This window comes from Rhinolophus sinicus, chromosome 3 (assembly GCF_057876585.1).
Source record: "Rhinolophus sinicus isolate RSI-liver-muscle chromosome 3, RSI-T2T, whole genome shotgun sequence".
Taxonomy (NCBI): domain Eukaryota; kingdom Metazoa; phylum Chordata; class Mammalia; order Chiroptera; family Rhinolophidae; genus Rhinolophus; species Rhinolophus sinicus.
The window spans coordinates 115900823-115972911 of record NC_142503.1 but is presented as its reverse complement, the minus strand read 5'-3'; positions in this window follow the sequence as shown (position 1 = coordinate 115972911).

Below are 72089 nucleotides of genomic sequence, written 5' to 3'. Positions count from 1 at the left end.
TCCTTGGGTGTTCCTTTTTGGCCTCACCATATCTTGTGTTCTTATGTGGGGAGCGGAAGCAGAGACCCTGCAGGCCGCCCCGCCCGACAACTGCATATATAATTTTGTGAACTGCTCTGTTTGTTTTTACCTCAGCAGGAAACTAATTTGATTAAGAGATAAAAGCTGAAGAAAAGTCAGGAGTGCTTTTCACACTCGAGCATTTTGATGCTATATTCACAGACCCTAAATGGGCAATTTTTCATGTTTTAAATTACTTATCTGCTCAAGGGGTGATGGAGGTGACGTGTTGCTCCCCAGGATATCTGGAAGGCCGTCATCATTCTGCTTGCTAATTGAAGAATAAATGTCCAGTTTTGCTCTGTGCTTTTTCCAGGCCTGTGCTAATCAGGATGCTAGATCTTCAGGCACTGAGATAATTAGTGATGGACATTTTGCTCTGGTTGTACAATAACCTTCTCTTTCCTTTTCAATGCCTTCTCATTATCAAAAGTGAAATTGCGTCAGAGAAGCTTGATACACAGGTACGTGGCCCAAAAGCCATGACTGGTTTGTAAATCACTCAAGAACATGAGAGTATTTAACTTGGAAACCAGGTGTGCTTTTAAAGATGAGAGAGGGATTGCCTTTAACAAGGGACAACCTCAACTGCAAGGGGTTGATTGTGAAAATGTCACACGCTGCTTTCTGCCCAGCTGTCTGTGTTTCTCAGAGTGATTGAATAGGAAGGACTCAGCTAAGGTCAGGTAGTGTGAGGGGTTGATAAACTGCTGCGTTTAGTGCTCACCTCATCAAGGGAAGACCTGTCTTGTCAAAATTACTCCTACTATTTGCAGGAGAGAGAGGAATAGAGATCTAAGGCAGTCATTGAATTCTCAGAGCAAAAATACTGTGGACTATAACTAGCCTGTGGCAGGAAGGAGGGGATTAGAATCATAGAGAAGTAGGAGGCCATGAGTTTTCTGCTTATCCTGGCTGTGCTAAGAGCTATAGTCCTGGGTGGAGTGCGTTTTTAAAATTATCATCATCACCATCATGTATGTATGAGTGGGGAAAGAGGGCTCTTTGACTTGTTTTTTCTGTCAAGCTGGTAGGTGGAACACGTTGTGAGTTGAATTGTGCCCCCAAAAAGACATGCTCAAATCCACACCCCAGTATCTGCAAATAGGACTTTATTTGGAAGTCGGGTCGTTGTAGTTGTAATCAAGTTTAGATGAGGTCATACTGGATTGGGAAGGTGGGGGCTGTAAATCCAAGGGCTGGTGTCCTTACAAGAATGCCTTGTGAAGGTACAAAGACACATGAGGAAGAACACTATGTGAAGACCGAGGCAGAGATTGGAGTGATGTAGACGTAGGCCAAGGAATGCCAAGGATTGCCAAGAGCCACCAGACGCCAGCAAGAGACAAGAAAAGATTTTTCCTAGACCCTTTGCAGGAAGCAGGTCCCTGCTAACACCTGAATTTTGGACCTCTAGGCTTCAGAACTGTGAGAAAATAAATTTTTGTTGTTTTAAGCCACCAAGTTTGTTGTTATTTATGGCAACCCTAGAAAACTAATAGGTTGTGTGTATGAGGTTGCTCTTCCTCTATACAACTGGTCTTGTTTAGGAGGACTAGAGTTTTTTTCTCAGACTGAGTTATATATTGCTTTATTCTGTATGGCCTGCTACAGTAGAAAATGGAGAAATAGGGTGTTTTTACCACTCACAGGGACTTGTGGGCACACAGACCGTCTTAGGTTGGGTTTCCTCAGAAGCAGACAAAGGTTTGTGTGCAAGCAGTTTTTTTGGAAGTGATCCAAGAAATACTGGTCAGGGAGTGGAGACATGAGATAGGGAAGGGAAAGAAGCAAATACGCTAGTGTGGGTATAGAGTCCCAGAGAGCAGTTTCCAGGCTCTTGGCCTCACGTGGAAAGGTGCTGGCTGGGTTTCAGATGGCCATCAGCTGTAATCAGACAGCCATATGCTGTAGCTGGGTGGCCATCAGCTGTTACTGGTTAGCCATTAGCCACTAATATAAATGCTGTGGCTATGCTAGGGGGTTGGTTGGTGGGTTGGTTGGCAGAGAAGCAGACGGTGGATTGCTCATTGTGTGGAGCATGCCTCCTGTATCTCCAACCCAGCCCTCAGCGACACTATAGTGGTATGAACCCCCTATCCATGTTCCCGTTGGTGTTCCTTTTTGGCCTCACCATATCCTGCGTTCTTGTGCGGGGAGCGGGACCAGAGACCTCGCAAGACAGCTAGTTTTGATTAGTTTACCATTGTGGACAACTGGGGCACAATCTCACTGGGGAGTTCTGAGGGGCAATGTGGAACATGCCTCAGATTTTCTCCTCTGGAGGAGAGGAGTTGGAGGATAAATACCTATCTTTTCACCACAGATGCTTTTATTTCCTCCAGGAATTCTGTCCTTACAGTGCATGGCTTGCATTTTCAGTTTACTTTTTACCTCTGTGAGACCCACCTCTTAATCTTGATTTTTAACAGCCCAAAATCATAACAAAAAGGACTTTATAGATAAAAACAAATCAAATTGTATGTATTCTCTTACTTCTTTCTGTGATAATGCTGGAAGCTTCTAGCCTATCAGTTTTTATGCATCATTCTGAAGGACACCCTCCTTCTAGATTTGTCTTTTCCACACATCCCTGCATGAGAACCCTTGTCCACACCATGAGTTACTCCCAGTATCTGGGGAGGTTGAGAGAATAGGTCCTCAAAAAGTAGCTTTGAGGTTAAATTTCCATGTACTCTGAGTCTGCTTAAAGCAAGGCAGGATAACCTCTTCGAGGATTTGAATTTGCAAACAGCTTTCTGAGAGGGAAAGCCTGTTTAGTTGATCTTTTTAAATATAAAATTTTCAGTCTTATTCTTAGTTGCTGAGTCAGAATGGCTGTTTTAGAAATGCAATTTTAAACCTTACATTTGAATGTGTCCTGGGATTACTTTTTTTTTGTATTCACACAGAAAGACTCTCCCAACAAGAATATGCCGCCCCCACTCAGAGAGCCTTTTGCTTATTGCAAATTTTGCAAAAAAAAAAAAAAAAAAAAAATTCAAGGTATGCATGAGAGAAAAGTTTGATATTACCTCAAACAATACCGAGTAGCAATGGAACACCGACCAGTGCACCTGGCTCTCATTCCAGCAGCAGCGGCAGCATCATGGAAACTTTCAAGATGTGATGAATTACTATCTACCATCTGTTTTACAAAATGGTAATTCTTCTTGAACCAAAATTACAGCCCAGCAAACGAGCTCTTAGCAAAGTAAGTCATCATTCATATGAGGCTATAGAAAGAAGTTGAGCCGGAAATTATTAGCACAAATGATTTGCCAGAAACAGAGTGGAATCTTATTAAAGACCAGAGAAAATGCTCAATTAGATAATGACACACAAAATAAGCAGTTGTGGGAAGAGGGAAAAATAGTACCTCTAGAGGCTAAACGAGAAGATGTTTCTTATTGTGTTCTGTCCTTTAGGAAGCAATTACTAACCATTGCTATACGATTTTTCATGTGGCCCTTGTCCAGAGTTGCTGTGTGAGCGGTGGTGCCTCAGAGTGGTGAAATGGCATTGCCCTGCGTTTTTCTATGTCCTAACTATAGTAAGGTTATTGTGTAAAGCGAATGTATCTAAAATCCATTTATTTATTTGTAGGCGATATGCAATTAAATTTGAGATGAATGACATATTTTGGGGTTTCTACCATTGTATTTAAGTAAATATTTATGTGTGATATAATTCATAAATATATATTATCGTTTAGAAATTGTACAAAACTTGATTGTTGATTTTGACTGCGACTACTTTTCCTTGTGAGTTATGGAATTAATCTGTAATTCTAGCTTATATAAATGTTTTTGTATTTATATACGCAGCAGCAATGCATTTTACATGAAACTATAAGATAATAGGTGATTTTTAATATAATGTGTGGTCCACAAAATTTATTTGCAAATACAATTTTTGTTATGAAATCTCATTTGCTGGCATATTTTAAAACTGTAGATTTTTCAAGGCTTTATTAGGCATTGCTAGCAAAACAAAACTAAACTAAACTAAACTAAACTAAACTAAACTAAACTAAACTAAACTAAACTAAAAAAGGACCAGTTTTGGGGTATGGAGTCTAAACCACCAGCAAGATGGCTAGGTAGAAAAGACAACATGTATGTTTGCCACCCCAGAGTTTTGCAAGTGTTTTTATACATCAAGTTGGGGAAGAAATATGCAAGCCATTTTGAAAGGACTTACATTAGGTATAGAAAAAGGGTAAAGGCTGATTCTGGGATGGGGCAGCTGAGTCCACAAGGCAGAAGTATCCATTCCTGAGGATTAGGTGTGGGCAGCGATTGGAAAGTTCATGTGTAAATAAGAAGTGGAGGCTCCTGGGGTTCTATGGCTCCTGGCTGTTCTCTCTTTTGGATAATTTCAGAAATAGCCACCTGGAAATGAATCCTAAATTCCAATAGATATACAGAAATGTGAGCAGTCTTTTGTCAGAGCTGGTTCACAGCTATTAACAGGCTAACTGTTCTGTCTCTTTCTCTCACTCCCAGAAAACATCTGAGAATATCTTAGGAAATTTTTCTTGTCACAGAATATACTCAAATATCTGCTGTAATATTCATATGGTATTGTGATCATAGAATGTAAGTTCCCTGGAGGCATGGTTTTTGTCAGCTTTGTTCATTATTGTATTCTTTAATGCTATATATAATATTATAAAAATTATTTTTCACTTAACATTATATCATGATAATTTCCCCATGTGATTAAATATTTTTCCATGACATGATTTTAGTGGCTTTACAGCACGGTATTATTTAAATATACAATAATTTAACCAATACTGAATGCTGGACATTAATTTTGTTTGAATCTGAAGTCTTCCTAAGAGCAAAGTAGTCATCCTAAGAATTGTTACATAACCTCCCCTGCTCCTTCTAGTTTCCAGCCTCCATGGAGTTGAAAGACAGGTGAGGCAAAGAAAATGCATTAACGTTTAGTTTATTGTCAAGAAAAGCTCCCTGTGTATCTCTTCTACTCATACTCTGACATCAGATGTAGGGTTTTTTTTGTCCCCACACTGACCAATTCTCTGACACCAGCTGGGTGTCCCATAATTCAATTCAATTACGGTACTAACTAGAGTTGGTGCAGACCCTACAAGACCCTACAAGTCCCATAAGACTGCCCCACTATAGACACCAATAAGGAGTAGTAAGTCCCCAGGTTACCCATAATTTATGTCTGACTTGGATACAAATTGAAGGTTCCCACAACTCTCTCTTTGGATTTGATCATTTGCTAGAACAGCTCTCAGAATGTACTTACATTTACTTGTTTATTATGTAACAATGTACTTATATTTACTGGTTTATTATATAATAAATTTATAATATACAATAAATTATATATGTAATGTTATTTCACATCCATTCACACTGATTTTGACCTATTCAGAAAAGAAACAACAGGTCTGCACTACTTATGACATTCCGAATGTGCCTTGCCCAATCCTATTTATTTGCACACATAGACTATCCCCCCCAATGATCCTATACTTTGTGTTCAGATGAGGCTTCATAAATCAGGCCCTGGTCTTTTGCTAAAGTGGAATTTGAGGCTCTGCCCTGACATCTAATTACTCATTTGAATCTATGTCTTCTCATTTTAATAAGTTAGCATGAGAAGGGGTGCCATAGTCCAGTTTCAATTTCACTGGAATCCTCTCTCCATTTGATCAGCCTCCTTTAAGCCCAAGAGCCCAAGACCACTAACCTTTGTGGTATATCCTCTTTTTATTACATTGTTTCTCCCTAAAGTCTTGCCAACTGTGTAAAACTACTGTATTTTTACTGACTAACCCTGGTATCCATCCTTTAACATTATAGATTTCTCTTCTGATCAGTGCTACCCTGCAAAAGAAAACACGAATGATCATTGACTGATTCACTTTGAAAGTCTCTTTGCAACTCATAAAATCGTATCAAACCACCAAAACCTCATCCAAAGGCCCTGTGTTAGTTTCTGCAGTTTATGCACTAGATCCTTCTATGTCTCCATTCCTGAGATGTAGAATGAGTATAGTAATAATACCCATCTCATAGGGCTGTTAGCAGCTTAAGTGGGTTTACAATATTGCCTGGCACATAGGACTAAGTTCTCAATAAATATCAGTTAAATAACCATTACTATTATTACTACTGTACTCTGTAAGAGTGGGTTTTATATTTTAGTATGAAGACACTGGGCTTAATAAATGGGAGGGGGCTCTGACTCTGAAAATGGAATCTATAGGATATCAAAGATGAATTACTGCCTTTTGTAATAACAATTAACCAACATGGAACATTTGATTTACTTCAGTATATTCTGCACAATGCTAGTTCTTGTTTTCATGATGTTGAGCGCTTCTGTATCCTGACTGCTCTATATGTGTGTACCTTTATGGGGGCCAGCTTTCTCTCAGTCACAGTTGGTGTTCAGTTTTTCTGGTGGTGAGAGGGACATTTTAAAATCTTCTCTGAGAGTCCTTGTTGGCAATGGATTCCCCATTGCGTGGCATCATGAGGTTTCCTGTTGTTAAAAGATAAATTGAGTCATATTAAAAATTTTAAGAGTATATTTGAGCAAAAATTGATTCGAATAGGGTAGCATCAAATCTAGCATAATAGAATGGAGCTCTGAGCTGTACAAAATGAAAGACTTTTGTAGGCAGAAGGCAGCAAGAACAAGGAAATTATTCTAGGCATAAAAGCAGGTTGGTTATTGCAAAGTCGCTTTCCTTGAGGAGAGCGCCGTGGCTATAAGGCAGATTACCTAGCTAGCGCTCATCAGACGATTCCTGATTGGTTTACGATTCCATTCCTGGAAGAGCCAAAACTGTAATTAAGTTAAGTCTTGGTTTGGTGACGTGGGGCTGTTACTGGGAATGACGTTGTACCTCAGCTCTTTGAAGGAAAGAATTCAGTCAAGAGACAGAGTTTGTGCAACATAGAACAGCAAGACGTTTATTAGCAAAAGCAAGTACATTCCAACACATGGAGCAGGCTGACCCAGGAGAGGGAAGCAGCCTCTCCTTACATTGCATGAGGGTTTTTTTTTTTTTTTTTATCTCTATGGGTAGTATTGTCTCCCTCTTCCCTTCTTGTTAGCTCTCTTCCTCTCCCGCTGAGTGCTTAGTTCTCCCTTTTGGTTCTCAAGGCAGTTTCTGTCAATTTTATTTTTAGGATTTGTTTGAAAGGCTCACTAAAATGGTCCTGATAAGCAGGATATATACTCTGATTAGCTGGATGTCTATTTTCCTTCTCTGGCTTCTAACAATACATTCCTTTGATTTAAGGGCATGTGTAAACACATCCCTATGGTGTAGGGGTAGGTGTAAGCCTGGAATCCTGCTGGGGTACTGTAAGGGGTCTTGCCGCAAGTAGGAGCTGCAGCAAGGGGCTTTCTAACCAGGGCTAAGTCTCTCCTTCTGCTCATTTCTATCTTTCTACCTATCCTGTCTGGCTTAGCATAAATGACTTCGTTTTGGGCTTGTTTTCTTGCCTTTTTTTTTTTTTTAAACACACCATTAAATCTGAGAGTCAGATCTGATGAGCCCTACCATCTTTCTGTTCACTTTACGTTCCATATCCTTTGGCCTTCTGAAGCACTGCCTCATCACCATCACCATCACCATCACCATCACCATCATCATCATCATCATCATCACGAACATCATCATCATTATCATTATCTTAATCATCGTCATCATCATTATCATCATATATTTTCATCAGATTAGGAGGCTGTCACTGACTGTGCAGTTGGCAGGAGGCAGAAGATCAAACCCGGAAGTCAATGATTCAGAGTTGCAGCCTATATCATGAGGAAGTCACAAAACAAAACAAAGCAATGGTCACTCGAGTGATGGATCCCATTTGCATACAATTGTAGAAAAAACACAGAGACAATTCCATGTGTCCTCAGTGAAGGAATACTGCAGGTCCTCTTCTTCTCTCAAAGGTGAGCTCCTCAAAGACAGGAGATCTGTCTTTAAGCATCTTGGTACCTGTCTCACCATAATCAAATGTGTCCCTTTTGACCTGGATCTGTGGCAGAGGACTTACCTGATCTCACTGAATTCCCATCACAGCCTGAGGGTAGGCAGCAGTGGATTCATTGAAGAGCCAGAGGGAGAGAAGCTCTGCGTGGTGAAATAGAGAGTGGCAGAACGAGAAAGCAAGGTCCAGTCTCTCTGACCACAGTGCCTTGACAGGTATGTGGTGGGGGGGTCAGGAGTGTAGGCTCTGGAGCTGGGCTGCCTGAGATCAAATTCTGGCTCTGTCACTCACTAGCTGTGTGACCTTAGACCAGTCACTTAATCTCTCAGATTCCCAAGATGTACAATGGGGACATAACAATACTTACCTCATAGGGATGTTAGCGGCGTAAATAAGTTGACAGTATTTCTTAGCATGTACTAAGTGTTCAAGAAATAGAGCCATAATAACTATTACTATTTATTATTATTGTTATTCTTTTGCCACACTGCCTTTTCCTAAGAGTAGGTCTTATATTTTAGTTTGAGGGGACTGGACTCAATAAATAAGAGGGAGCTAACTAGATCTCTGAAAACAGATTCTTCGGGGTATCGAATATAAAATTACTGCTTGACTTCCCTTAGTATCTCTTAGTTTCGTTTCTTTCCATTATATTTGGATCTCACTTGATCTCAGTTTGAGTAATTCCCTAGAAAGAGATATAATGTACTAAAATTCTATCTGGGCATTGTTTCAACACTAAATAGTGAGTCTGTCCATAGGAAATCATATAAATTTATGGACAATTTCATCTTAAGGGTATAACTGATCCAGGAAAGAAAAAGCACAGCAGTGGTACATATGCTACCTTTTGGGGGAGTTCTGTTTCCCAAGATAAAGACATAGTTCTGAAGATTTTAATCCATGAAGATTTTTATTTTATAAAATGTGGAATAAATTATGTATTTTACATACAGAGAAGCTCATGGATTCCAATACATCTAGTTTAGTTTTTTCCCTTAAATGCTGGTTGCATAATTATTAAAATGAAAATGTTCTTTTCTTTTAAGCAAGGGAGGAATTTATACTTATTGCACTTCTCACTTGACCAAATTAATTTTGACCTTCTAGTTCACTACTCAGTGGTAAATTTAGCGACACATGGTGCCAATCATGTCTTTTAGTGTTTGCAACTGTTCTGTGGGTGTGGTTGGGTATTAAGAGAATATGGGGGCAGTGAAAGAGGATGCTATGCTTTGCATATTTTATTTCTTTCACTAGAAAAACATTTTTAGAAGTGCACAGATATTTGTACTTTTCAAAGACATGAAAGATAATCTTTATATCCAGAAAAATTTTGTTGGGAAAAAAATCATAGCAAGCTGTTGATTTTAAAAATAAATTTTATTGCCAGAGGGTAAGGGGGGTGGGGGGTGGGGGGTGGGAGATGAGGGTAAGGGGGATCGAATATATGGTGATGGAAGGAGAACTGACTCTGGGTGATGAACACACAATGGGATTTATAGATGATGTAATACAGAATTGTACACCTGAAATCTATGTAATTTTACTAACAATTGTCACCCCAATAAATTTAATAAAATAAAATTAAATATTTAAAAAAATAATTGAGGTAACTGTCATAAGAAAAATAAATAAATAAATAAATAAATAAATAAATAAATAAATAAATTTTAGAAATTTCCTTGTGGATACAGATTTCTCCATTATCAAGTTACTCTCCCCCAACCCTTTCCATATACTGTGGAAAAGAGGGAAGAAAGGCTATCCCTATGTGCAGTCCACACTTGATTGGCAGGTGTTAGGCTCCACCTCCTTGACTGCGGGGTATATCTGCACAAATTATTCGAAATTCTTCAGCTAGGGAAAATTGTCTATCCTCCCCAACTTATTTATTTATTCAATCACTTATTGACATCTGTATGGATTAATGAGTACTCGTTGGTATTTATTTTATACTCCAAGCTATATAAACCAGTAGTACTTTATTAATTTTGTTCCTGTAGTCGTTCCAGTTTTGTTGCTCAGAGTTCCACTGGAAGCTCTTACAGTTGGCTCCCAGATGCCTTTGACATACCTCCATGATTTTTGTTTTTTTTAAAGCACCTCCTTACTTTCTGATACAACAAGATGCTCCAGGATCATCTTGTGTATTTCCTGCCCTAGTCCTAGAATCAGCCATTTCTCTCAAGAGCCCTGGTTCCTTTTATCAACGATGGTATTTAAAACCCAGATCTGGGCACTGGTGTCCTCCTTGGTACTGGCCTCTCTCAGCTGAAAGAACGGGAGGTACATCTAACTTATGTATGTACACTTATCTAACAATGATTGTATATTGAACCAACTGTATGTACAAGGATACAGTTGATCTAATGAGTTCACACTGAGGTTTCCAACGCTATTCCATTACTACGCAGATCATTCTAGTTTTCTCTTGTTGCTTATCTGTAATGTCGCACTCCCACCATCTGCCATCCATTTACTTAATTGTTCAATTCTGGTATGCTTTCAGAATTATTAACCCATACTTCAATGGGAAAAAAAAAACTTACCAACTAAAGTATGGTGCTTATGTACAGTTCCTATTGCCTTTAGTCTTAAAGACTCCATTCACTTCCGAAGGTGCTTAGGTCAGCAACTTATTCCTCTTGTGTCGGGGGGAACAAATTTTCTTCTTCCCTTTAGGTTCTTTTGGCTGGTCTAATAATCAAATCAACAAGACAGATTAACAAAAGAAAATAACCAAGTTTAATTATATATATATATATGGTTATTTCATATATATATATGAACTTGGTTATTTCATATATATATGAACCCCATATACTTGAGAGAGTCAGAAACCCCACATACGTGAGAGGTTCAGAGACAGAACATTAAAATGAAGTATACATGGTATCCTGAGCTAAGAATGAGGTGAAACGCCTTGGGGCTTCAGAGGGGAGGAAGGTCATTCGTAGGCTGATAAGCAGAGCAGGTGTTCAGTAATCAGATGCCCTGCCCTATAGATGGGTCATGAAAAATTGTCTCTGGCAGTTACTTATGGGCAAGGCCTCAAATTTAAATTCTTTAAGGGGAGGTAAAAGTTTCTTATGCGTCTGTAGGGTCTCAGTTGCCGTCAGCTCAAAATAATTCACATGCCAAAGTGGCACATCTTTGGGAGGCCTATTCTGAACCCCTTTATCCTACCCACTTCAGTGAGGTTGTTTCATACATTGGTAGCACATTTAGACTCTTTTGTCACACCCTGCATTCTCTACTGGGATCCTACAACCTCCTAAATAGATTTTTAAAAAATTTACATACATTGAAGTTTGCCCTTTGTGTTGTAAAGTTCTGTGGGTTTTTTCCAAATGCTTAATGTCTTGTGTTCACCATTATAGTATTATACAGAATATTCTACAAAACTGAAAAAATAATCTCTGTGCTTCACCTATTCAAACCCCCCACCCCCACCCCTACCCCAAGTCTTTGGCAAGTACTGATCTGCTTACCATTTCTATAATTGGCTTTCTCCAGGCTGTGTTATAATTGGAATTGCACAGTATGTAGCTTTTTTCAGACTGGCTTTTTTCACTTATCAATACACATTTAAGATTCACCCATGTCTTTTTTTTGTGATTTGATAGTTCTTTTCTTTTTATTGCTGAATAACACTCCATTTTATGCATATTGCACAGTTTGCTTATTCAAATGGAAGGCATCTTGGTTACTTTCAGCTTTTGTTGATTATGAACAAAGCTGCTGTTAACATTCATATGCAGTTTTCACATGGACAGAAGCTCTCAAATCAGTTGGGGAACTATCTAGAAGTGCAATTGCTGAACTGTATGGTAAGACTACATTTACTTTTGTAAGAAACTGCCAACTGCCTTCCAAAATGTCTCTGTACCATCTTGCATTCCCATCAACAGTGAAGGTGAGATCCTGTTGCTCCACATCCTCACCTGTCCTTGGTATTGTCAGTTTTTGTTTTAGTCATTTCATGTGCTTATTTGCCATCTGTATATTTTCTTTGGGGAGATGTCTATTCAGATCTTTTGCCCACTTTTTCATTGAGGCATTTGTTTTTTAGTATTGTTGACATTTAAGAGTTCTTTGTATATTTTGGGTACCAGTCTTTAATCAAATATGTGTTTTGCAAATATTTTTTTCCTGGCTGAGGTTTATCTTTTCATTCTCCTAAGAATATCTTTCCCAGAATTCCTCCCCCCCCCCCCACCACAGACACAAGAGGATCTTTCTAATTCTTCAAATTTGCCATTTAAGTGTTCTTACACAGTTTATAGCTCCAGTGGCTTCTGCTACACACAGGCAGATTTTGGCTGTGACTCTGGATTTGCCTGTTTCTTTGGGTTGGGGGTGGTGGTTTGCTCTGCAAACTCAGTTCTTTCATGTGTCCAAGAAAAGTCCCTGGTTTTCAATTTGTTCAGCTCTTTCATAGTATAAGGGTGGAGTGAAGAATCCCAAACTCTACATGTTATAGCTGAAGCTGTAAGTCCATTTTTAATGACCTATCTGTTTTATTCTATTAATCTTTAAACTGTTGCTTCTTACTGGGGCATGACACATTTCTGCCATGTTTTACTCATTCTTTCTCCCCTCACTGCCATCTCCCCACCATCATATGTATACATACTGTATTTGTCACCTGTGGACCTCTATGAGAATTTCTTTTCTATCTTTGTTTTTACTATCTAATAGCTTGATAGTTTTTTAAAATTAAATCTTTGATACATTTTGAACATTTTTTGGTGAAGGAGTGGGATAGCCATCAATTTTTATTTTTGCCCAGCTTCCAGGGCATATTTCAGATAAATCTATCTTTTCCCCACTGATATAAAATACTTTCCTTTTTTATATATTGAATTTTAAAATATATTTGATCTATTTTTAAACTCTCAAATGTATTCCAAATTTTTTTGTTACTTTACTTCTGTGCCAGTACCAATATTTTAATATAAGTTTCATAGCTTGGCAAGTTACTAAGAAATGTGGTATTTTAAAAACAGTAATGCATTAATTATATAGATTATTTTAAGAATAATTGATGTCTTTATCATTACATTGCCTCTTTAAGAACAAGTATTTTTTTATTTATTCATCTTGCATTGTATCTCTTGGTGGATTTTTTTCCCCACATAGATCCAACACACTTCTTATATTTAAACTATTTTATCTTTTCATTATATTTTCTTAGCAGTTATTATTTGTATATAGGAAAGCAATTGATTTGGGGAAATTAATTTTGTAACCAGAGATTTTACCGAGTTATCTCATTGTGTCTAATTGTTTTTTAGTTGTCTCTCTTGGGTTTGTAGTTATATAACCATCATTGTTATATAATGATAATTTTGCCTTTTCCTTTCTAATTTTTGCCTCCTTTATTTCTCTTGCCTAATGACAATGGCTAATCCTTTTTAGAACAATATTAACAATGTTAACTAAAACAACATACTTTATTGTAATAGACTATTTTTTTTACCACAATTATCTCATTGTCTTGTTCAACTGTAATGTCCGTGGGGGTAGGGGCTTTTATTCCTAGTACCTAACATAATATAGTCATAAAAGACAGAGGGTGCCAAAAAATGTATACACATTTTAAGATAACAACTCTTTTTTGGCATCCCCAGTAGTTGTTTGATAGAGAGCTGTTGAATTTAGGCAGGGTAAGGTAAATCAAGTTGAGCTGAGGTCAGTAGATAGACACCCAACCCAGATACATTAGCCTATGTAAAGTTATTATTCTTGAATGTCACAGGGATAGCAAAAGTGCCTCTTCATCAGACCCATGAAAGTCTGATGTGAGTCCCATAGTTAGAAAGTATGTTTCTTGACCACAATTGGGCCCTCAAAGAGCTGTATCCTTCGGGCCTGTCTCAGGTCAGTTGGAGTGAGGGAACACTCCAGCCCAAGGCCCATATTTTAGGCACAACTGCCCTGGAGGACAGAGCTTTACATTTTTAGAGATGGCGTATACATAGCAAAAGAGAAGTTGAAGAGCTTTGTAGATTCTACATAGCCATCCTGCAGCATAAGTCTCATGGCATCCTCATAGCAAGAGGATGAACCTTCCCTGGTTCCTACGTGGGACTCCAACAGTGGTCTTGTATTGGGGTTAGGAAGATTGAGGCAGCAGCTTGGCTTTCCTGTGCATAATAAGCATCAAGACTCTGAGGAATGTGGAGAGGCAGACATATATCCACAGCATGTCTTAGAGCTCTCTCAGTGTGGTCTGCCTGCAACATGGTCAGGGTAACAGAGCATCAGTCATGGAAGCATGAAAAAGACAGCTCCTGGTTGGAATAGAACCAGAGTGAGAATAATAGCAAGTGCAATAAATAAACCAAAGACACTTGTATTCTTGGGTTATGAGCAGAAGCCAAAGTAGTCACAGTTTAGTGGGCTCTCAAATAAGTGAGAGCTTGAAACTCAAAGGCTTTGGCTTGTGGCCTGATGGACAAGTGTCTCTGGCTGGGTACTGGCTCCTAGAACTAATATGGTGGCCCAAGAATAGTACTCTCCTTTTCAACTCTATTCCAGTAAGTCCTTTATCATGCATCGCTATTTCAGAGAAGATTGCCTCTAACTTTTCCATTAGAAAAATGAATATTATGATGGATTTCATTTATCCATTGAAGTTAATTGGCCATGGGCAATAATACTAAGCACTGTTTCTAGTAGAAAGAAAAGCAGGGGGATGTTGTTCACAAATTGCTGTGGGGAAGTGGAGAGCACGGCTCATTTGAGGAACTGAGGCTTCTGATTAGCTGTGCTAATTGAGGCAGGCAGGATGCTTCTCAGCACCCAGCAACTTATTCCCAAATGGGGTTTGTACATTTGTTCTTTCATTCATTAATACATTTATTTATTCATGGAACCCTTTTTGAGTGTATATCATATGGCAGTGCACAGAACTGTAGAATCAAAGAGGAATAGAACACCTTTTAGGCTGGTGTGTATAGCATGTCTTTATACAGCATGTCAAAATAATTTTGGTCATGAGCCTCCAGGAAAAACTTAAGGAGACAATGATCGCTCTCCCCAGGAAAAGGCACATAAACCCGTAACTTTCCATACAGTATCAGGTGATGCACAGCTACCGGATGCATGCCCATGGAACCCCTCAGGGTGAGATCACCCACCAGGAATGCAATCGACCTCAGGATCAATGGCCGAAGACTGTGCACCTCATGCTTCAGTGTAGCAAATGCCATGTTCTCTGACCAAGTCTTCTTTGTATAGCATGCCAAAATAATTTTTTGTCCTTTTATAGCCCATCTGTCCTCCTTTCTCTTGTTATTTGAACTCCTAGCTATTTCCCCCCTAAACTATTTTATTTGAACTCCTAACTACTAGAGGAAATAGTAGTCTATGGTAGTCTAATATTACTGAACACTGGTGAGGGCTTAGTTGAGGATGGAGCCTCAGCATTTTGTAATATTGCCAGTTGGTAGATTGTGTATTCTGCCTCCAGAGAGCTGGTAGAGATTTGGGTTGTACTGATTCACGGTCTTGCCTAGGATCTATGGCTTGTAGTCAGAACACAGAATTTCTGATTCCCAGGTCTGTTCCTCTATCACTGGCTTAGCTCTCATTTCAGACCCTGACTCCATCTCTCGTCCTATCTACTGGCCTGAAAATTTTATGTAACATGTAACAGGCATTTTCTTCTCACTGGGATTAAGAATCTGTTTGCCAGAGTCGTTAGAGACAACTATGGAGTTAGTGAGATGTTTTACTGATTAAAATGAATATGTTAATACAGTATCCCCACTATTGCACACACAATTTTAAAGGCAAAAAAAAAAAAAAAAAAAGTATTTCAAAGGAAGTATTTTATCTTACTTAGATAAAACAAAACTTTTTTGTAATCCGCAGATGACTACAATCATTTTTTTTTTTTTTTTCCCAGAGCTTTCCTTTTGATGAAGTAGGACACCAGTGTTGCCCAAATAGAACAAAAAATGCAGAAGTTAGGAAATGAGATGCTGACAGACTCACAAGCTCAGGGGCCAAATTGCACCACAACGATTTCTCACATTTTTCAACTTTCAAAAGACCCTAGAGACGTCTTTTATTGCATATTTTATGGAGCCATCCGTCTTTTTATCAGACCTAATTTATGTTCAAAACTTTAAATAAAAATTCTCCCCGTGTCAGAGGAACAAAATTTTACCCAGTATGCTGGCTCGTAGAAAATTCACAGGGTTCACCATGGAAGAAAGAACCTTGGCACAGCCCCGAAGCCTGGCATACCTGCCACTATGGAAACTATACTAGGTACACATTTCTTGTTTTACGTGTTTTCCTACCTCAGCCAAGAATAATCAAAGCCATAAATCATCTTAGGTAACACATCCTTTTAGGAACCTTCCTTTGGATTTGCTGACATGGTATCATTTAAAATTCATTATATTTCAACTGAAACTCCATAAAGAGGAAGGCTTCCTTCAAATCCACATTTTGCTGCCTGGGAGTAAGAGTGAGAGGCAAGATATGAAGGAACAGTGCTTTACCTGGGGTAAGGCATAGTTACTATGGTAACTATGTGAAGGAAGTGGTTTAAACTCAAAAAAATTTAAATATAACCACTAACCTAGACATACACAATGCAAGTCCAAGGATATTTGTATATAAAGTACGCAGGGCATGATATAGGGAAAGCAATACATATATAATCAATTGTTATCTACTAATGCTCTTATTGCTACTGCTGCTTTTCAAATCAGATTTATAAAAAGTACTGTCATAATTCATATTCATCATAATGGAAATTCTCCTGAGCTATTTTCACATTTATTGTGAAAGAGGCCTCAATTTCCAGAAGGATATAGGTCATGCTAGTAAGAAAGCAAACATAGAGGAAACCCTAATTTTAAGTAAAGCTGCCAGCAACATTTTTCCAAGTTTTTTGGAGCATGTTGACAGCATCTCTTGGGGTGATTGTTAATATTCAGTGTTTGGAATAAGTATACTTTTTTCCCAGTAGTTGATTGAGAGAATTAGGTTTGCAATAGAGAAGAATTTAGGTGCTGTTGGTGTTCTTAGACGAGTGTAATATTGGTAGAGGGGAGGTAAGAAGAGTGCCTGAAAATTATCAGTATTTCACAAATTTGTGTGTATAAGAATCACTTAGTGTGCCTGTTAAAAATGTAGATTTCCAGAAGCTATAGCCCCCAGTGATTTTTTAAAAATTAGTTTCAGGTGTACAAAACAATGCAATAGTTAGACATTTCACCCCTAGTTAGACATGTCACCCTTCACAAAGTGATAACCCCCTTCCCCCAATCTATTGCCCCTCTGACATCGTGTATATCTATTACAATTCCATTGACTCTATTCTCTATGCTGTACTCTATATCCCGTGATTATAGATATTAAATTATAGTTGACATATGATATTAGTCAACTTCAGCTTCAGGTGTAGAGTGCAGTGGTCAAGCATCTACCCTGTCCATAAAATGGTCTCCCTAATAAGACATGTTCCCATCTGACACCCTACAAATCTTTATTGATTATATTCCCCAAACTATCTTTCATATCCCTGTGGCAGTATTGTAGTTACCAATTTATGCTGTCTAATCTCTTACCCTTCTTCCTCATCCTCACTCTCCTCCCTTCCAGCAACCATCAGTTTTTGCTCTGTATCTCTGAGACTATTTCTGTTTACTTTGCTCATTTTTTCAGATCTTTATATTCCACACATAAGTGAGATCATATGGTATGTGTCTTTCTCCAACTGACTTATTTCACTTGGCATAATATTCTCTAGGTCCATCCGTATCATTGCAAATGGAAAGATTTCATTTCATTGTATAAAAAATATTTTATACAATGGAGTATTACTCAGCTATAAAGAAGAATGAAGAAACCATAGTTTCTTAATTGAGTCGTCTACCAATGGGCATTTTGTTTTCTAAGTTTTGGCTATTGTAAATAGCACTGCAATAAACATAGGGGTGCATATATTTTTTCAATTAGCATCTTGGATTTCTCTGAATAGACACCTAAGAGTGGAATTCGTGGGTCATAACATATTTCCATTTCCAGTTTTTTGAGATACCTCCATACTGATTTCCATAGTGGCTGCACCAGTCTGCAAGTCCACCAAGAGTGCACCAGGATTTCCTTTTCTCCACAACCTTGCCAGCACTTGCTGTTTGTTGATTTATTGATGATAGCCATTCTGATTGCAGTGAGGTGGTATCTCATTGTGGTTTGTATTTGCATTTCTCTAATGACTGGTGAGGTTGAGCATTTTTTCATGTCTGTTGGCCATCTGAATGTCCTTTTTAGAAAAATGTCTCTTCATGTCTTCTGCCCGTTTTTAAATTGGGTTGCTTGTTTTTTTTTGGTGTTGAGCTGTATGAACGTTTTATAAATTTTGGATATTAACCCCCTATCAGATGTATCATTGACAATTATCTTCTCCCATTCAGTAGGCTGCATTTTTGTTTTATTTGTGGTTTCCTTTGCTGTGAAAAAAAACTTTTAAGTTTGCTGTAATCCCATATGTTTATTTTTTCTTTTACTTCCCTTGCCTAGGGGATATATCAGTAAAAATATTACTCAGAGTAATGTCTACAAATTTGCTCCTTATATTTTCTTCTAGGAGTTTTATGGTTTTGGGTCTTACATTTAAGTCTTTAATCCATTTTGAATTTGTTCTCGAATATGGCATATGGAGATGGTCCAGTTTCATTTTTTTTTTTTGCATGTGTCGTCCAGTTTTCCCAGCACCATTTATTAAAGAGACTGTCTTTACCCCAATGTAAATTCTTGCTTCTCTTGTCATAGATTAAATGATCATATATGAATGGATTTATTTCTGGGCTCTGTATTCTGTTCCATTGATCTATGTGTCTGTTTTTATGCCAGTACCATACTGTTTTGATTACTATAGCCTTGTAGTATGATTTGATGGCAGGTAGCATGATATCTCCCATTTGTTCTTATTTCTCAAGATTGCTGTGGCTATTTGGGGTCTTTTATGGTTCCATACGAATTTTAGAATTATATGTACTATTTCTGAGAAAAATGTCATTGGTAGTTTGATAGAATTGCACTGAATCTATATATTACCTTAGGTAGTATTGACATTTTAACTATATTAATTCTTTCTCTCCATGAACATGATATGTGTTTCCATTTATTTGTATCTCCTTTTATTTCTCTTTTCAGTGTCTTATAATTTCCTGAGTACAAGCTTAAATTTATAATTTTCTTATAATTTTTTGAGTACAGGTTACTTCTTTGGTTAAATTTATTCCTAAGTATTTTATTGTTTTTGAAGCAATTGTAAATGGGATTGGTTTCTCAATTTCTCCTTCTGATAGTTTATTATTGGTGTATATAAGTGCAACTGATTTCTGAATATTAGCCACCAGTGAGTTTGATTGAGAAGGTAGAGAGTAGGGATCAGGAAGCTGCATTGTCAAGAAGTTCCCCCATCTGATTCATCTCATCCATGTTTCACACTATGAATTGCTGGGGACCCTGTCTTGACTTTGACTTGTACAAGGTTTCACAATTAAGTCACTAACTTGCCACTATGTGCTTACATTGGCAGCACTGTACAAACAGCTCAGTAAGGTTTCATAACCTTGGTATATCAGTGTCTCACAGCTGTGTTTGTGTTGACGTGTCTGCTGAGTGGTGTTCATTATTGTTGTTGCATGTTTTTTGTGCCATCAAGAGAATGTCTAAGCTTGAATTAGAGCAATGAACAAACATTAAATTTCTTGTTAAACTTGGCAAGATTGGAAGTGAAATCAGGGATATGTTAGTCCAAGTTTATGATGATAATGCCATGAAGAAAATGGCAGTGTGCAAATGAATTAAACATTTTTCTGAGGGGAGAGAATGTGTCACTGATGAAGAGAGGTCAGAGCAGCCAGTAATGAGCAGAATTGACGAAAACAATGCAAAAATTTGTTAAATTGTGTGTCAAAATCGTCGGCTGACTGTGGAAAGCCTAGCAGACCAAGTAAACATCGATAGAGAAACAGTTAGGAGGATCTTAACTGAAAATCTTGGCATGAGAAAGGTGTGTGCAAAAATGGTCCTGAAGGAGCTCACTGATGAACAAAAGCAAAGGAGAGTCGAAGTTTGCCAAGAACTTTGGGAGAGGCAAGACCATGTTTTGGGCTGTGTTATCACTGGTGATGAAACATGGGTGTACCAATATGACCCTGAAACAAAGCATCAAAGTGTACAATGGAAGTCAGCCAATTCTCCACAGACCAAAAAGTTCTGTCATTCCAAATCAAGAGTTAAAATGATATTGCTAAAGTTTTTTGATATCAGAGGGACTATTTGTTATGAAATAGTACCAACTGGACGAACAGTTAACCAAGTTTACTATTTGGAAGTGCTGAAAAGGCTGCATGAAAAAGTTAGATGAAAATAGCCTGAATTTTTCACCAACAATTCATGGCTCTTGCATCACGACAATGCACCAGCTCACACAGCACTGTCTGTGAGGGAGTTTTTAGCCAGTAAACAAATAACTGTACTGGAACACCCTCCCTACTCACCTGATCTGGCCCCCAGTGACTTCTTTCTTTACCCAAAGATAAAGGAAATATTGAAAGGAAGACATTTTTATGACATTCAGGACATCAATGGCATACGACAACAGCTATAATGGTCATTCCAGAAAGAGTTCCAAAATTGCTTTGAAGGGTGGACTAGGTGCTGGCATCAGTGCATAGCTTCCCAAGGGGAGTACTTTTAAGGTGACCATAGTGATATTCAGCAAGGAGGTATGTAGTACTTTTTCTAGGATGAGCTTGTGAACTTAACTGTCAGAACTCGTATGATAATACTTCTAGATTCCATCCTAATTGATAATAATAACTTATAAAATACACTCGTTCTGTATCCCTGGGTAGTGGTAGTATTGCGCATTTGGTTTAAAAGTAAGCAAAATAAGAACATGAATTATATTTAAAAACTCAGATGATACAATGGCAGCATGACAATTTACATTACAATAAATATTTTAGTGTGGTGTGCAAACAAAACATTTTTACTAAAATTTAATAGTATATGAACTAGACCCCCCACCCCATAAAAATAATGAATTTGCCAAACATAGCTTATTAGTATCCAAATGCTCATGATTCTCAGGTTATTTATGGGCTACAACCAATCGCTTACTTTATATCATCAACTCCTTAACTACATTAATCTGTATTGCAAACCAACCTCAAATCAACATACTTTCAATAAAACATGAGAGCGTAATGCTTTTGATCAATAATAGACTGACAGAACTTAAATACACTTTTCACACAAAAGTCACATAATGCATTGACTAAAAAACTACTAGATTAATGGTATGTTGCTTACCGTATTATCCCAGAGATGACAAATAACTTTCCTTCCACATTTAGGCAGATGTCATTCATTGATCATACCATTCTTCCTAACTAAATCAGAAGCTGCTTCAGAATTCTTTTAAGCAGAGGTAGTCACAATCAATCTCTCAGAGTTGGCTTGAGAATGAAATTGCCCCACACCAACCAAAAAGCACTTCTCCATGTCATATACATACAGTACTCTCCCTCCTGGGCCAACCTTTCAGAAAGTAGTTATCCATGTAACTCATAATGAAGTAAAGTCTTGGTGGAAGATACTTTTTTGCCATATAATAAATCAAGAGCAAGATTTCCTTGTTCTTCAAAACAAGCATGAGACTCCATGTCTGTTTTTGTTTGTTTTCTAGAGATTCTCCCTGTAGTGGCACATTTGTTCATAAATGTGCAACAGATAGTTTATATAGAAGGCAGTGGTTCTAATCCACATATTCAAAGTCATCAAAGTACTGAGGAATCAAGAAGACTATCTTTCTCTTTGAAGTTCCAATTTAAAATAAACCAATCAATAAAAATTCTTACGTTGTTTTAGGAAAGTATCATGTGTCTTAATTTAACCATTTTTAATACTTTGTCAATGTCTTAGTCTGTTAGGGTTGCTATAACAAAAATACCACAGTCTGGGTGGCTTAAGCAACAGATACTTATTTCTCACAGTTCTGGAAATTGGGAAGTCCAAGATCAAGGCCCTGGCCAATTAATTGTCTAGAGAGGGACTGGTTCCTGTTTCTTAGACTGTTGTCTTCTTCCTGTGACCTCACATGGCAGAAGCCCTGAGAGAGCTCTCTGGGGTCTCTTTTATACAGGTACTGACCTCATTCATGAGGATTCTGCCCTCGTAACCTAATCTCCCCCAAAAACTCCACCTCCAAATACCACACATTGGATATAAGTTTCAACATATGAATTGGGGGCAGGGCATAAACATTCAATCTATAGCAGCCAAATTGTATTTTGTCTACTTTTCTATAAAATCTATATTTTGTTAATTTGTGAGGCTTATATCTTGTTTTAAATTTAAAAATAAAGTGATCATTTTAGATAACTTACAATTCAGAAACGTATATAAAAGAAAACTAAAATGATCTATAAAATCATTACCCAAAGATAACCACTTTTAACACTGGTATATTTCCATCCCTTCTGTTATTTATGAATCTTCATATGAATATGTCTTTTTCTTTTATTTTCCCAAAATATCTAGCTAATTTGGGTACAGTGTTTGCATCTTGCTTTTAAATAATGTAATATTTCATGAGCATTTAATTTTAAATTAGAGTATGAAATTAAATTATATTATATTTTCAAAACATGTTTTTATGTATCTTACTCTGGGTTGTCCAAGGAGCAGATGCCAAGATGTGATTAAACCTGCAAGGATTTTATTAGAAGTGCCTGTGTGAGAGAAAATAAGAAGAGAGTCAGAGAAGCCTGAACTAGCTGTCATACTGCCATGTAAGTCTGACCAGGAATGGGTCTGCCCTGAGACCTTGTCTCCTTGGTCATTAGCTGGGAGCATCCCTGGTGCAAGTTCAACAATGGATTTCAAAAATGCAACATCCAGGTGGGCCCTTGGTCAATTATATTCCCTTTAGTTGGAGGTCTGTGAGGCACATTTTTATGGTCCCCGCATTAAGATTGCATGATAGTCCATCATAAGGATGGATTTTGTTCCCCTAGTCTTTTCTGACAGTTGTACATTAGTGATTATTTTCTTAGTTGCATTCCTAGTAATGAAGTTGCTGGATCACGATATGAAATTTATTTATAGATATTTTATACAATATTTACTATTTCCAAATAGTTTATCCAAATAAATTTATGTATAAACTATGATTTATTTACTTTAATCTCTAGTTATTTGGAAGGTATATATCATTCTATCAGTAGCTATCTTTAGATTTTGCAAGATAATTTTTCAGTTTGCACTTGACACCAGCCTATAAAATAGTTAATTAAAACATCCTTGTAATCCTATCCTCTTTAATTTTTCTTAGTTTAACTTCTCCGTCTTTGTGGATATCATATGGAGTTTGAAGCTAAGATTATTGTCATTAAGTTATGTTATTAAATTAAAAATAAACTTCTTTCAAGTGTATGTATTTTTCACTTTAGCAGTTAGTATAAAATTAGAACTAATAGAGTATTACTATCATAAATAAGCCAAAATAAACAAATAAAATCCTTTTTCTAAGAACCATACTTTACAAGAGAATCACCTGTTATGTTAACCAAGTGTGTGTTTTGATATTGGATTTTATGTTAACAGCAACATCCCAGGGGAATAAAGCTATCCTCACTGAAATAGAATTTTCCCTAAGATTGATTTTGAACAAATGGAAACTTGAAGCTGATTTAATTAGACTGCAGGATACTACTGTGATTTGGCCACCAAGAACTCCTTCCTTCCATTCATCAGTGCAGTTGTCTGCTGGCTAGGAAGGCTGTCTTCCATCTCTAGCCATAGGCTGGCGTCATCCTTTTAATGGGGATCAATTTCCATTTTTCCCACCTCTGTGCTGCATAATATTTTACAGCAGAAATATGTGCCCTCTATTGTAACATAATTCTTCTGGCCACATGATGATAAAATGCTGACTTCATGCTGAATATGTAATTCGATATGCATCTCTCTCCTGAGGGGAGAAAGTTTTAATCACTTCACATGGAAAGTATTAACAGCGTAAATCGATGACAAACCTACAACAATCTGCATATGTTTTCAACACAGGGAAGTGAATTCTTCATGAACCGTAATTTTCTTATTTACCTACTGGCATTTTTTTCATTTTTTCCTTATTGTCAGGGAAATAGGCCTTACTATGTCTATATCCAAAGTGCTAATCTGTAAAATCATAAAGAGGGGTGGAGCAGAGGAACTGGCAGGGGTGTGGTGGGAGATTAGCATCCTATTAAAAGAATAACAGAATTGTCCTGTGCAATATTAACCACCCATAACACCATTTCGTCTGATAACAGCCAGCTCTGTGAATATTTAACTTTCACAATGTTTGCTTTACTGATAGTGGGTCAGTTTCATATATGAAATATAAGCCTATTGTTGATTATCAATTAGGCCTGAGTTAACCTCAGAATTTAATATTCTTTCAATAGTGACATGTGTAATTTATGACATGGTGGTAGGTATTCACAATATGAGAACTTTAGGATTTAACATATCATAGGTTTGGAAAGAATCTTGATAGTCTATCTTATTAATTCAAATATCTATTGTAAATCATGTATATGCTAGATACTGAAGGACATTTAGTGAGAGATTAGAAGCCTTCTACCTTCCTCCATACTCAGGCTCTACTTTTAGGGGAAAATGAAATGACCTCATACGAACACAAAGCAGTGCTTGTTGACAGACATTGGGTCTCTTTCGAGTTCAGAGCACAGGAGAGTGACGTGGGCAGCAGACAAAGACCCAGCAGAGGAAGAAACAGTTGGAATGCCGTGGAAAGAAGGGTAGGGTTTGGGCCAGGTGACAGGAGCAGCAGGAAGTTAGACAACACCTGCTGTAAATTGTAAGCACTCATTCAATGGGTTTGTAGGTCAGCCAAACTCCCAGCTGGCTCAGGCCAATCCTAACTGTGTGAGGTTGAAAGTCCTGACTGCTTTTATAGAAATGTTGATGAGTGGGGCAGGTGAACGCCTCTTGGAGGGATATCTCACTTCTTTGATCTAGTGATTTATAGAAGGCCTCTTTGATATGAACACAGGCTTATCTTCTATGACACTTCAAAGCACCCCATGTTTCAGTCAAACACATTGCTTCCTGTTCTTGAAGCTTAAATGTATGAACTAACATTATGTGAGTGCGCGTAGAGAAAGATAAGCTAAAAGGGAACCTGAGGCCAGTATGTGATGCGGTGACATGTCATGCTTGAAAATGAAGCTTTAATTATTAAAGTGTTAGGAAACCATTGATGGGGTTGGACTTTTAATTGGGGAATGACATAATTGGATTTGCACTTTAAAGAGATGACTTTGAGTACAGTGTTGATATTGTAAAGTTGTCAAGCATCAAAGTTCTGGAGTCAGACTGCATGGGGTTTGGATTTCCTCTCCCACCTTATTTACTCTGACTTTATTGACTTCTCTAAGCCTCTGTGATGTGATCTTATCTGTAGAATGGGGATAAAAACCATTACCTGTCTTGTAAGTTTATTGTGAGAATTAAGTGAGATGATGCATGTAAAATACTTAGTTTAGTATCTGACACAGAGAGCATTTAGTACCTGCTGGCTGTTATTATTCTTATTATCCCTCCAGGGGTAGTATAAAAGATGAAGGACTCTGCTGGCAGCTTGAAGGAAGGGCCTGGGGGACAAAAGGCCAGCTAGGAATCCATTCATGGCAATATTTTAGAAGTGACCTTGACACACTGATTTAAGGCAACAGCCTAAGGACTGACAAGGGCAAACAAAGTTAATACTAAAATCAACAGGACTCGGTGTCTGAGTAAATGTGGGGAGTAAAGAAGAAGGAGAAAATCATGGTAATCATAAGGTTTCTAGCTGGGCTCACCAGTGGTGTGGTGCATTTACCAAAATGCAGAACAAAGAATCACCAGACCTTGCTAGTGCCCCACTCATAACCCCAGCACACAGCCTTACAGCTTGAGTGCACATCCAATGCCTGAGGGCTTTTTCTGGTGGCAGGGCAAAGCAGATAGGAAGTGCTGGGGAATTCATGTCTTGGCCCAGCCCTCAACCATTGTTTGACAGGAGTTGCGGGTAAATACCTCAGATGAGATTATGTTGAGATTTGTATTCTACTCCCAGAGTTCCAGGTGAGATTAGGCTTTAGGTTCCAATAGTGGTAACGTGTGTGACAGCTAAGCCTTCTTGGCTGCTTCCCTTTCTGGTCTCATTGCCCCAATCCCCAAATAATCACTCCTGGATCACCTTCCAAATAAACTATTTGCACTAGAATTCTTGTTTTGGGATTTGCCTCTGGAAGAAATGAAACTAAGACAGTAGGGAAGGAAAAAGAACCATGGAAAACAGGAAAATAAATTGTCTTAGACATTTTGAGGGAGAGATGCCTTTGGGATGTTCAAGTAGAGATGGCCCAGAATGCAATGGAAATAAGGAAATAAAATTTAATAAATAGTTGGGCTCTGGTATTCTAGATTGGAGAGTAAACTATATAAAAAAGTGCTAGTTGAAATCTTGGAAGAAGGCATTCCCTCAAGGATAGCTTGTATGTAAGAAGTTTGAAAAAGCTAATGAAAAATGGACACAAAAATGATGTTCTGAGAAAGGTGAGAGCAGAACAAGAAGGTGATGTTATGGAAGCCAAAAGACAAAATTTTTCAGGAAAGAGAGTCTGAATTTTAAAAAACTAAAGTACAAATTCTTTTAGAGGAGTCCATATTTCATCTTTGTGATGGCCAAGGTTGTCTCATATGTAACAATAACAACATTAATAATAATAAATATTTGTTGATTAAGTTTCACTTCTCTCTATCCCACTGTAAAAATTCAGAAGTTGAGGTGGTAAGATTAAGGGGTGAAGAGTAACATCGATTATTCCATTTTACACCATCTTCTCTGTTCTTTGGTTAGTTGGTTCTATCCCTCTGTTTGCTACAAAATGGATTCTCATTGTGAAGCCCTACCACGTTCCCTTCACTAGCAGTCTATTCTGTATGAGTCTATTCTCAAATCACCTGCTAGCAGTTCATTTTGGCATGGAGTAAAAGAACAAGGGGGAGTAGACTTGGAGGGGGAGTGAAAAAGGACAGGGAACCCCACACTACATAGCTCCAATCCAATCCATGCTCTACCTCTTCTGCCACTATTGTTTCTCCAAATTCTCCTTCACTACTTTATTACTGCTTTTTAGGTCAGAACACGATGTGATGTCATCATAATATCATTACTTTCTGGCTCTAAGTTTTGATGTCACATCATTTCTTTTCCTTCTCTGTAGTTTAAGATGGTACAGAGCATTCAAAGCTTTCAGTTCCTCATACATAGCAAGCTTTTGTACCTTGTGAAATATTTGCGGTCTGTAGTCAATGACCTACATTTTGGAGATAGACTTAGAAGTAGTAAAATTCCTGAAATTCTTAAAAATATTACATCATCTTGTGGAGTTGTAGTGGGATTTAGTTTGTAGCAAAGGGGCAATTATGTTGTTTCTGAAGACAGTGAAAACATTTGTCTTAGGTGTAAGGCCTTTCCTGATTTCCTGCTCTCCTGAAACACGTTGCATCTGGTTCTATAAGACTGTCCAGAGAAACTTCTTTCAAACTTTTCCAGAAGGAAGAAAAAGTGGGTTAGAGATAAAAGAGAAGAACTGAGTTGTTTGCTATCAGGTCCCCCAATTTTATAAATTGTTGTTTAAAATACATATATTATTTAAAGAATAATTTCTATTCAACTCTATACATTTTTCAGTGTTCAACATCCCTCAGTTTTCAGCACCCCGGAGATCGTACTCAATGGCCTGTTGCCTCCAGGACTATCTTTTCTACATCGTCTACTGTTGTACTAAGTCAATTACTAAGTTGTCTTTTCTCATTTATACAAAACTATTAAACCAATGTCCTGTCCTGTGCAGATACAATAAGCAATCACTGACAGTTTTCCACTTAATTACATGCTTCACTGGGTGCTTCCTGATTGAAAATTCTCCCATGATTTCCTTTGTTTTATGGTCATGATCTTACCCCTGTAACATAAAGGATGATAAAGAACAATCTGATTCAACAAGATGGCTTTTCTGAGAGGTAGCTCTACCTGTCACTCCAGTGAAATAGGTAATATCCTTGCCCTTTACCTTCAGGCTGGAATGTTGGATCTCAGTTTTCCCCTTGGGGTCACTGAGTCTTTCATTTTCTAGGAGGTATTACTCAGCTGGGATATGACTTCTCTGGGAGCTATTCTTCAGAGCCCAAACACCTGCTTCCACTGGACTTTTCTGGTGTTTGGGTAATTGCAAAGTATCTGTGACATTTCTGTTCAGGATTTCTTTTTTCCAATGCCCTGACATCCTGGTCATTGTACCAATAGTTAGTGAACTCCTATAACCTTCTTGACATGGCAGACAATTCTCAAACAGATTTTAAAAAGAATCACAGAAATGTCTTGGCTCAACCAATAGAATTATTTATTGGACCCAGGAATAATTTTGAACTATAGTTGGACCAACGGATGCTTTGAAATGAAGGTTTTGTTTGAATTCTTGTTTTTATATTACTGAGCTATTAACCCTTGATTTATTTTATTTTAATTTTTAATTTTTTAATTTTTTTACCTGATAGTCATGTTATTATCATGGAATGATAATCATGGGTATCCAGGTTGACCTCATGGGGAAGAAGCTATCTGTTGGGTTCAGCATTCACTTACTTTTCCTTCCCCAAATTCTTTCTCGAGAAGAGGTGAAGAAAATATAGATTCATTTATTTAGCTTAGAGTATTAGGACTACTAAAATAAAATGACTCCAAGAAGAAATAACATCTTAGAACTTATTTATTAATCATTGGTTAACTAATCACTATGTCTATAGTTCAATACATTTAAAAATGTTGGAACTAGGAGGAAACTTAGAGAATCATCTTGTTTAATTTCCTTATTTCACAAAGAAAATGAGGCACAGAGATGAAGTGACTTCTCTTGATGCTGATTCTTTCTGTTAGAACTGGCACCAGAACACATTCTACTCTGCTCATGAGGTCTTTTCATGAGAGCACGTTTTGGTAGGAAAGGTAAAATCTTAAAGTACTAAGACAGAAAAGCCCACCTGAGAGGTCAAAGGCTGAGATACTTACTATGATAATTTTTTTGGAGGCTGGCTTGATTGGTCATTGCATCTTGATTCCATTTGTAACCCGGGAGGTACTGGATATTGTCTCAAATACCTCAAGAGCATAGGGAATAGAGTCAATGGCATTGTAACAGCTATATACAATGTCAGAGGGTTAGTAGATTGGGGTGGGGGGGGTCATCACTTTGTGAGAGGTGTAAATGTCTAACTATTACATTGTTTTGTACACCTGAAACTAAAAAAAAGAAACGCTCCAAAAAAAAAGTTTGTCTTTTTACGACTGAGCCATTTATTCTTGTTTTTACTTAATTTGGAAATCCAAAATTTATGAAAAGAATTTATACAACAAAAAAGATAAAAGGGTGTTAATTGATTTTTGCATCTCTTTAACAGAGAAGACAGAACTGTTGCTAACCAGACCCCTTGGCCTTGAGTGACCTGGGGAATCTATAGTAACTCTGGGTGAAGTCAGAGAAGGAACAATTAAGTTGAGTGACAGTAGTCAGGACAAGAAGTGGGATCTGAACTTGTCCTTAAAGAGCTGGCAGGGTTAAGGGTGCTCATTAAAGACACAGATTTGGAAATGAGCCATGTCTCTCACTCCTGAGTAGAGTTTTGGAGGTTAGTGAGAGATGAGTTTGGCAAGCTAGAGTGGGTCTTGATTGGGGACCCCTTGAAGACTCCCTGTTTTGGATAAGATCAAGTCAGCAGTAGGTTCCTGAGTCATGGAATAGCTCTGAGAATGTAGCACTGTAGGAAATTCTGTCTGAGACCCTGGATGGATTGGAAGAATTGGAAGCAATGAAAAGAGGACGTTAGAGTACCCAAGACAGGAAGTGATTGGCAGATCTGTGAAGAGGAAGAATGAACCTATAAAACAAAACCAAAGGAGCATGGATTGCAGTTGGGACTGATTGGATGCAGAAAACATGAGAAATACAACTTCTAGATTGCAAGTTGGAAAGAAAACTGGTGTCAGTGATGACTCTTATAAACATTGGATTAAAATATGGTGGCACTTGGTGAAAAGTTGAATATCAGGGATGAAAAGAATAGAAAAGTAAATTATGATCATAGTGTGACCTTTTCCAAACTTTTGGCACCTGCCCTCTGCTTTATTCGTCATTCTTCCTGGACTAGCAACGTGTTGGGCATAAGGATTATACTCCATTTCTCTGTTCCCAGGACATAGCATAGAAGCACATGTTAGGTGCTTCATAGGGTAACTTGAACATGTGTATCTGGGAGAATGGTAATATTACAAACAAAAAGTAGAGGCTTTAGATGGGGAAGGAATAAAATTTAGAAATTCTCTGCTTTTGGAAACGGCAGGAACTCCACAGAGAGATGTCTTAATTATGGTTGAAAACAATGGATCTTGGGTGAAATGTCAGGCCAGATGATACAGAGTCGTGACTTGGCAGGATGGAATTTAAAGTTGAAGTTTTAAGATTGGATGAAGTCTCTGAGAATGGGGAATTATGGAGGGAAGAGTAGAAGGTTTGAATATAAACCATCAGTTCCCACAAGATTGTCTACTGTCTGAAAAACAGAAACTATATGCAAATCCACTGTTTATTATTGAGTTTAAGAGATTTTGTTTGCCCAGCAATTTTAAGCAAATCCCTGATTTATTATATATATCTTACCATTTCTGTTCTCAAAGAGCAAAGTGTAGCATCTCAACCAGGTCAAGAGGAAGTCAAGAAATGCCAAAATGCTCACTTCCTTTGCTGTCCTCATTAACCTTGAAGCATCAGCACGAAGGGGAGGACATGGAGATTAATGGAAAGATGAACAAATACAAACTCTAAGAAAATATGACAAAGTTGCAAAAGAAACCTGAGCAAGAGTAATGCAGAGTTGAGCATGAGGTGTGGAATTTTTATTATTATTGCTTATTACTAATATATAGACAGAGAGTAAGGCCAATAGAGAGCATGGGAGTGAGTGTGATTATGGAAAAATGTGACTGGAGTGTCTGGAAGATCAAATTACCTTTTCATTACTGCATTTTAAAAATATGAACATTTCAGAGCCTGAAGTATGTTCTATTTTTCTGGGGAATTATATCGTTAAGAGCCCATTATAGCTTCTTCCTTGATATTAATGTACTTGTAAGGCCTAGTGAATCATGGATGAAGATTTTGCAGTGCAAATCAAAAAGCATTTAATGAAGATTATAGCTGAGTGATGCAAGAGGGCAGAAGAGCAATGGCCTTGAGCTGTATGAACATCTCTCAAAATCATGATTCACCTGGAGTTCAAACTAGCATCAGGATTTGTGGTATGACTGGGTCATAATGAAAAGTGAGTGGATGGAGTGGTGAGAAATGCGGCTGGGGAAATCATCAGTGACCAGATTATGTTTGTGAGCCTGTTTAAGGAGTTTGGATTTTTTTTGAGAAAGTAATGTGATCTATTCTGTGTTTTGTTGAAGTACGGTAATTGGATTGTTACCAACATTGGTGAAAGGGAGACAACTAACGTAGGTAAAAGAATAGGATTAAAGTAGTGGGGATGGAGAAAAGCAGGTAGGTTTAGGAGCTATCTAGAATCATGTGATGGGATGATGGATTGGGTGTGAAGTGGAAGAGTCAAGAATGATTCCTATACCCCTCCTTGACTTGAGCTACTGGGTAGGTCCATTTGTTCACTGACAGAGGGAACCCTGAAGGACATACCAGGTCTGAGATATTAAAAAATTTAAAAAGATTTTAAAAAATTGTAAAATACATAGAACATAAGTTTACCATCTTAATCTAAGTATAGATTTCAGTAGTATTAAGTACATTCTTGTTGTATAACCAATCTGCAGAACTGCTTTCATCTTGCAAAACTAAAACTCTATACCAATTAAATAACAGCCCATTCCTCCCTCCCTCAGCCGTTGGCAACAACCATTCTACTTTCTGTCTCTATGAGTTTGAGTACTCTAGGTAGGTACCTCATATAACTGGAATCACACAGTGTTTGTCTTTTTGTGACTAATTTATTTCACTTAATATAATATCCTCAAGGTTCATCTATGTTGTAGCATGTCAGAACTTCCTTTCTTTATATGGCTGAATACTATTCCACTGTATGCATATACCACATTTTGTTTATCCATTCAGCCATCAATGGACACTTGGCTTGCTCCCATCTTTTAGCTATTGTGAATAATGCTGCTATGAACATGGGTTTACAAATACCTCTTTGAGATGCTTTCATTTTCCAGAAGAGTAATTTCTGGGTCATATGGCAATTCTCTTTTCAATTTTTTGAGGAACGACCATACAATTTTTCCATAGCTGCTGTACCATTATATCCCCACCAATAGTGCATAAGCGTTCTAATTTCTCCACATTTTTGCCAGCACTTGTTATTTTTTGTTATTTTTTGTTTTGTTTTTAATAAAATAAGTCTTAAAATGATATTATGTTTATGGGAAAATTGTCCTAGAATAGCTAACACTGAGACATATTCTCATAAAACTATTGGATTAATAAGAAAAAGAACAAAATTCCGAGTTTCCAGGCAAAACATTCAGTCACTTGCAATGGAAAAAAAGTTATACTGGTAGTTAAAAAATTTTTTTATAGCAATACATTATGCCAAAGTAGAACATATGCTATACTCAAGGAAAGAAATGTAAGTCCAGAGTTTTATATTCCTGACAAACTGATTATCATCACGCATAAAGACCATACTCTGATAACCATGTAAGCACTCAGGGGATATTGTTTCCAACATCCCTTTCTGAGGAATCTTCAGACAACTAACATGACTGGAGAACATTGACTACATATTGATCTGTGAGTATCAAATATACATTTACTTGTAAAACTGAGGCTAAATGCTGGAGTTAAGGGAAATAATATAGGTAAGTGATAGCAATGATCTGATAGCAATAGATACAACACAAATCTAAAAAATGGTTGGAGAGAAATGGACACATGTAGAAAATGTAGTGTAAACTTACTGTTCTATCTTGAAGTAAACTGGTATTTCAAACTTGATGCTGATGGAGAGGAGGAACAAAAGGTAACTAGCTATTATCAGTATTGGTCTTAGTAGGGAACCAACAAAAAGTATCCTAAATGACTTATGAAATTATATATATTTTTATGCATTGTCTTGTAGTAAAATCATGCATTTTTCTTATCTCACTTGACTCTGGAAACAGCAGAAAGGAGAGACACCCACATTGCAAGATCTTTCCTCCCTATTTTATAGGACTCATAGATATTCCCCCGATCCTTGACTTGGTTTGGTTAATGTGGTATATGGAATAATGCCCCCCATCCCCTCAAGATGTCTACCTCCTAATCCCTGGTGCCTGCAAATATGTCAGGTTACATGGCAAGGGAAAATTAAGGTTGAAAATGGAATTAAAAATTACTCATCACTTGAGTTAAAATAGGAAGATTGTCCTGGATTAGCATGGTGGACCCAATTTAACCACGATGGTCCTTAAAAGGGAATGATGGAGGTGAGAAACAACCAGAGAGATAGGTAGCTACCTGAGAAAAAGTTGGTCCATTGTTGCTGGCTTTGAAGATGGAAGAAGAGGGCCTTGAGTTAGAAAATGTGGGCAGCCCCTAGAAACTGGAAAGGCGAAGGAACTGGACTTTCCCCTGGGACCTCCAGAAAAGAATGCAGCCCTAACATTTTGATTTTAGCCCAGTGAGACCCATTTTGGACTTCTTAACTGCAGAGCTGCAGCATAATAAATTTGTGTTGTTTTAAACCACTACATTTGTGATAATTTGTCACAGCAGCCATGGAAAACTAGCACAGTTAGTTTAGATATAAACTCATCTTCATAGAATTTGTGTTGGATATTGTGATTAATGTTCAAAGTCCTTTCTACCTTCCTTATAGTGCAGTGAGTATAAAACTTTATTGACCTTAGTCCGTACGGACCATATGATCATTTAAAATCATAACCCAGCACACACTTACACTCACACACACACACACACTCACACAAACAACCCTGAAATAAAAGGTGTTGTAAAACAATCCTCCTTTATTACATAGAAATATATTCGATTCTATTCCATTTCTTTAAAAATCAATTGATTTCATGGCCCATTAAATAAATTGATTTTATGATTCACAAGTAATTTACAATGTAGAATTTGAAAAATGCTCTTTTAATATGTTTTCCTGCCTGGTGAAACTATACCAGAATGCTAAAATTTTCATTTCCTAGACTCCCTTGATGAGAGTCCAGATGTGATTAGATTTGGCCAATCAAATGCACTTTGGGTTTTTCCACAGTGGAGTTCTTATGTCAAATCACTAGCTTTGCAGCTGTTGAGAGGTAGGACTTGGAGCAGAGCAAAGACAGTGTGTACCCTGAAGTCACCATTCCCAGTGGCATCTTCCTGATTCGCTTATTTGCTGATTGTGGCAAAGGAGGCTATTCCCTTGGTAGCTCAATTCTGAAGAGGCTTTGTGGGAGCCATTCCTCAAAGTCCCACCTAGAGTCTGCTTCTCTCACTCTATCAGTGATTTTGTAAGCACCCAATTGTTTTTTAACTCCTTTGTTTTGGAAGTAATTTTTCTCTTCTGCAAATCATGACCATGACAGTATTATAACTCTATGGATATAATCAATAAGAAGATTCTTTTTATTCTTTTTAAAAGACATGGGCCGATCACATCCACATATCCTGGATGGCACTAGACTGAGGGTCATCACGAAGTACAGTCATATCAGAAGTGCAGAATGTTCCTATTTTGAGCAATTCTGACTTTGAGTGACTCTAGAGCTTTTGGAGGTGACAATGAATTCTTAATGGTCTTCATTCTTTTGTTGAGTACCTAAACTCATGGCTGTTACTACAGGTCATTAAAACATAGGTACTTTATATGATATGTGTGAATGTAGTTGGGATATGTATTTTTAATTTTGTGGTGCATTCTTTGGTCTTTGAGAACCCTAAAGAATGAAGGTTTTTAAAAGCACCAGTTGACTCTATGTGCAAACATACATACGAAAAATATTTAACTACTGGTATGACTCAGTCATGGACATATTGAAACAGGGAGAATGCATACCAGCCATAAACATCCTAGGCAGTAGAGCTGATACCTCACATCAGCTTTGTTTATTAAAAATACATTGTTTGTCCAGAAAGAAGTTTGCTTACGAAATTACAGAGACAAAATAAATGGAAACATAGAAAGGTAAAAAGTTTTTGCCAAAGGGAAAAAAGGAAGTAGGAAAAGCAAAATGAAGCCGGGGTAGAAACTGATTGATGTACAACATGCGTGTCATAAAAATCTTGGGCACTTTTTAAGGGAAAGGGGGAAAAGGAGGGTGTTTTTCATTATACTCCACCAGGGGGCACTGAACCTGTGAGTTTTCTGCTCTTGATGCATTTGAGGTCACTCACATTCTCCATAACCCAGATTGATATATTAACAATGGTTAGTTAAATAAATACCTTCAACCTTTAGGAAAATTCAGAACAGTTTTCATTTCCTGATGCAAAAATTTCCCTGAACTCTCTCTTTTTCCACAGGGCAGAGGGAAGAATAAGTGAGAAATTGCTCCTCTGAACAGAAAGACCATGTTTGAATTCAGCTTCATTATAGCAGATTGGATCTGAGTCACCGTGACCACTTAGGCATCATGTAATTTAGTGACAAAAGCAGGGTCTGTTTTTCAGCTTCATTCTCTTAACTAGCTACAAATGACCTCTCATAATCACCAGGCTGACAGCTTCATGCACCCTTTCTCTTATCAACAGATTTGCTTTGTGGAATTTTATTTAGCCTCCATTTTTTTTTAAATACTTGCTGCAAGGGAAAATTCTAACAAAGAGTGAATAAAGTTAGCTCCTTTGTTTTGCTGCTCCAAACACTATTTAAAGAGTTAATGGGTGAAGAACAGGGCTGGCATCTAGCAAGGGCTATAACAGTAACTGCTATTATGCTGTTCAAAAGTAACTATTAGAAATACTTCTCATTCTCCATATAAGTTTTCATATTCAAGGACCAAACAGTTAAAGAGAGAGGCTCACCTACAAGCCCAACAAAGTCATTAAAGCAGTTTGCTTTCAAACAAATGTCAAAAAACAGCAAGACTTTAGTCTGTTAACCATTAATCTCCCAAGTAGTTTAAACAAGAGAATCTGCAGTTTTAGGTTTTAACCCTGAAACCAGAGATTAATGCCAAATGCTTTCTTACTTTCTTTTTTTTTTAACAAGATATTTTACTTAGGTAAAATTATCAGCCCTGGGGCTACTGGAAAATCTTAGCAATTGAAATATAGAACGCTATATTTAGGAGTCTCCCAAATAGAAGACTTCAGGGTAAATTTTGACCAATAAATTACATAACCCCCCTTGAGAACATCTGAGTGAAATTGACATCTATAACCCTTTCTTGCCAATGATAATAATAATAAATAACAGCAACCACAGCCAACACTTATTGAACGCTTAATTATATGTCAGATGCTGTGCTTAGTATGCCACGCCTGGTGCATCATGTAAACCTCAGAAATACATGCCTTATGAAGTATGTACAGGTTTTACAGGTGATGAAACTGAATACACAGGGGTTAAATAACCTGCTAGAAGCCTCACATAAAGTGTGTGGTAGAGCAGAATTCTAGTCTAGGCAATCTGAATCCAAAGCCCCTTATAATTTCTCTATGTCCTGCCTATCTACACCCATACAGCAGGACAAAGATGAATCAAGAAATTCCCCACTGTGGTTTCTGGGCTGATTCAATAGTTCATGTATGAAACCTCTTTACTGTAATTAGAATTGGTAGTTGATAGCTTAATCTACAAAGTCCTTCTATGTGGAAGAATCATGACAGTGATGCATTCAATCAGGTTCTTTTGGTGTCCTTGAGGACAGCTTTTTTTTTTTTCTTGTAAAATTAAGATTACTTAGGAGTTACAATGTATCTTAAAATAAATCTTTGATTTATTAAAGTAATATCAAGCATCTAATTTTTCTTAAATATTTCAGGTTTACTTAAAATATTATGATTCTACATACACCTAGGATATTTCAACAATTACTTTTTTAAAAGATCTTTATTATTAAAATATAGTGAACATAAAATATTATATTAGTTTCAGGTGTACACCATAATTATTCAACATTTATATACCTAAAGTGATCACCATTATAAGTCCAGTAACCATCTGACATCGTACCACACTATCACTGTATTATTGACTATATTCCCTATGCTGTGTATTACATCCCCATGACATATTTGTTTTATGCCTGGAAATTTGGACCTCTTATTCCCCTTCACCTTTTCCGTCCTTTTTAAATTTTTCAATTACAGTTGATGTTCAATATTATTTTATATTAATTTTAGGTGTATGGCATAGTGGTTAGATATTTGTATAATTTAAGAAACAATTCCCTGAGTAGTCTAGTACTCACTTGGCACTATACATAGTTATTAGCATATTATTGACTATATTCTCTGTGCTTTACTTTACATCCCCATGACTATTTTGTAATTACACGTTTATACTTCTTAATCCCTTCAGCTTTTTCACCCTGTTCCCCCAAACCCTCCCATTATTCACCCTGATAAATCTAGTACACATCTGATACCATACATAGTTATTACAATATTACTGACTATATTCCTTATGCTATACCTTACATCCCCATGATTACTGTGTAATAACCAATTTGTACTTCTTAATCCCTTCCCCTTTTTCACTCACCCCAAGGCTCCTACTATCTGGCAACCATCAATATGTTGTCTGTATCTATGAGTTTGTTTCTGTCTTGTTTGTTTATTTTGTTCTTTAGATTTCACATATAAGTGAAGTCACATTGCATCTGTCTTTCTCTGTTTGATACGCCAGTGAGCAAAATACCCTTCAGGTCCATCCATGCCATTGCAAATGGCAAGAACCCATTCCCTTCCATATCCAAGCAATATTCTATTGTATTTATGTACAACCTCCTCTTTATCCATTCTTCCATCAACAGATACCAAGCCTGTCTCCACATCCTGGCCATTGTAAACAATGCTGCAATGAACATATGGATGCACATGTCCCGTTGAAGTAGTTTTTGGGTTTCTTCAGATAAATAACTAGAAGTTACTGGATTACTGGGTCCTTCTTTGTCTCTTGTTATAGCCTTTGTTTCAAAGTCTATTTTGTCTGGTGTACTAAGTATTGTACCCCAACTTTTTGTTTGTTTGTTTGTTTTGTTTTCTATTTTCATGAAATATCTTTTCCTATCCCTTTACTTTCCTTCTGTGTTTTTTTAAAATCTGAAGTGATTCTCTTGTAAACAGCATATATAAGAGTTTTGTTTTCTTATCCATTCAGCCCTCCTATGTCTTTTGAGTGAAACATTTGATCCATTTACATTGAAAGTATTGTTGATAGATATGTAGCTATTGTAATTTTATCATTCATATTTTTTATCTTTATTTTTTCCATCTTAAAGAAGTCCCTCTAACATTCTTTGTAATACTGATTTGGTGGTGATGAACTCCTTTGGCATTTTCTTCTCTGGGAAGCTGTTTATCTGTTCTTGATTCTAAACTAGCTTTGCTGAGTAGAGTCATCTTGGTTGTTAGTCCTTGCTTTTCATCATGTTGAATATTTCCTGCCAATCCCTTCTGGCCTGCAAAGTTTCTACTGAGAAATCAACTGACAGTCCTATGGGATCTCCCTTGCAAGTTACTAGTTGCCTTTTTATCGCAGCTTTTAGTATTCTCTCATCTTTAACATTTGCCATTTTAATTATAATGTGTCTTGGTGTCGGCCTGTTTGGGTTCATCCTGTTTGGGACTCTGCACTTTCTGGGCTTTTATGTCTATTTCCTTCACCAGGTTAGGAAAGTTTTCAGTCATTATTTCTTCAATTAGATCCTCAACCTTCATGTAGTCTGCTGATGATTCCTTCTACTGCATTCTTCATTACAGTTATTGTATTCTTCACTTCTGATGGGTTCTTTTCTATGGTTTCTATGTCCTTTATGCTTGCTATCTTTCTGTTGAAGTTCTCACTAAGTTCATTGTGTGTCCTTATAACCATTGTTTTGAATTCTATATCTGGTAGATTGCTTGTCTCCATTTTGTTCATTTCTTTTTCTGGAGTTTTCTCCTGTTCTTTTGTTTGGGATGTATTTCTTTATTACCTCATTTTGGCTGCCTCAATGTTTGTTTCTATGTATTAGGTAGAGCTGCTATATCTCCTAGGTGGCCTTATGTAATAAGTGTCCTGTGGGACCCTGGTACAGTCTCCCTGGTCACATGCTCTAGGTGCTACCGTAGTGTCCCTTGTGTGGGTGTGTACCCTCCTGATATAGTTGAGCTTTGATTGCTATTGGCACATCAGTGGGTGGGATTGACCCTCAAGATAATTGGCTGTGGGGTTTGGCCACATTCCCAGCTTACAGGTTGCCATGCGTGGGGCTTACCCCACTGAGTGGGATTCTCCCCAGTGGGCTCTGGTACCTGTTGAGACCACCCTTTGCGTGTGTAGCTTGTAGAGCTTATTGGATGGTGTTCTGCTGTGGTCTGAGCCAACCTTTAAGTGTGTTGGTTCTGGGGCTTCTTGGGAGGGGCTCTGGTGCAGGCCCAGGTCACCACTGCCTGTGACCAGCTGGGGCCTACCTCGTAGGAGCTACAAAGTGATCCACAGTTGTTCGCAGCCTATGCTAACCCTGGAGGCATGTGCAAGAGGCCGCACTATAAACAGAGGACATCTGCCTTTAGTAATCAAGTCTGGGGTAACTAGCCCAAATGCCAGAATACCCCAAGGCCTGCTGTCACCTGCTGGCTCCCTTAAGGTTCAACCACTGATAAAGCCTCATGTGGTACTCAAGTTGAGTGAGGTAGTGTCTCAGGGAGTCACTAGAGTGGGAAGAGTTGTGGTCACCAGATTACTATAGACTCTGGTTTGGTGCCAGTGATGAGCCTGGAGCTAGTTAGCAAAAGTTGCTGCCCACCTGGGGCCCATGGACTCTGATAGTTTTCCAAGAAAAAGTGCAATGCAGGTGGAGCTGTCTGCTCATGGAGAAAGTGCCTCTGGTATTGGGTGAGTTTGGTGGGGTGGGGTCCCAGTGAGTCAGCAAGGTGGTGCAAACAGAGTTCACCAGGTCAATGAGATTCAGATTTGGCCTTTAGGGGAGGGCTCGAGACTGGAAAGATGGTGCCTGCCTGCTGGCTGCATGGGAGGAGGACACCAGATAGGGAAAATGGTGACTGTCCTCCAGCCCTTGAATAAAAGCCACACACCTCATTCTGTCCCCCGTATGTCTCCAATACCCCCCTGAGTAACTGTCCCTCCATCGGAGCCCAGGGTACGTGCTTGTGTAGGCCCCTTAAGAGGACATCTGGGTTTTCCAGAGCCTTCCATCCCACCCAGATGGTTGGAATCCCCACTGTTTTTCACAGCCAGGTGTTGTGGGACTCCTCTTCCTGGAACAAGTACTCTGGGCTGGGGAGACTGGTTTTTGGCTGGGGTCCCTTCCTCCTTCAGGAGGAACCTCTGCAGCTGAGATATCTCCCCCAGTTCTTAACCACCATGTAAAGGTTTGGGGCTAGCCTGTTTTGTGTCTTTGCACCTCCTACCAGTCTTGATGTGGCTTCTTCTTTATACCCTTAGTTTTAAAACTTCTGTTCAGCTAGATTTCAGATGATTCTCCAGATTGATTGTCCTACAATTTAGTTGTAATTTTAATGTGTTCATGGCAGAAAGCAGGCACAGTGTTTATCTTTTATGCCATCTTGGATCTCCTCTCAATAATTACTTTTAAAGGAAGTTTTGCAACTTCTTTTACAACTTATAGATTAAACTATTCTAAGCATTTTAAAATATCACTAATAAATTCTTTTTAAATAATTTAGACAAAACTTCATTTCAAGTACTCAAATAACTCCTATAGTCTAATGAAATAAAATACAAATATGGTAAATTTTGAATTCTCTTAACATTTCAATAGTATTACCAAACATAAAATTTTTATATATTTATACTAAAATTCAGAAAAATTAATTAATTAACTATACTTTTTTTATTGTGGTAAATACAAATAACAATGGTTATTGTCTTAACCATTTTTAACTATGTAGTTCAGTGGTATTAAATATATTTGTGTTGCGCAATCTTCACCACCTTCCATTCCCATAACCTTTTAAATTTTATAAAACTGAAGCTCTATACACATTGAACAATAAAGTCCCATTCTTCCCTTCCCTCTGCCACTGAAAACCAACATTATATGCCTGTCTTTGTGATGTTAGCTACTCTAAGTATCTGCAAATACTAAACTATACAGTATTTGTCTTTTTGTGACAAACTTGTTTCACTTAGCGTAGTGTCATAAAGGTTCATCCATGTTGTAGCATATTACAGAAGTTCCTTTTTAAAGCTTTTAAAAATATTCCATTGTATGTATATACCACATTTTGCTCATACATTCATCCATCAATGGACATCTGGCTTGCTTCCATGTTTTACCTATTGTGAATAATGCTGCTATGAACATGAATGTACAAATATTTCTTTGAGATCCTCTTTCCAATTCCTTTGGGTACATAGTCAGAAGTCAAATTGCTGGGTCATATGGTAATTCTCTTATTAATTTTTGAAGAACTGCCATACTGTTTTCCATGGAGTCTGCACCATATTACATTCCCACCAACTGTACAGAAGGGTTCCAATTTCTTTATATCCTCACCAACACTTGTTGTTTTCTGGTTTTTTTGATAGTAGCCATACTAATAGGTGAAAGGTAGTATCTCACTGTGCTTTTAATTTGTATTTCCTTAATGATAAGTGATGTTGAGCATTTTCATGTGCTTACTGGCCAAAGACATCATAAGAAATTAAAACTACAGACCAATATCCCTCAAAACATAGATACAAATATTCATAACAAATTATCAGCAAACTTAACCCAGCAGCACATAAAGAGGTCTCCAGTCTACATGTATATGCCATTAGTTCTGGGGTCAGCCAAAGCTGGTTACAGAATGGCCAGTGTCAACAAGTTGTGGTCTTATGTACAAGGTGTGATCAAACACAATGGTGAATGTTTAAGTAAAAAAAAATATTACAGCAAAAGACATATTGCCATTAATACCCCTCAAAATACTTCTCCTCAATTTGAACACACTTATCCCATCATTCTTGCCACTTTCTGAAGCAGTTCTGGAAGTCCTCTTTTTTGAGCGTCTTTGGTTGTTTTGTCATGGCTGCCTCAATGTTCTGAATTGATTCAAAACATTTTCCTTTCATGGTCATTTTGACTTTGGGGAAGAGCCAAAAGTCACATGATGCCAGATCCAGTGAATAAGGTGGAGGAGGACACACCATAATGTTTTTATTTGACAGAAATTACTATACCAGAAGCGATGTGTGGTATGGAGTATTGTCATGATGGAGGATGAAGTAAAGACACTTATGAAAAAAGACTTTCAGAACTGCTTCAGAAAGTGGCAAGAATGATGGATAAGTGTGTTCAAAGTGAGGGGAAGTATTTTGAAGAGGATTAATGGCTATGTGCCTTTTACTGTTATATATATATATATATATATATATATATATATATATATATATATATAAATTTAAATATTCACCATATCTTTTGACCACACTTTGGATATGGGAGGAATTGGAAAACTTAGCACATTTTTAGAATTTGTAAAACCATTTGGTCAGCACCATGACTAAGTGGGATTTATTCCAGGAATTTAGGGTGTCTTAACATCTGAAAATCAGTTAATTTAACATACCATATTACAGGAATAAAGTATAAAAAATGACGTGATGATCTCAAAATCACAGAAAAAGCATTTGACAAAATCGAACACCCCTTTATAATAAAAACTCTTAACAACTAGCAATACAAGGAAACTTCCTCCACTTGATGAAGCTCATTTGTCAAAAATCCACAACTACTATCATATGTAATAGTGTAAAGAAAATTCAGACTGAAAAGAGGAAGTAAAAGAGTATTATAAGATATTAGAGTGTTACTGGAAACAAAGGGTTCTTGGTAAATGTCACAGGAAAGAAGTCAAAGATGTACTGAATTAAGTCATGCAAACAAAGCCAAACAAGCAGTGGATTTATTAAAGGAAAGGAAAAGAATACACTCTCAAAGTATTGGGAGTGGGCAGGCCAGGAGGACGGAAACTTCACCGAAGAACAAAAATGCTTAGGATTTTATTCCAATGAGGGTGTGAAATATTCACATTTTAGTGGTGGTATTATGTACGTTCCCAAGGCAGGTCTTTGTTGTCCTCACTGACCACTCCTTCCTGTTGGGAGGTGGGATTCCCTTGTTCTTATTTGGCCCTTGTTGGAACTGTCATGGTTACACAGAGGGTGGAGATTTTTCCCTGCCTGCAGTGTTAAAAGTATTATAATTCATTACAACTAGTGGCAGCTGCACCATAAGCATGATCTCATCTCCTCCTTCCTTTGTTTCCCACACTTCCTCCTTCCCTTCCTCCCCCGTGTCTCCCTGCAGCCCTGTGCTTTCTGCCTATGGTAACAAAAGTATGTATTATTCTAAGGCATGATCCTGTATATACAAAATCCTAATGTAGTCAAAAGAAAACTACTACTACTAATAACCAAGTTTAGGAAGGTTGCAGGATACAAGATCAATACACAAAATCAATTGTATTTCTATATACTGGCAAAAAAAAATCTGAAAATAAAATTAAGAAAATTCCATCCATAATAGCATCAAAAACAATAAAATACTTAAGAATAAATTTAACAACAAAAATATCAAGTTTTATATACTGAAAAGTACAAATCATTGCTGAGAAAAAGGACAATCTAAATAAATGGAAAGATATTCTATATTCCTGTATTAGAAGACTCACCCTATCAAAATCCCAACAGGTGTATTTATATAAGGCAACAAGCTACTCTTAAAATTTATTTGGAAGTACAACAGACCTAGAATAGCCAAAACATCTTTAAAAAAAGAGCAGAATTGGAGGACTTAATTCAACTGGACTTCAAAACTTATTATAAGCTATAGCCATCAAGACAATTTGGTACTGTTACAAAGATAGGCATATAGATCAATGAAACAAAATTGAGGTCCAGAAATAAACTCTTACATTTACAGTCAATTGATTTTTGGAAAAGATTCCAAGCAATTCTGCAGAGAAATGATAATCTTTTCAACAAATGTTGCTGAGATAATTGGATATTCATATGCAAACAACAAAACAAAACAAAAAACAGAGACCTTTACTTCACACACAGACAAAAATTAGCTCAAACTATTATCATAGACCTAAATGTAAAAGTTAAAACAACAACAACAAAAAATTCTAGAAGAAAACATAGATGAAAATCTTTGTGATCTTTGGTCAGGCAAGGGTTCTTAGTCACAAAAATAAAAGAAAGAGCCATTAAAGAAAGAAATTATCAACTGGATTACATTAAAATGAAAACCTCTTGTGTTTCAAAAGATACCATTATGAAATTAAAAAGACAAGTCACCTCCTGGGGAAATATATCTGCCAATTATAGATCAAATAGAGGACTTGTATCCAGACTAAATAAAGAACGCTTACACCTTAATAAAAAGAAGATAAACAACCAAATTTACAATTGGTGTATTCAGAAGTGGTTCTAATTAAATTTTTATAAAATGCACGAGCCATCTGCGGGAACTTCCCTTCAGGGTTGTTACAAGGATCATATAAGATCAGGCTTGGAAAAGTGTTTAAAAGTAATAAAGAATTATAGATATTTAAGACGTTGCACTAAAATTCTAATAAGGAATGTGCCACTTGAATCAGGTGGATAAAGATACCATGTTTCCCTGAAAATAAGACCTAGCCAGACCATCAGCTCTAATGAGTCTTTTGGAGCAAAAATTAATTTAAGACCCACTATTACATTATATTATATTATTATTATATTATATTATATTATATTATATTATATTATATTATATTATATTATATTATATTATATTATATGACCGGGTATTACATCACATCACATCACATCACATCACATCACATCACATCACATCACATCACATCACATCACATCACATCACATCATATCATATTATATTATATTAAAATAAGACCAGGTCTTATATTAATTTTTGCTCCAAAAGACGCATCAGAGTTAGTGGTCCGGCTAGGTCTTATTTTCTGGGAAACACAGTTGTAGCTTTAGTGTGTAGACTTAGAAACTCATATAGCAAGAGATTAGAAGATGTCTCTTCTTTGGAATATAAATATAGCTTTTCTACCTCTTTGCTCATCTGCTATATTTTGTTTCCTTGTGATTGTTACCTGAAGCATGGACTAACATAATTGCTGTGTTGGCGCCACAACCACACTTTATAGTAGCTCACTCTGTCATTGTTGTATTGTAGCCGATTTGGTAAAGGACACCTGACTTCTGCGGTGAGGGATAGGGTGTAAAGGGAGGAATGTCTTGATTTCGAAAGAGTGGCACCTTATTTATCTCAAACCTATATTCTAATCTGCCACTGTTTTCCGCTTACTTCCCAAGAAGTAGCTAAGCATGTGTGAAGATCACCCAGATAGCTAGGAGCTTGGGGAAAACTGGCCTGAGTGTTATTATCTCTCATGATGAGTGGAATGAACATGGATGTGTGTGTGTGTATGTTTCCAGTTGTTAATCCTGCCTAACTGGAACACAGCATTTCAAACCAATTTGTTTTTTAGATTTAAAAAGAGAAAGCAAGTAGTAGATTATGAAGTGAAAAGTACATCAATGCCTATTTTTACAGTAGTCATTGTTGGGTTAAAAATGAAATACAGGCATGGTAGTGAAAGCACCACAATGCTTTTCCTTAACAAAGGAGAAATACATCTACTTGAAACTAATACCAATTTGGCAATAACCATGGTTACTAAAATGTGTGCACTTTATATTCATTGAGAGAAAGCAACATGGCAACAGTTGCTCAATTCGCAATAATAAAGCTTCTCTTGGCAACTAACAATGGAAGAGTCAGGCTATGTTTGTAAGCAACTTATTTCAGCCTGAGACTATTGATTTAAGCTAACCAACATTATGAGATGCTTAAGGTAAACAGCATGATGGGATGCTAAGCTGTGCTAAACATGCAGACATGTGCTTGGGTGAGGAAACGATGGGATATAAGTGATTAAAGCATGACACACATGGCTTAGAGACGTAGAACAAGATGATTTTCTTAGTACACGTATTAGGCATAGATTGGATCTAGATAATGGGGTGATAGCACTAACCTAGATATAGACAGTAACAGAAATCTGAATTTCTATTCACTGAATTGTTTCTATTAGCAGAGTTTTGATTTTGGGAATATCCACAAGGCGCAAATACATTTGATGAAAGAAAATAGATTCTTAGATTCATTCTTCATTTTGACAGTAGGGAAGACTGATTTGTACTATTTGACTTACTTTCTGGAGAGGATGAAGCACATTCTTCTAAATATTCAATATATATTCATACTTAAATTTGATGTAACCAGGAGTAATATATCAGTAGCCATTGGAAACAGAACTCCTGGTTTTAGAAGCTTACCTGCTGTTGAGGATATCTTAGATATCCATAGATATCGGCTCATTTCCCTTCAATAAACATTTGCTTATTAAAATGGAAGTTAAAAATCATAATATTGATTATGGCTGAAATGTGAATAAATGAAATAATGTATGAATCACTTAGAGAATTCCAAGATTAACAACTTGAAACACACATGCATGAATGTTCATTTTACTCATAATGAGAGATAATAACACTCAAGCCAGTTTTCTCCAATAGGATGGAAATACAGTTACTTGATTTATTTTGTCTTTATTTAATAACTTTTTCAGTAACTATAGATTGAGTCTCAACTATGTGACAGGCAGTTTGAAAATCCTTTCCTCATTTAATTTCAGGGAACTCTCCTAACATGATAAATGAATGTATATTAAATAGTGATCACAATGCATACACTATAGAATACTTAGGTTGAACTATATGGAATTGTCATATTCGACCACTGCTTACTTATAAAAATAACAATTCCATAAGTGTTGTCATGCAGCAGCCTAACCGCTTGTCCCCTTGTGCATGTCTCTAAAGAAAGAAGAGTCTGTAAGACGGATCCTTTCAGGGAATTTGCTTCACCTTTGTGCTTACACCTCGTGTCTCTCTGTTTGGCCCCCAAAAGATGGTTGGTCTGCTAATGACGGGTAATATTCCTCACGGAAGGAACAACCCAAGCCAGGCGCAACCGCGCGGGGACCACCAGAAGAATTCACTGGGTCGATAGAGGTGGGCACAGCCCCCTACCTTCCCCAGGCTAAGGAGAGCTTCTGCCTAAGTGGCTATATTCCTTCCCACAACCTGCGTGGGACATGAGTCAATGATGTGATAACATCAGTTCTCCTTCCATTCTTATCAATAAGTTTCAGCATAAAGGATTTGTCCCAGGGGAAACACATACCATAATTGTTAAAACATCATGGGACTTTTGATTCTGGCTGTTTGCAGGCAAGGGTGATTGGCTTGAATCAGTTTTCTGGTATGATGTATGAGGCTCACAGACCGTGGAGAAAACAATGCTACTTCCTTGTGTGTACATCAATAAAAGCCACAAGGTGGCCCAATTCAGGGCTCTCAGTCCTTTGAGGCTGGGAGACCCTTGGCCCCCTGTTTCATAACTTTCTTGATTTCTGTTTCTTTCTTAACCCTTCGCCACCCCTTCTCGTTTTCTCACTGCCTATGTTGTGCTGGACACGACACAGAAGTTTTAATATACACACACAACTTCAGCTAAACAAAACTTCTTTGCACTTACAGCCATGGTTTTATTCCATATTAGTTCATTACTTATTTCTATTAGTTTCACAATTATACGGAGTATGGCTGAGTTAACTAGCGCTGCATAAGGAACAACTACAGAACCTCAATGACACATCACAAGAACATATGAGGCACTCTGCTTATGCGCTAGGTCTTCTGGTCTGCTTCTTGTACCTCTCAATCTCCTTGGCCCATCAGACTCCCATCACTTATCCTTGTCACAGCAGTGCTAGTGGTGCAAGATGGCAAGCAAAACATGCAAGGCTTCTTAAGGCCTAGACATGGAATTGGCAAAATGTCACTTCCAACACCCCATTCTGTGGGCCAAAATCAGTAAGTAAGGCATGGATAGAGGCAGGAGGTGAAGAATTGAGGTCACTAATACAATCTCCACAATGTCTTAACATTAAAAAGCAACACATTTTCTCTTTATGTCACCGAAGGTTGCTAGGAAAGTACTTTCCTGTAAAGAAAGGAAAACATCAACGTTGCTGTCATCATCATCACCACCATCATCATCCCCGTGATCTCAAGCACATGTGCTTCTTATATGCCATGCATTCTTCTAAATTATGTTTAATTTTTGCAACAACTCTGTGAGGCAGTCACTATAACTACTCCCATTTAAAGTTAAGGAAACTGAGGAACAGAGAAATTAGTAAAAATGCTCATTGTTTTCCAGGAAGTAAGGACTATTTGGATGCGTTTTAGACTGCACTATTACAGCACAGAATCATGTGTGGAGGATGTGCCTATGTTTTAAGAGTTTTTAACTTTTTCCAGGATGCTTTTCTCTTCTGTAAGTCACAGAGAAGAGGAAAAACTCCACAATGGTGTGGCCACAGCACCCTAATGGGGTTCTGGTGGTTACCTCACCAATTTAGTAGGATAGTCTATTAGCTATTGTTCTGGAATGTTTAGTCCATTTGGGGGGGGGGCAGGACAGAGGGGTGAGGGAATGAAAGAATCAAGATGACCATTCACCATTTTTCTTTTCCTTCTTAGTGATTGTTTTGTTCACCCCGTATAGGTTTCCTTTTAGCACATTGGTAGGATTTTATTTAAACATCTTGCCAAAAGATTGTTATTCATATATAGTTTTTAGATCCAATAAATTACTATATCCACTAGTCCTACCTGCAGTACTGAACCCTTTGCTCTACAGAACATGCTGACTTTCCCTTTGGCCACAGGAGTAACTTGTCCCAGACAGAACCAGAGAGCTAGGGGCAGGGTGGAGCAGAAGAAACAATGGATTCCTGAAGCATTCATTTCCATTTAGAACCTAGGCAGAAAAACACAAGCTAAGTCTGCTCCAGTGTGAGAAATTATTCTCAGTACTCTATTTAAAGTAAAATCAGGACGTCATCAAAATGGCGGCGTGAGGTGAGCCTCTGGAAATCTCCTCTGGAATTTACAACAAATTGAACAACTATTACTCCACAAAGGACTCCCTGAATAGCAGACAGGCAAGATGAAGAGGCTCACTACTGAATTCACCTAAAGGTGGGCAAATTGCATGAACAGGGGAGGAGGGAAGGAAGAAGTGCAGAGATGGGGCTGTGTGGGCGCAGGACGCAGACCAAGCTCAGTGCTCTGAGCTCACTGTATCGTGGAACTACTGCAGCTATGACAGAGGGAAGAACTTGGACTGCTAGGGCTCTGTTTATGGCCCACAGGGCTGAGGAGACAGCATATGACATGGCTGAACCCAATGCTCACGGCAGAGACCTTGAAGCAAAGACTGAAGGAAGAAGGCTGAAAACGGTGGTTTAAGCCCTCACTGCCACAGAGAACAGAAGCATCAGGCCCTGAGACTAGCCACCCCCTCTCTACCCTCCAAGAGCTCTCCCTGTCCCCACCTCCCCAGTGCTAGAAGTGGAATAGTAGCAGTGTCAGACCAAAAGAACAGAATATTTGCAGTCCTGAGAACTGTGGTCTGCAGACACAGACTTGCACGCAGCCCAACTAGTTCTGGCAAAGGTGAGGGAGCTGTGGAAGCAGAACTGGCTGTGGTGGTGGTCACCGCCATTGCTCTGGGCCACCTCTCACAACCCACCCCACCTCTGTCCCCACCTATCTGGGTGGATCCCTACAGGAGTAATCAGAACTGCTGAAACACACGGGCTCTGAATCTGGTGCACAAGAGCTTTGGAACTTCAAAAGCTCTACACATTCCCACAGGGACGAGGTACCCTATGACCCAGGCGAACTGTTAACAGAGGAGAAGCCTGCCTTCCAGGGAATCCCTACATTGTGTGAGAAGCTGGAATAGTGCAAAGAAAACATAACACTACAGTGTGAGAGAGAAAAAAAGGCTGCAGTTGGAGAGAAAATAAAACATTTTACCAACATGTACTGGAAAACAAAAGAAAGACCTCTTCTTATCAACTTGTTGCAGAACACACTCCTGTAGATGTCTAGGAAGAGAAATAATAAATCATTAATTGCCATGAATAACCAAGGCAACAAGACAGCTCAGAAATAAAGTGAAAAGTCTCCAGAAAAGGAACTTAAAGATATGGAAATATGTTACTAAAATGACAGAGAATTCAAGACTGCAGTTCTGAAAAAACTCAACAAGATGCAAGGAAACACAGAAAGGCAGTTTAATGAACTCAGAAACACAGTCAAAGAACTACATGAACATTTTACCAAAGAGATTGAAATTTTTAAAAAGAACCAAATAGAATTTCTGGAGATTAAGAATGCTCAATAGAAGAAACTGAGAATGAAATAGCCAGCTTAGGTAGTAGAGTTGACCAGATGAAGTAAAGAATCAGTGACATTGAAGATAGAAACCTGGAAATGACACAGATGGAAGAAGAAAGAGACTTGAGACTTAAAAGAAATGAAAGAACTCTACAAGAACTTTCTGACTCCATCAGAAAGAGCAATATAAGAATAATGGGCATACAAGAAGGAGAAGAAAGAGAGAAGGGAACAGAGATTATATTCAAACAAATATTCGATGAGAAGTTCCCAAACTTGTGGAAAGAACTGGATCCTTGAATACAAGAAGCAAACAGAACACCTAATTACCTCAACCCCAACAGGCCTTCTCCAAGGCACATTGTATTGAAGCTGTCAAAAAACAACGACAAAGAAAGAATCCTCAAGGCAGCCAGGGAAAAGAAGACGGTAACATACAAAGGAAAACCCATTAAGTTATCTTCAGATTTCTCAGCAGAAACTCTACAAGCCAGGAGGGCGTGGAACCAAATATTCAATTTATTGAAGAGAGAAATTATGAGCCAAGAATAATATACCCAGCAAAAATATCCTTTAGATATGAAGGAGGAATAAAGACCTTTCCAGACATACAGAAGCTGAGTGAATTTTCTAATACATGACCTGCACTACAAGAAATACTAAAGGAGGCTATTCGACCACCATCAACAGGGACAATTTGTGGCAACCAAAACATAAAAAGGGGAGCGTAAAAGCCTGAACTGGAATATGGGATTGGAGAAAGTAAGCATGCTGAAGAAAATGGAATACTCTAAATATCAAACTTTCTTTTATGTAAACTTAATGGTAACCACTCAAAAAAAATCCAGAACTGAAGTATATATTGTACAAAAGAAACAGAGGGAAAAATCATAGAATACCACTACGCATAGTAGACAACAATAATAGACAACAACAAAAAGGCAAAGAAACAATGGAGACACAATCTTAACAGAAAACTAAAGATAGAATGATAGGAAATCCTCACATATCAATAATCACCCTAAATGTAAATGGACTGAACTCACCAATAAAAAGGCACAGAGAGGCAGATTGGATCAAAAAATTAAACCCAACCATATGCTGTCTCCAAGAGACACATCTCAGCTACAAGGACAAGCAGAGACTCAAAGTGAAAGGGTGGAAATTGAAACTCCAAGCAAATGGTATCCAGAGAAAATCAGGTGCAGCCATAATGACATGAGATGAAACAGACTTCAGGGTAAAAAAGATAACAAGAGACAAAGATGGACATTTCATAATGGTAAAGGGGACTATACAACAAGAAGACATAACAGTCATCAATATTTATGCCTCCAATCAGGGAGCACTGAAATCTACCAAACAACTACTAACAGAAATTAAAGGAGAAATTGACCATACACAATTATACTAGGGGACATAATACATCATTGACAGCTGTGGATAGATCTTCCAAATAGAAAATAAATACTGAAATAGCACCTAAATGACACATTAGATGAAATGGACATAACTGACATTTATAGAGCACTTCATCCTAAAACATCAGACTATACATTTTTTTCTAGTGTACATGGAACATTCTCAAGGATAGACCATATATTGGGATATAAAATCAGCCTCAGCAAATTTAAGAAGATTGAAATCATACCAATCATATTCTCTGATCACAAGGCTTTGGAATTGGATATCAACTCAAAGAGAAAGCAGGAAAAACCAGAAATACATGGAGATTAAACGGCATCCTTTTTTTTTTTTTTTTTTTTTGGGTCATCTAAATTTTTGTGTATGTGTCTGATTAATTTTTTTTTATTAGGTTCAGGTGCACAAACCAATGTAATACTTAGACATATATTATTTGTATCCCTCGCACAGTGTCAATCCCCCTCCCCCATCCAGTATCCCTCTGACATTGCACACAGCCATTACATTTCCACTGTCTCTATTCCTAATGCTGTACTCTGCTTCTTGTAAATATATATATACATATATACATACATATATATATGCATATCTATGTATACATATATGTACATACATATATACATATGTATGTATATACATATGTGTATATACATATGTATATATGTATGTGTATATATATATATATATATTTTTTTTTTTTTTTTTGTAGTTGACATTCATTATTGTTCAGCTTTAGCTTCAGGTGTATAGTGCAGTGATCAGGCATCTACATCTATCTACATCTTCCCTGAGGTGGTCTCCCTAACAAGACAAGTGTCCATCAGATACCCTACAGAATCTTTACAACATTATTCATTACATTCCCCAATTTGACTTTCGTAACCCCGTGGCAATCTTCTGGTTACTGACTGTGCTTTCTAATCCCTTTACCTTCCCCCTTATCCCCACCCCCGTCTCATCTAGCAACCCTCAGTTTTTCCTCTATGTCTCTGAGACTGTTTCTGATTAGTTCATTCATTTATTCTTTCCTTTAGATTCCACATATAAGTGAGATCATATGGTATTTGTCTTCTCTGTATAACTTATTTCACTTAACATAATGTTCTCTAGGTCCAGACATGTTGCAAATGGTAAGATTTCTTTCTTCTTTACAGCTGCGTAATACTCCATTGTATAAATGTACCACAGTTTCTTAATCCAGTCATCTACCCATGGCCGTTTCAGTTGTTTCCGTGTCTTGGCTATTGTGTATAATGCTGGAATAAACATAGGGGTGCATAAATTTTTTTGAATTAGAGTTTTGGATTTCTCCAGATAGATACTTAGGAGTGGAATTGCTGGATCATAAGGTAGTTCCATTTTCAGATTTTTGAGATACCTCCATACTTAAACAACATACTTTTAAAGAAAGACTGGGCCAAACAAGAAATTAGAGGAGAGATCCAAAGATACATAGAAACAAATGAGAATGAAAATACATCCTACCAAAATTTTGGGGATGCAGCAAAAGCAGTTTTAAGAGGGAAATTTATATCATTACAGGCCTATCTCAAGAAACAAGAAAAATCCCAAATAAATAACCTCATGTTAGACCTTAAAGAAATAGAAAAAGAAGCACAAATGAAATCCAAGGGCAAAAGGAAATAATAAAAATCAGAGCAGAACTAAATGAAATAGAGAACAAAAAGACAACAGAAAAAATTAATGCAACAAAGAGCTTGTTCGTTGAAAACATTAATAAAATTGACAAACCCTTGGCTAGACTCACTAAGATAAAAAGAGAGAAGACACCAACAAATAAAATCAGAAATGAAAAAGGGGAAGTTATCACGGACACCACAGAAATACAAACAATCATCCAAGAATACTATGAAGGACTATATGCCACCAAATTCAATGACCTAGAAGAAATGGACAAGTTCTTAGAAACATATAGCCTTCCTAGGCTGAACCAAGAAGAACTGGAAAATCTAAACAGACAGATCACCAGTAACGAAATTGAATCAGTCATCCAAAACCTTCCCAAAAGCAAAAGTCCGGGATGAGATGGCTTCGCTAGTGAATTCTACCAAACCTTCAAAGAGGATCTAATACCAATCCTGCTCAAACTCTTCAAAAAATTGAAGAAGAGACAATACTCCCTAAGTCATTTTACGAGGTCAGCATTACCCTGATACCAAAACCTGGTGTAAGGATAACACACAAAAAAGAAAACTACAGACCAATATCTCTGATGAATACAAATGCAAAAATCCTAAACAACATTCTAGCAAATCGAATGAAACAATGCATTAAAAAGATTATTCATCATGACGAAGTGGGGTTCATCCCAGCGGCACAAGGATGATTCAACATATGCAAATCCATCAATGTGATACATCACATAAACAAAACAGAGGACAAAAATCATATGATTATATCAATTGATGCAGAGAAAGCATTTGACAAGATACAACATCCATTTATGATTAAAACACTTAAAAAATAGATATAGGGCCGGCCCGGTGGCTCAGGCGATTAGAGCTCCATGCTCCTAACTCCGAAGGCTGCCGGTTCGATTCCCACATGGGACAGTGGGCTCTCAACCACAAGGTTGTCAGTTCAATTCCTGGAGTCCTGCAAGGGATGGTGGGCTCCGCCCCCTGCAACTAAGATTGAACATGACCCCTTGAGTTGAGCTGCTTCCCAGATGGTTGGAGCACGTCTTCTCAACTACAAGGTTGCCGGTTTTGACTCCCGCAAGGGATGGTGGGCTGTGCCCCCTGCAACTAGAAAACGGCAACTGGATCTGAAGTTGAGCTGCGCCTTCCACAACTAAGACTGGAAGGACAACAAATTGAAGCTGAACGGCACCCTCCACAACTAAGATTAAAATGACAACAACTTGACTTTGAAAAAAGGCCTGGAAGTACACACTGTTCCCCAATAAAGTCCTGTTCTCCTTCCCCAATAAAATCTCAAAAAAAAAAAAAAAAATAGGTATAGAAGGAAAATACCTTAACATAATAAAGGCCATATATGACAATCCCTCAGCTAATCTCATAATTAATGGTGAAAAACTGAAGCCCTTTGCTCTACGTTCAGGAACACGACAGGGCTGTCCCCTATCACCTCTGCTTTTCAACATAGTGTTGGAAGTCCTCACCAGAGCAATCAGGCAAGAGAAAGAAATAAAAGGCATCCAAATTGGGAATGAAGAAGTTAAATTGTCACTCTTTGCATATGACATGATGCTATATATAGAAAACCCTGAAGACTCCACCAAAAAGCTATTAGAAACAATCAATGAATACAGTAAAGTTGCCGGCTACAAAATCAATGTACAGAAGTCCATTGCATTCCTATATACTAACAATGAAATCTCACAAAAAGAAATATGAAAAACAATTCCTTTTGCAATTGCAGGAAAAAAAAACAAACCTAGGAATAAACTTAATCAAAGATGTGAAAGACCTATATGCTGAAAACTATAAGAAATTTTTAAAAGAAATTGAAGAAGACACAAAGAAATGGAAAGACATTCCGTGCTCATGGATTGGAAGAATCAACATAGTTAAAATGGCCATATTACCCAAAGCAACATACAGATTTAATGCAATCCCCATCGAAATCCCAGTGGCATTTTTTTAAAAGAAATAGAGCAAAAAAATCATCAGATTTGTTTGGAATGACAAAAGGCCCCGAATAGCCAAAGCAATCTTAAGAAAAAAGAACAATGCTGGAGGTATCACATTCCCTGACTTTAGCTTGTACTACAGGGCAACAATAATCAAAACAGCATAGTATTGGCAGAAAAACAGACACATAGACCGATGGAATAGAATTGAGAACCCAGAAATAAAACCACATAAATATGGACAGATAATTTTTGACAAAGAAGGAAAAAACATACAATGGAGAAAAGACAGCCTCTTCAATAAATGGTGCTGGCAGAATTGGAAAGCTACGTGCAGAAGAATGAAACTGGACTGCTATCTGTCACCATGTACCAAAATTAATTCAAAATGGATCAAAGACTTAAGCATAAGACCTGAAACAATAAACTGCATAAAAGAAAACATAGGTACTAAACTTATGGACCTTGGGTTCAAAGAGCATTTTATGAATTTGACTCCAAAGGCAAGGGAAGTAAAAGCTAAAATAAATAAATGGGACTATGTCAAACTTAAAAGCTTCTGCACAGCAAAAGAAACCATTGACAAAATAAAGAGGCAACCAACTGAGTGGGAGAAGATTTTTGCAAACAGCACCTCCAATACGAGGCGAATATCCAAAATATACAAGGAACTCATGAAACTCAATGACAAAAAATAAACAACCCAATTGAAAAATGGGCAGAGGACCTGAACAGACATTTCTCCAAAGAGGACATACAAATGCAAATAGACATATGAAAAAATGCTCAACATCACTAATCATCAAAGAAATGCAAATAAAAAGCACAATGAGATATCACCTCACCCCAGTTAGAATGGCTATCATCAACAAGACAAATAGTAACAAGTGTTGGAGAGGCTGTGGAGAAAAAGGAACCCTCATACACTGTTGGTGGGAATGCAGACTGGTGCAGCCGTTATGGAAGGCAGTGTGGAGGTTCCTCAAAAAATTACGAATAGAATTACCGTATGACCTAGCAATCCCTCTCCTGGGTATCTACCCAAAAAATTTGAAAACATTTATCCATAAAGACATGTGTGCTCCAATGTTCATTGCAACTTTATTTATGGTGGCCAAGACATGGGAACAACCAAAACATCCTTCGATAGATGAATGGATAAAGAAGTTGTATATATACACAATGGAACACTATTCAGCGTTAAGAAAAGATGAAATAGGACCATTTGTGACAACATGGATGGATGTTGAGAATATAATGCTAAGTAAAATTAGTCAGACAGAAAAAGTATTGAACTATATGATTTCACTGATATGTGGTATACAAACCAAAAACAACAACAAAAATAACAAGAAGAACAAATGAGAAACAGAACCTCATAGACACAGACCATAGTTTAGTGGTTACCAGAGGGTAAGAGGGGCCGGATGTGGGAGATGAGGGTAAGGGGGTTCAAATATATGATGATGGAAGGAGAACTGACTCTGGGTGGTGAACACACAAGGGGATTTATAGATGATGTAATACAGAATTGTACACCTGAAATCTATGTAACTTTGCTAAAAATTGTCACCCAATAAACTTTAATTAAAATAAAAGATAAAATAAAAGAAAAATCAAAGCTTTAAAGGAATACGTGATAATATATATAGTCACATAATTTTTGACATGTCCTTACATATGATTAATTCTTACAAGACTTCAAAGAATCCTTGAGTTTAGTGTTTTAGACGTGCTCTCCCAATTTTAACTCAATTTTCCTACCCACAAATCCTTGTATTGTATTAAGAATTTTATGCTGCATTATACTAAATTATAGATTTTCCCCATTTTAATTTCATTTCTAGTCATTTAAGAATTATTCATTATTTAAAAATTCAGAAAATGCTTCCTAATTAGGGCATCAACAGCCAAGTTGCCCAGGATACCCTGAGTGCTGGGTGCTGGGCTTGCTGCTAGTGCTGCTGAGTAAACACGTCTCAGGATCCCTTGTCTCAGTGCAGTGTTTTAGGGCTTACGTGGAAAGCTGACCTTGCCCTTCCCACCATTTGCAGGGTGGTTGACACAGGCTTCACTTGGAAAGGGATGCTCTGACATTTTAGAATAGTAACCAAGAGCTGCTCTTTCCAGCCTCTTCCCAAACCATCGAGGAAGTGTCACTCACTAGAAATGTTCAAGAAATGCATTTAATAATGCTGTCCTTTTGAGGAGGCATTCCAGCTGGAAACTTTTGGGCTTCTCAGCTTTAACTACAGTGATATTTACTGTACAAGATCGGACAACTAAGTTTGCAAACTTCTTGCAGTGATGTTGCTAAACTTTTTGGATAGCAGAGGGATTATTCATTATGAATTTGTACCAACTGGACAAATAGTTAACCAACTTTACTATTTGGAAGTGCTGAAAAGGTTGCATGTAAAAGTTAGATGAAAATGACCTGAACTTTTCGCCAACAGTTCATGACTCTTGCATCACGACAATGCACCAGCTCACACGGCACTGTCTATGAGGGAGTTTTTAGCCAGTAAACAAATATCTGTATTGGAACACCCTCCATACTCACCTGATCTGGCCCCAATGACTTCTTTCTTTACCTGAAGATAAAGCAAATATTGAAAGAAGACATTTTGATGACATTCAGGAAACCAAGGGTAATATGACAAAAGCTCTGATGGCCATTCCAGAAAAAGAGTTCCAAAATTGCTTTGAAGGATGGACTAGGCGCTGGCATCAGTGCATAGCTTCCCAAGGGGAGTACTTCAAAGATGACTGCAGTGATATTCAGCAATGAAGTCTGCAGCACTTTTTCCAGAATGAGTTCGCGAACTTAATTGTCCGGCCTCGTATTACAAGCTCACCTCACTAGGGTGTGGAGGTGCTGTCACAGAGCCCCCACACCTAGCACGGGTCTTGGCCAGTAGAAGAAGTGAGACAAAGGCTGTGTGAGGCTGGGGGTACAGCCCAGCCTTCTTCTCCTCAGCATTGATTGCTTTGGCAAAACATTTATTAATTTTTTTTATTCAAAAATATTTATTAACTTTCTGTTACTGGCTGGGCACTGTGCTAGGCATTGGAGATCAAACAAGGAATGAGAGAAGCGTGATTCCTAACGTCCTGGAGTTTTTGGGAAGGAGAGTGACAATCATTAATAAACTGCAAATAAACTGACATTTAACTAAAATAGTTTCAGATTGTGATCTGTGCTGAAGAGGAGCCAGGAGGGCTGAGACAGAATCATCAGCAGAAGGAGGATTGAGGGGGTCACACTTACTCCTCATGCTTCCTTCTCAGGGGTCTGTAAATAAGGCCCCCCTCCTCATGCTCAGATAGGAAACAGTTGCTTCAAGAAATGATGGATGAAACCGTGGTTTACGCACAACAGAGTTCTCTGGAGACCTTGACATTCTTCTCTCTAACTCCCAGAGTCTTGGCTTTCCTACATGAAAGGGCCCTGTTAAGCTGACAAAAACTTTTCTTCAATTTAAATGACTTATGGTACAGAGACAATACCTTCTGTGGAAATGTTCCTGAAGGCTCAGTTATTAAAAGAAAAATGATTCTCAACTAGGGCATGTTATATTTTTAGTTTTTAATATTATTTGTATGTGCTTTGTACTGGACTTTGTTTTATGCAGAGGCACTATACTAATCATATAATAACACAGAATTAACATGACTAATTAATTCTTTCCTCCCAGAAGGATTATAAACAACATCCTTCTGTGAGCAGGATGCTAGGCTCACAGAAGGCATTTTAAAATATTTGTGTGTTGAATGCTATGACACCCGAAGAACTTGAAGAACTAAACCAATGTCTGTAGCCTGAATACACCATCCCTGGATGAGCTACTAGTAAACTTACATTTTTACAAATTCTTCTCTGAGACATTCCTTCAAACAAGGAGTGTGTGTGTGCACATGTGCTGTTTTTCAGGAATAGCTATTATTTACAAAAACATAAAATTTAGAAGAAAAATTTAAAAACATAGCAGGCTGATTTTATAACCTCTTTCTTCTAGGGAGTAGAATTTAGCATTTTCCTTACAGTGAGAGCCACGGGGCTTTGCTGGTGGCTGGTCACATGCTGTGTTGCCCATTGAGAGTGTCTACTAGTCTGAAGCCAACCTGACAGGACAGTGCAGGGAAATCAGGGAATGGAAACTGAACTGTGTACCAACACCCACCCCTTCCTTGCCTAGACATAGGCTGGAAGTGGAGAGCGTCAGTAAATGAATGGAGCTTGCCTGCCTAGGGTCTAAACAGGGAGGAGGAATAAGCTTGGCAGATTTTCCTACACATGAAGTGGGTCTCCCGCTCATAAAGAAAGGCCTGTGTCTCTCCTCAGCTACGGCTGATGCTGTGCCCCTGGACCACACTTCGAAAAACAAGAGTTTATCATGTTTGAATACCCATGCTTTAGAACGGGCTCTGGAGGGTGGATTCCTACTTTGCAAGGATTTTACTGTTGCCAGATCCAATCTGAAAATGTGTCCTTAAGTGATGCTGAGTGAGATGCCTATGTGAAGCTTTGCAAACTAGCTTGAAAGATAACAAATTGAATACCAGTGGACATTTTGCCCATAGCTAAAGACTGTTTGCAGGCTGATGTTGCTCACTGCCTTTATAACCTTGTCTTGTAGACAGAGTGAAGGCACAGAGAACCATGGGGAAGGCTATGACCGTAAAAGTCAATGGCAGAGGTCATCCCAGTCAGCAGGATACCTGTGGCTGGGACTTCCTGTTTCTGCCAATGACTCTTTGTGAACCTGAACAACACACTCACTTCTTTCTGCCTCAGTTTCTATAGTGACAAATTGTGAAAGTGAGAAGATGGCTCTTTTCCAGCATAGCTTGAGGGGTTGGTGAGGTTCTTTGAGATTATACAATCAAACATGGGACTTATGACTAAGATATCACATATTTCATTCAGATGGTTCTAGGCAAATGCATAAAAAATATAATGTTGAATAATAATGCTTGCTATATGCCAGATAGTCCAAATGCTTACCATGTAGTATTACGTTTAATCTCCAAAACAATCCTGTTAGGGAGCTATCATAATTATCCCCATTTTATGGATAGAGAAATAGAGGTACCAAGGTGATAAATAACTTCATCCTATGTCACATCAAGCACATGGGCCTTTTATGAAAAGAGGTTGGAAGTTAAGGGCCTACAGGTATGTTTTGTTTGATCTTCCTGAAGATTTTTTTTATTTTAAGTCGAAAATAGTTGTCAACAGTTATAGGCTACTCCCTGCTTCTTTTGAAAAACCAGAATGTCTGGCAGCTTTAGGCTTACATTCCTGCACAGCAACCATCAGCTGGCATGGAGTAGCCACACTGCCCTCAGAAAGGGTGAGAGCACTCCAGCCTTTCATAGTTCCCACTGGGCCCATTTCAATTAGGTATATTATTTCCTGGCTCCAGTAGCCACTTGAGTTTCAAATCCTGTGCACACTGTCATCGTCAAGGATCTTTATGTAACCAGGAATCACCACCCTTAGCTAGTGTTTTGAGCTTTCACAGGGTGGAAGTTACTGTGCTGGACTCCATAGGGCCTGGGCACTAAATTCCTTTCTTCTGTGATTACACATTGAAATAATTTTTTTAGAGTTTTAGAAGTATAACATTTCCCATTAGTACCATTGAAGGAACATGGTTCAGTAAAACTAAGTCGTGCGAATGGGCGTGACTTCACACTAGTGTAGCAGGAGGTCTGATACAGTTGGGCCCCGTCTTGCCTGTCCTTTTCCTCTTCTCAGATTTGCCATTTTTCTTTTTTGCAATGATTCATTAAATAAGAGGGAGGGATTGAGGGTCTCTCTCAAGGAAGGGAAATCATTTCAAAGATTTGTACTACAAAGCCATATACGAACTTACATATATTTAGAGAGATTGTGAGTGAGATACATGGATTGTTTTGTTTTTCAGATGTTTTATCTTTTAGAAAATAATTGGGTTATCTTCTTAAAGAGTTAATAGAATGAAGGCATTTTCTTTCACAGTCCGAGTCACCAAAGACATGGGTCTTCCAGAGAGAATGTCTAGGACCTGGGGGCAGTGAGATAGGAGTGTGTGTGAGGGTATGTTCAGGGAGATCTATTCTGAGGAGATGGAGAATGGATCAAAGGAAAACTACATTTTCTGGCCTGAGTGAGCAGGAAGGGTTAGAGTATATATGGATAAGGTAGGTGAACATGCTTTTAATTAGCCCCAAACAGTAGCTAGCAGAGATTTCTTTGGCTTCCAAGCAGTCATGTAAGGATGGGTCCTTAGGAGCGAGCTCATTATGATTCCTGAGGCGTTCCAGAGTCCTCGGCCTCTAAGGAAACACCTGCTATAAATCTCTGTGTTCTCTGACTTCAGTAATTTCTCAGCAAAGCCTTCCTGTTCCCCACTCTGCAACAGTGTCACAGGATGTGTTTTGGAACTATCTATCTCCAGGAAGTGTCAGGGCCTCCACAGCTTCAAGGGCAACAGGGGCCGCAATGCTGGGTCCGTCCTGGACACTGTCAGCAGAGGCTATGGCACACAGAGCACAGAAGTAATGGAAAGAGTGAAAAAAGAGAGCGGTTATTGCTGGGGGCAACGTTGTGGGGAGATTTCAGGGAAGTTGGGAAAAAAGAGGGCAACAAAAAAAAGGATGATTTGGCATAGCCGAGAAGCCAGTGAATGAGGGCTTGGGCAGCACGATAGGCGAAGGGAATATAATTATAACCGCAAAGTTACTGAGCTCTCACTGTGGGACTGGTATTGCCTGAAGCACAACAAAGTACTATTATTCTTCTCATTTTACAAAGGAGGAAGCAGAAACACAGCCAAGGTTAAATCAGGGGTCCAATGTCAAATAGGTAGTAAGTGGCAGAGTGGGGATGCAGGCAGTCTGATTCTACTGCTCAAGCTCATAAAACATCCTTATAGGGTGGTTATGAAACAGAGGAAGGAAAGAAACAAGGCCAAGGCCAGGGATGAACTGGTCAGAGAAGGGCAAAGTGAGAAGGAAAGTGGAGAATTCTCCACGTTGCTCAGTCACGTCACAGGCCCCCTAAACCTGAAATGAGACTTCAAACCTGGGACTGTGGCTCTGAGCCTCAGCCTCCTCATCCATAATCTATGTATGAAAACCCAGATAAACTATCGACAAGATTCAATGCAATGCAATAAGGCAGACAGAATGCACATCGGGTATTATCGAATGCTTTGCATGTGGTGGTTTCTAGATGTTGAGGCTGATTCTGTTAACAGGATGAGTAGGAAGCTTATTCTGACCACTGCACCTGTGTGTACGGTAAGCCGCTTTCCTTCTGTGACTCATTTTCCTGGCTGATCTTCCTACGTCCCTGTTGTTGGGTAGAGCTGTCATCTTCTTTATGTGTCTCTTGCTGCTCTGTTGATTTTTCCAAGTGTCTGAAAGAGCAGCACATTTTCATCCTTTCACAGGATCAGTGATCCTGGCCTCTTGAGCCTAAGTTATTGACCATCCTGTTAGTTACTGCCATTGCTCAGAGGTATCAAAGTCAAAGTCAATGCTATGAAGACAGCAGCTGCTTGGACTCCCAGGGACCACATTGTTTTCTGTCTTGCCTTCGCAGGGTCATTTGCTCAAAGTCAAATAGAATTGATTCTTCTGTTTTCTTTACAGTGACTGATAGCATCTCAGAGTTTACTGACCTGTTGTCACTGAGCCTGGTGCTGTGTAGAGGATGCTTCCTAAATGGACGAAGTGGGCCGAGGAGACAGAGTGTGCCCACTGGAAGGAGAGGAGGCAGCGATCCCAACTTGTTTCCCATCTCACCTGTCCGGTTGTCTCAGTATGTCATTATCTCTATCCAGGACCAGTGCAGGCACAGCTGTGATATGGGCAAGGCCCACCGCCTTTTGGTTTTCCTTTTCAGGGACCTGCTCTGCAATTCACTTCCCTCTCCTACTCTTCTTTTGTTCTCTGTAGGTTGTTAATTAATCCTTACTTGAAATGTCACTGCAGTGTTTGATTTTTCATAACAAAATGGTGAAGAGAGAAAAGCCTGCAGGACCCCAAAGGATACATCTTTCCAGAGATAGAATTTTGGGTTTTGGCACAATAATTCCTACCACCTGAAATTTCCAATTCTGGGCCTTTTCATTTTGGCTTCCCTGTGCTCTGATTGCTTTTCCTCCTGAAACCATTCAAATATATTAACCTGACTATCGAGCATGATGAATAATGTTCCAGTTATAGAGCATTTTCATCTCCTATAAAAGAAATGAGGGGGAAAAAAAGCAAGAGACTTTTTAAGGCTATTTTGCAAATGTTTCTTTCCATTTCCATTATTCTGCCAAAGCTTAAAAATCTTCAGGATTCAAATTTTTACTGCACAAAATAGTTCATTTCCTTCACATGCGGGTAAATGTGCTCATGAGCTATCCTACTCATCCTTTCTTCCTATTCCCTGTGAATGTTACTAGCAACTAATTAAATTCTAGAAAACTTATTAAACACCAATCATGAGAAAGCTTGGTTGCCACCTCAGTGAACTCACAGACTGGTTAACTACCCCAAACTCAAAGATCACCTATTATACGAAGGCTTTCCCAGTTTTAAGCATTTGTTGGTGTCTTCCTCTCTATGTTCCTATAGCTTCCTGGTCTTACTCATATTACAAAATTTATCACAGTGTTTTATAATTACATTTTGTCTTTTTTAAAGCTTTTTATTTTTGTTTTTATTATTTTTCAATTACAGCTGCCATACAATAGCATATTGGTTTTGTTTTCCTCTCTAGATGGATGGAAGGTGGAGATCATGCCATTTTCCTCTTTGTATCTCTTGGGAGATAATTTTCCTTGGTATTTTCTGTGAACTTTGTTATGGACTATCTTTTCAAGGATGTTTGTATAGCAAATAGCCTTGGAAGATGTAGTGTCTCATCCTAGGGCAGAAGAAAGATATGTTTTTTCTGACCAGGATGATAAACATATCTCCCTTGGGGTGAAGGTTGAGTAGATTTTCTGGCAACTTTCTTTAAAAGATGGCGTTTTCTAAGCTCAGCGTTCCTAAGCTGTGACACAAACCCACCACACATGCAGCATCCACATGGGACTGTCTCTACATCACCTGCGGTGAACTTGGGAGGAAGAGGGAAGGGAGAATGGTGTAAATACAAAGGTCATTCTGCTTGATGTGTTGTGAGTTATCAAGTCGTTTTGTCTGATGCCACGGTCTTGTATCTTCTGCCAACCTCCATGAAGTGGGGCTAACCTGTTAGCTCGCTAGTAAGGCAAAATCTCAGACCCTTCAGTGTTCTTTTTTATCTAGCATGTTGCCTGGCACAGTGTAGAGTGACCTAGATGTTCAGTTATATTTAATTTAATTGCAATTTTATTTTAACTATAGAGTGAATGTTCTCATTAATATTTTTTACTTACTAGCTGTAGTATCTTGGTAAATATCTTAATCTGCCTCACCTCAGTTTCCTTATGTGTAAAATGGGAAGAATAAAAGTAACTTATAGCTTTGTGGCATATATAGAGATGCACTGCCCAGACACCCCTTTTTGGGGAGGACCTGTCGCCTAGTTGCAGAGACTGCCTTTAGGGTCTGCCTCAGCTGCAGAGTCACATCACCTGAGGTCACACCCTTGCCTGGGCAGTGTGCATCCGGTGACTGCTGACTGTGTATATAGGCTGTAGAAAGCACGGCCATTCAGGTCTCATGTGGGACAAGAGTGTTGGGCAATTATTTGCTTCAGAGCCCTCTGCTGGATTGTTAAACCTGCGTAACAATTCAGTTTCTCCCTCTGTGCAATTCTACTTCCTTTTACATATTTCTCTTCCTTTTACAGGTTTTGATTTCTAATAAACATCTTACTCTTCCATTCATTCCCTGCCCCCAACTCTGTCTCAGCAACAGCTTCTGGAGAACCCAAACTGCATCAGAGTTACTGAGGTGATAGGAGAGTTAGGGCATGTAAATCACTCAGAGTGGTCCTCGCGCATAGTTTGTATACATTAAATATTAGCTTATTGTCATCGCTAACATTATCATTATGATCAACCATACGGAACACACTAGTAGCATGATTCTTGCAACTGAGGATGTTTGTGCTCCACTAAGTGTGTCTGGAAAGGAGCACAAAAGGGTTATGAAGTAATTCGAAACCATACAATAAGGTGATTAGCTGAAACAATCAGAGATATTCAAGTTGGACATGGAACACTTTTGCAGACAACGTGGTAGCTGTCTGCCAATACTCAAAAGGTTGTGATGTGAAAGTGAGAGTAGACTTATTTTATAGGTGAACCTAAAAGTAAAGACAGGACAAATATAGATATTGAAATGAGGCATATTTGGGCTCAAGGTGAGGAAAGATTTTGAACATGGTTGCTTAGAATAGAATGGTCCAGGCTCTCAGTGGAGGGACCCTTGTCAGAAATACTGTCGAGAAGACTCCACATCTTGATGAGGATGCGCAGGAGGGGTATAGATCTGATGCTCACTGAGATTACTGGTTGAAAGAAAATTTAGAAATCCAGTAGTTAAACTATCCACAGGAGGCAGAAAGCTCATATTTACTTTCTCAGTATTTCCAAAACAAGTATTTTCGAGTTGTTAGCTATGTACTGTTGATTAAATGAGTGGTGAACCAACTCTTAGTGGCAAACATTTTCATTTCTAGTCTGCTAGTTTAATTCATCTATTATAATATATGTGCTCAAATAGACATAAACATCTACACAAACTCATTGTGTAATGGAATGCCTGGAGATGTGGAACTTTAAAAAATATATACGTATTTAGCAAGAGACGCTATCCAAAAAGTTCCTAGAGAAAATGGGGTTTAGGATATTCTGGAGAAAACCTTTTTGTTTGTGAAGACGACTTGAGTGGCTCCTTTTGGTAATGTAGATGTGAGGTAAGGATCCTACCCTTGACTGGTCCGGACATTTATTTCCTGTCCCCATTTAAAAAGTTTCTGGACAAGAGATAGGCATCTTTGCCAAGGGATCAAAGAGCCTTCTGGGGACATGGTACTCTAGCCTTTGATAGTTTCCCTCTAAGTTTGAAAATTATTAAACTCTATCTAATGTACTGGGTGGCTCTGCCTAGACCAGTCCTGAAGTGAAAGAGAGTGGAAGGAAAATCATGCTCTAAATTCTGAGCTGGTCATGAAGATCTTCAAGAGCTTCTAGAGCGCTCACTCAAAGGCCAGGAAGTGTCTGACTCAGCATTCCTAGCATCATAAAGAGGTCTGATGTGTGTGTGTGTGTGTGTGTGTGTGTGTGTGTGTGTGTATCCATGTCAAACCAGATGTTTCCAGTCCATATCGAAAACTGATTTCTTGAGTCAATATGGGAACGTCACATAAAAAAAACAACAACCCCTTTGTGATGTTCTGAATGAGTACATGCATGTTTTCAGTGGAAGATGCTGCTAGCTAAGTCTGACCTGCAAACTCAGCAGGGTGTCCTATTTCAGGCTATGCAAACTGGCCCAGACTCTTTTTTTGTTTGTTTGTTTTTGATTGTGTTAACGTGACAGACACATTTCACTTTCTCCCCTTACCTCTGGTTTCCGTTGGGTGATCATTGCAAGGGTTAGCCTAAAGGGTCCTGTCTCCTTGGAAGGCTTTCTCCAGTTTGCAATAAGCTTTTGTGGAGAGAACAGAGGTAGCTCTAACGCTGGGAAGACTTTGCCTTTCTCTGCTCTCTTCTGAGAAACTGCCATCAGAAACCTGGTATCTGCATAGCTCATGCCTGGATCACTAAATTACTGCCGGACACCACGATTTTTGGCAGCAGCAGCAGCAGCAGCAGCAAATAGGATTAAGAATGATGCATTTCACGAGACTGATGAGATTTTCTGATGTCTTTTCTCTGAATCACTAATAACCAGGATTGACCCTCTTTGTTTGAATAAAAGCCCTTGGCTTCATAGACTATTATAAAAAGGGAATGAGACCCTAGTGAGAAAAGAAAAACAATTACCAGACAAGTAGGAGGGGCTAAGAGTAGATTAATTTGATCACAAAAAGGTATATAAACTTCTTTTATGAGGTGGAATATGCCAGATGCTACTGGTTAGGATGGATAAGCTAGCTCACAACAAAATCTATAACCATGCGTACCACGACATTGCCAGAATCCAATGAGCCAAATTGAATTTTAGTCAAGCTAAATTTCAAATTCAGATTAATATTAACCACCACATCAATATTTTTTTTTTTAATGGTGCTTTCTATCTCCTTTGTTACTTTGGGACCCTTCTTTAGTGGTAAAGGCTCCCTGTAAAGGTGAGACATTCAGTCATAACTCAATACATTTCAAACACAAAGATATTTGTTCAAAAACCTCAGCTTAAAAGTCTGATGAGATGATGGTGAATCAAAGACACAGGGACTTTATTTTTTTAAGCACTAGTGGAAAGGGCAATGAGGGTGCTCTAGCTAGTAATGGCATCCTCAGTGAGCACTTCAGTGATAAAGTAAGAAAAATGAGTTAAAATTCATATGTCTGGAGGGGTGTGGGGGCAGAGCCCCAGAAAGCAGTTTCCAGGCTCTCAGCCTCACATAGACAGGTCCTGGCTCAGGTAGTAAATGGCCATCAACTGTGATTGGATGGCCATCAGCTGTGGCTAGTTGGCTGTCAGCTGTAACCAGTGAGCCATTGGCCACTAATATAACTGCTGTGGCTAGGCTAGCAAAAAGATGGGGTCTAGCAAGAAGGTGGCGGCTGAGCCTGTAAGCGGTGCAGTGAGGGTTGAGAGTTGTGCGGCTCCTGCTTCCTGTGTCTCCAACCCAGCCGCCAGCGAGAACATAGTGATATGACTCCCCTACCTATGGCTCCGTGGGTGTTCCTTTTTGGCCTCACCATATCCTGCGTTCTAGTGTGGGGAGCAGGACCAGAGACCCCGCAGGCCTCCCAGCATGACAAGGGGCCAATCATGAGATCGTATGTAGAAGAGCTGGAACAGAGGTTCCTGCTAAACTGTACCTGTGAATGTCTTGGCAGACAGTGTATAAACATTTAACTCAAGGATCAGAAAGAAATTGTGCCCACCATCTTCTGTGATAACATACAATCTTATATTCTGATGTTTTCCCAAATACTCTGCAGTTGAGAGCAGTCACTTCTCTATCATTTGAAGTAGCTGATAAGAATGTCTTTGAGGTTTTTAATTGAAGGCTAAAAGATGATTCCAGAAGTTTCCTATTGTCTGGAAATATTCAGCTTTTAAGTTCAACTAGCCATGTAGTCTCGAAAAAGTAAAAAGAGATAAAAAAAGAAAAAAAGAAGACAGGCGTTTCATTTAGCTTCTCCTGGTGTTTCCCTTTACATATAACCTTTGAGTTAGATAATTCTCTCCGAAAGGAATAACATTGTCTGTCACTAATCTCTAGATAACACAGTCAAGGGAAATAGAGATAGATACAATAATAGATTTAAGTCCGTGGATATTTTACTTACCCATTATTAGGGTAGGAAAGGGGTCAGACCAAAACAATAAATTGACTTAGAGAGAAAATATCTTCTTGTCCATGGAGAGACAACATGGACATGATGGAAGGAAGTTCATAATGCACAAGATTTTTTTTTTTTACAGCAAATTTTAAATGTTTTAAAATCTGTATAGACAGGACAAAACTAGGGGTGGTACATTAGCCATTAGTCTGAAAATTTAAAAAAAAACTTAAAACAATACGTTATATACTCAGTAGTGGATTCATTCTACTTTGACCACAGCAAATGTACAGGCATTATAGAGTTCCACAGCAGCATTGTTCTTAATAGCATCAAACAGGAAATAATCATTTCCACTTGTATATGACTTGTGTAAATCAGGAGTCTGTAAACTATGACCTGTGGGCCAAATCCAATCTTTAATAAATGTAATTTAGTTTATTTTCAAATATATATGTACTTTCTGGGAAGTTTTATTGGAGTATAACCACATCCAATTACGTATTGTGCATGGCAGAGTTAAGTCATTGTGAAAAAGACCATGTAACTCACAAAGCCTGAAATATGAATTATATGATCCTCTGCAGAAAAAATTTGCCAACCACTGATGTAAATGGTTGCACATATGTTCAGTGGAACAATCTATTACCATTAAAAGAATGCAAAGATTGGTGTATGATGATATGAAAAGATATCTGATATTAAGAAAAAGTGAAACAAAATAGTGTGATGTATTTTTAGATTCAATTTGCCTAAAAACAAAGACTATAAATATACATCAACATTTTCCAGAAGAGTATGCAAGAAACTTAATGATTACCTCTGTGGACTTACAAGGTGGCACTGGGGAGAGGGAGAAAAATTTATTTGATGTTCTCTATCATGAAAAAATTTTAATTTCCATAATTGCATTTGTATTTCAAAATAAACTAGATTTATAGAAGTCATGAGCATTTGTTAAGAATATATTTATATATAGCACAAATTAATATGTTTAACAGCATAATAATAATGCCCGTCTTCTTTTTATTATCATATGTGTGTGTGTGTGTGTATATATATATATATATATATATATATATATATATATATATATATCTTTTAATTAAAGTTTATTGGGGGGTGACAATTGTCAGAAGTTACATAGATTTCAGGTGTACAATTCTAATAAGTCATCTATATATCACATTGTGTGTTGACCACCCAGAGTCAGTTCTCTTTCCATCACCATATATTGGATCGCCTTTACCCTCATCTATCACCCCTCCCCACTTAACCTCTGATAACAACTAAGCTATTGTCTGTGTCTATGAGTTTTTGTCTCTTCATTTGTTTTTCTTGTTCTTTTGTTGTTTTCAGCTTTATATATCTTAGTGAAATCATATGGTTCTCTACTTTTTCTGTCTGACTTATTTCACTCAGCATAATAATTTCAATAACCATTCATGTTATTGCGAATGGTACTGTTTCATATTTTCTTATGGCAGAATAATATTCCATTGTGTATATATACCACAACTTCTTTATCCATTCATCTATCGAAGGACACTGGTTGTTTCCATGTCTTGGCCATTATAAATAAAGCTGCAGTGAACATTGCAGCACATATATCTTTACAGATAAATGTTTTCAGATTTTTTTGGGTAGATACCCAGGAGAGGGATTGCTGTCTCATATGGTAATTCTATTCTTAATTTTTTGAGGAACCTCCACACTGTCTTCCATAGTGGCTGCACCAATCTGCATTCCCACCAACAGTGTATGAGGGATCCTTTTTCTCCACAGCATCTCCAACACTTGTTATTATTTGGCTTGTTGATGATAGCCATTCGAACTTATGTTAAATGTGATAGCTCATTGTGGTTTTTATTTGCATTTCTCTGATGATTAGTGATGTTGAACATTTTTTCATGTCTTTTGGCCATTTGTATGTCTTTGCAGAAATGTCTATTCAGGTCCTCTGCACACTTTTTAATGGGATTGTTTATTTTTGTTGTTGTTGAGTTGTATGAGTTCCTTATATATTTTAGATATTAGCCCCTTATCAGAGGCGCTGTTTGTGAAACTCTTCTCCATTCGGGTGACTGCCTCTTTATTTTGTTGATGGTTTCTTTTGCTGTGCAGAAGCTTTTTAGTTTGATATAGTCCCATTCGTTTATTTTAGCTTTTACTTCCCTTGCCTTTGGAGTCAAATTCATAAAATGCTCTTTGAACCCAAGGTCCATAAGTTTAGTACCTGTGTTTTCTTCTGTGCAGTTTATTGTGTCAGGTCTTATGCTTAGGTCTTTGATCCATTTTGAATTAATTTTGGTACATGGTGACAGATAGCAGTCTAGTTTCATTCTTTTGCATGTGATTTTCAATTCTCCCAGCACCATTTGTTGAAGAGGCTCTCTTTTCTCCATTGTATGTTTTTAGCTTCTTTGTCAAAAATTATCTGTACATAGTTTTGTGGGTTTATTTCTGGGTTCTCAATTCTATTCCATTTGTTTATGTGTCTGTTTTTCTGCCAATACCATGCTGTTTTGATGATTGTTGCCCTGTAGTACAAGCTGAAATCAGGGAGTGTGATAACCCCAGCATTGTTCCTTTTTTCTTAGAATTGCTTTGGCTATTTGGGGTCTTTTGTGGTTCCATACAAATCTGATGATTTTTCTTTTTTATTTCTTTAAAAAATGCCATTGGGATTTTGATGGGAATTGCATTAAATCTGTATATTGCTTTGGGTAATATGGCCATGTTAACCATGTTGATGCTTCCAATCCATGAACATGGAATGTCTTTCCATTTCTTTGTGTTTTCTTCAATTTTTTTTTTTTAAGTCATAGTTTTCAGTATATAAGTCTTTCACATCCTTGG